At 44.9% G+C, this 72,089-nt stretch overlaps 3 protein-coding genes across 3 annotated transcripts in view; 2 read left to right on the forward strand and 1 right to left on the reverse strand.

Moving 5' to 3' along the window:
• The window catches only part of mmp15a (matrix metallopeptidase 15a), a gene marked incomplete at both ends in the record, with an annotated part of 8,956 nt that extends 6,196 nt beyond the window's left edge, over positions 1-2,760 (reverse strand). The window contains 3 exons of the mRNA XM_084452777.1: positions 559-684; positions 1,188-1,336; positions 2,638-2,760. Coding sequence (XP_084308903.1) covers positions 559-684; positions 1,188-1,336; positions 2,638-2,760 — 398 coding nt within the window. The remainder of the gene's footprint in view (positions 1-558; positions 685-1,187; positions 1,337-2,637) is intronic.
• Positions 2,761-13,538: 10,778 nt separating this feature from the next.
• Positions 13,539-55,600, forward strand: vac14 (vac14 homolog). The gene is made up of 19 exons (XM_084453238.1): positions 13,539-13,697; positions 14,846-14,996; positions 15,139-15,306; positions 19,945-20,007; positions 20,507-20,614; positions 21,254-21,363; positions 22,342-22,463; positions 22,712-22,849; positions 23,314-23,457; positions 45,813-45,876; positions 47,559-47,703; positions 48,024-48,089; positions 48,230-48,377; positions 48,800-48,917; positions 49,221-49,395; positions 49,680-49,798; positions 50,738-50,817; positions 53,102-53,252; positions 54,315-55,600. The coding sequence occupies exons 1-19, from the start codon at positions 13,594-13,596 to the stop codon at positions 54,487-54,489; spliced, it is 2,349 nt and encodes a 782-aa protein (XP_084309364.1). The 5' UTR covers positions 13,539-13,593; the 3' UTR covers positions 54,490-55,600.
• A 9,598-nt stretch (positions 55,601-65,198) lies between these two features.
• The window catches only part of pik3c2g (phosphatidylinositol-4-phosphate 3-kinase catalytic subunit type 2 gamma), a gene marked incomplete at its 5' end in the record, with an annotated part of 24,777 nt that continues 17,886 nt past the window's right edge, over positions 65,199-72,089 (forward strand). The window contains 11 exons of the mRNA XM_084452778.1: positions 65,199-65,558; positions 65,657-65,739; positions 66,231-66,388; positions 66,993-67,107; positions 67,533-67,644; positions 68,096-68,166; positions 68,870-68,933; positions 69,048-69,173; positions 69,360-69,390; positions 69,726-69,909; positions 71,497-71,619. Coding sequence (XP_084308904.1) covers positions 65,199-65,558; positions 65,657-65,739; positions 66,231-66,388; positions 66,993-67,107; positions 67,533-67,644; positions 68,096-68,166; positions 68,870-68,933; positions 69,048-69,173; positions 69,360-69,390; positions 69,726-69,909; positions 71,497-71,619 — 1,427 coding nt within the window. The remainder of the gene's footprint in view (positions 65,559-65,656; positions 65,740-66,230; positions 66,389-66,992; positions 67,108-67,532; positions 67,645-68,095; positions 68,167-68,869; positions 68,934-69,047; positions 69,174-69,359; positions 69,391-69,725; positions 69,910-71,496; positions 71,620-72,089) is intronic.

Consider the following 72,089-nt stretch of genomic DNA (forward strand, 5'->3'; position numbering starts at 1 on the left):
AAGCCGAAACCTCAGTAAGAACTAGTTGCTGTAGAGCCCATCGCTAATAAAACTCTCTCTCTCTGTGTCGTAGTTGTTTAAACAATGTGTGTTATTTTAAGGTTAACCTTTTAACTACTGTAGAAGTGTTCTATCCAAGTCTCGCATCCTGCTATCAGCTTAATCTTTATCATGTCATACATTCTGATTACTGATGTGTGTTATTTTGCTGCCGGAAAGTCTGCGTAGAGTAAGAATCGTTAAGCTATATGAGCCACTGCCGAGACCAGCTGCACAGTCAATGTAAGCATAACAAAGTATGTGTGTCGACGGTCGTTCTGACCTAGCTTACTAAGGTCGCTATGTTCCTCAAGGCCGTTTGTTAGCTCTTCAGTCTTGTCTGCAGATTGGCTGGTTTTGTTACTCTGTAATAAAGCCTATGTTGATTTGTCTCCTCGGCTCCGAAATGCTTCATTTACTGAAGATAGAATCTTTGTCAAAAACAAATAAATACTAAGTATAATTTAGGGTCAAATCCACAACACCCCCCCCCCATCCTATCCACCCAACCGACCCCACCTGTAGGTGAGGTGGTTCTTGTCCCATCTTTGTCCAGTCAGAGCATAGCGTCTTCTCCTGGTGCCAGCCTCAGTCTGCTGCTCCACCGACCGGTCAGGAACTCCACAGCGAGGCCTTCGCATGGCCCTGCAGGGGGAGAGGGGGGGAGAGAGAGAGAGAGAGTGAGAAAGAGAGAGAGAAACAGAGAGAGCGAGAAACAGAGAGAGAGAGAGAGGGAGGGGAAAGAGAGAGGGACGGAGTGAGAGAGATAACTGAGGGCCAGACCTACACAGGCATTACAGAGGAACGACAATGTGTGGGTGGTACAGGACGGACCTCTCTACACACGCTTGAAGTCCAGAGAGAGAGAGAGAGAGCAAGAGAGGGAGAAGATTCATCCAGATTTTTCAGACTGTAGATAATGTCAACCAGACAGTCCACAAACGCTCATACTGAGAAGGTGTGAGTAAAATATTTGAGGTGTGCGTGACTGAACTTGTCAGACAGTATCGGACCAGGATAACACTAGAGCGCAAAACTTTAAGGCAAGTGAAATCAAGCGCACCTAATGTATTTCAAACATTAGACTGGCCTACAGGCCCTACATAGTGGCCCTGGGTTTAGATGCTAGAGACAGTTCTCCTCCTTACTTGATCGTGGCAGGGTCCATCTCCCCAGTGACTTCCAGGCCATAGAAACGCTGCATGTCTCCAATGGCCTTGGACAGGATCTGGGAGGACTGCATGGTGGACATCTGTCTGCTGGCCTGGGACAGGTAGCCAAACCTCCGCAGCCAAGACTGGAGAGAGGAGGAGGAGGGGCAGCAGACATATAGACACAGAGAATGTACAGTATGTGAGTGAGTGAATGAGATAAAAGTCATGACAGAGACAGAAAGAAGGAAAGAGAAAGGTTGAAAGGAGGACAGCAGAGAGGGAGATAGAGTTTACAGAGGACAGAGTTTACAGAGGACAGATGGCTTCTATTAGTATGATGGCATTCCTGCTTTGAATCGCACCTCCTCCTTGTTGGCAAGCTAGATAACCGCAGCAGGACCAGAAAATAGGATACACACACACACACGCACACACACAAACAGAGCAGGCGTCTCTGGGTCTAACTGTATGACTGTAGAGTGGGGTGGGAGACAGAACTAGCTAATATGTGTTTGAGGTTCCACTAAAAAACTCTAAATGCATGCATTTGTAATGATTTAGCTCAACAATTAAACTTTACACTACTAACAACATGCAATAGTATTATGTATGTTTTAATAAGATGGTTGAAACAAAGGACCCTGAAGCCTGGTGTAGTGAAAACAGAGTTCCCCTGGTTCAAGACTGGGCAGGAGGATTTCAAAACATCATGGGACCACCCTGAGCACAGCAGGAGGGAATCAGTACTTTCACGCATGCGTGTAAACAAGCAAAGATGTGCTCCTGTAAAAACATACACACAATCACCAAGAGGTGCTTTCCTAGTAAAACCGGTAAAAGAGTTGAGCAGGCGTAAGGAAAGAGCACTTGAGTAAGGTGATGCATAGACATTTATTGTTGGATATAGTTAGTAAGATTATATTTATGTGTATGACAAGAAGCACAGCGGGGAAGGGCTATTCCTCGGACGTAAAAGTCAGTTTTCACAAATTTTCCGCCAGCTATCTCATCAGTCACTTTCACATATGCCTGTAATATGCCATTGATATGGGGGTAAGTCCCTGTGACATACTACCGTCATGTCCAGGGGGTTTACTTGTACATCAAGCTGCCTCACGCTACAGAAACAGGAGATAGGCTCCTGCCCTATGGGCCACTAGGCCAGTGAAACACTGGATGCCATTAAGAAAAAGGTCAAGGGTCATGAAATTATTCGTGCACATACAGAAAAATTAGGGCCCACTTGTTGATCAGTGCCAGTCTTGGGTGTATTGATAAGCTAAACTACTGTAACAGACAGGGCCAGTGTCAATCGATGAAATCCTGATTATACCCGTTGCAAATGTGTCAGAACCCAGCAGTGGTGCCAGTGATCATCCCTTGAGTGATAAAAGCATTCTGTATATGCTATCCGCAAATAGACTGCTCTAACAAAACAACATACCTCAGCGTTGAGGGGGTCTTCCTCCTCCGAATGGGCCACAAGCCTGTTGCACAAGAGCAGAACTAGCGAGGCCATGATTAATTCCTGCAGCCCCGGAGGAGCGCGTCTCCAGAGAGATGCCATCTTTGAGCGCTGCGCTGGCCCGCTTGATGAGAGATTGTTGCAGACCGATGCTACAACGAAGGAGCAGCCTAGAAGTGACCGCTCTGTGTGGTAATCTTTAGTTTGACAACCAACTACTCATTCGTTGAGTTCAAAATAGTACCATACCCTAAAACTCCCAGTTGTCCTTGTGTTGGAATTCTCACTCAACTCCAACCGCTGTCCATTTTTGTGGTGATCCCGAGATCCCAAATAAGCGAAATTATTCAACGTTTCCGTTACAGTTCAGCATAAACTCACGGGAAAAATAGTCCAATTGCAAATTTCCCCCCGACACTGTGATCGTATGTTCTCAGTCCTGGAGTCGGCTTCTCAATTCAGAACCATTTCCTAAAATCCCACATAATAGTTAATGCCGCAGGGTCGGTTTCCTTTGGCATAATCGCTGGTTATCAGAGTGAGCTCTCTCCCTCGAACACAATGGCCCTGTAGCCTATGAGCATATGAGAGGGAGGGAGGGAGGAAAATACAGTTTAGTTGGAACAAAGTTGGTCCTTTTCTTCTTGAGAAAAATTACTTCTGTGCACTAGGGCTGAAGAGACAATCGTATCAGTAGAAGACAAAGTGTAGCTATTACAGAGGGCACTGTAATTCAGGTCTGTTCTAGATACCCAGGATGACGTCCTAGATCTCTTCTGTCTCCTGCCGTAAGCTAGAGAAAGAGAAACAGCATGCAGTATACTGGTGTCTCTGCAGAACAGAACATATTTCCTCTGGAAAGAACCTCCCCTCCTCTCTCCCCTCTTGGGATATAATATTGTCCACCCAGTGCCTCTACTACAGGGATCATGTTGCCATCTGCTGATCGTTAAGAAGCACTACAGTTAAGTTCTGCCAGGGCTAATTTATTTATTCAGTTACAGTAAGTGTATGACAACATTTTGATTGATTGAAAAACAGACACAGAGGTCATCTTTTTTTTTCTTTTTTTTAATTCAGATAATTTTGTCAGTGAAGATTGAGGCGTGCCAGTCTTCTGTTGGCAGCCTTGGCCATGGTAATAATGAGGAGGAGGAATAGGCCGAGCACCCAGATACCAGCCACAGGCAGCACCAAGGTCAACAGAAGGTCTGAAAAACAGGAAGAGCCTCACTCATCTCTCCCCGCCTCTCTCCACTCAAAATGCACCAGGAGGAGATTGACAATGCTCTCCTCAAATTGCTTTTGGGGAAGAAAGGAGACTTTTATTGATCCCCAATGGGGAAATTACAGTATGAGGAGGAAGCAAGGGAAGACTTTTGTTGAGTAGATGGTGAAAATCTTTTTTCATCACTGGTGGCGTGAAAATAAAATTAAAACTCTTACTAGATTTGGCGCTTTCTGTATCCGATTCCGGTATTTCGATCCGAATTGGTCCGTACGACAGCAGGCCTTGAGATGAATCTCTGTGGACTGCCTCCCTCTTGGTGATCGTTTTACATTCCTGTGGGCAGGGGACGCATGTGAGGTAATGAAGTTAAGTCACGTGAGATTTTCACATACCAAGGATCACTGATCATTTTAACCCAGTCCTTTAAAAACCAAGTTCGTCCGACTGGTTCCTCTGAGTGATGCAATTCAATCTGTCCACTACAACACTAACCCAAGAGAGTGAACTGAACTCACAGGGATGCAGGGCTCGCTGTCATCTATGGCGCACAGGCGCACGGTGCAGTGGAGGTAGAGGTCGTTGGAATCGTGGACGAAGCGGAACATGTCAAAGCTGAAGCGGACGATGGAGCTGTCCCCGTTAGTTCCCGTTTGCTCCAAGTCCGTAGTCAGGAAGGTTACCGTCTCATCATTCACACACCTGAGGGAGAGGGGGAGGGGGAGAGAGAGGGGGAGAGAGAATGACTTGAACAAAGTTCTACAACTGTTGATCACAAGGCAGAACATGAGGCAGAACATGAGTGCGCACAGGAAGAAAATCAGGACGTGTGTTTTGTTTATTGTAGAAATGGAATCACGTTAGGGCCCAAAAGAGGCACACAAACCATCACAAAAGGTTTAACCAACCAACCATTACACATAAATTGCCCCCTTCCCAGAGAGATGTGAGTGAGGAGACAGTTAACTGACCCATTGAGCAACAGTGTGTGCACAAATCCGTCGGTGGGGTTGTTTGGATGAGGAGACTGTGTGGCCCAGCACTCATTCAGCCTAAGGTGGAAGAAGTCCTCTGGTTCCATCACCTTAACCTGTTCGGAGTAGTAATTTCCATTATACGTAGATCAACGTGTTAGAGGAGGCAATACAAACATCATTTATTCATGTGGGGCTGAAAATATACACATTTGGAATCCTGGAACGGATGCATGCATAGATCATTTCAGGAATTAAATATGATATTGGGGAGGTTCCAAGCTACGTCAGTTGGTTCTGCCTGCCTCACCTCCACATACACTTTGTCCCTGAGCTGCACCATAGGGGCGACGAGGTAGGGCTCGGTGTAGGTTTGGTCCTTGTACAGGAGCATCTCCACCCTGGCATCCAGCTCATCCACACGCACCAATGTCTCACTGTGGAGAAACACAGGCAGGGGAGCAGGAGGGCAGGCACACAGACAGGGGCCCCGGTATGTAGATACAGTATATAGGCAGGCAGGAAGGTGAGCAGGTGGGTAGGCACACAGGTGTGCCACTACAGTATGTAAATATACACATAAAGGCAGGCAGATGGACAAGTAAGCTGTGAGGCAGGCAGACAGATGGGAAGCAGATGAGGCTGGCAGAAAGTTGAGCAGACAGACAGGTTGACATCGGTAAGACAGGCAGACATCGGTAAGACAAGCAGGCAAACGGGCAGATGGGCAATCTATGAGGAATTTCCACAGCCAATTTCCAGTGGGATTCTAGACTGAACAGGAACCGTTTTTGTTGGTTTTGTGACACAGTGCTGGGTGGAGTGGTCTCTACCTGGAGAATGGGATGACTGGGTAAATCAGGCTGACAGTGCGGTTGTATGGGTAGCTACAAGTGTACTCTATCTTGACGGATGGGTCTCTGATGATGTTCCCTTGGACTCGAGGGGTGGACATGAGGGTCAGGGAGTAGGTGAGGTGAGTGATGTTATTCTGTGGGGAAAGAGGAGTGTCAGTGTCAGGTGGTGGATATAATGGGAACTGGTGTACTGCGTCACCCCCAGCACATTGATTTCCTCAAACAGAATCATCCCCTCAATTTGGGAGGCAGTATTTGACCGAGGCCTGTATCTATGCTGCCTGACTGATGCTGCGTTCATCATCACAAGACTTACCTCCAGTGGTTTACCTCCACAGGTGCGGTACAGCTCCTTGGTTATCTGTGCGGTATAGTAGGGTACTCCTGAGATGATCTCCCTATGTACGCGGCAGGATCTGTTAGTCAGATGCAGGGACTCCATTGGGACTTTGTAGTATTGGAAGAACTCTTCGATCACCCTGATGGTCATGTGGTCTTTACCACACACAACTTTGAACATTGCATCTGAAAGAACCAAAACACATGTTTCATCAAAATATTTGCACTTCGTAATGTCATTACGGATCTGAATAATACTATATAGCCTATGTAGCCCTCACGTTTATCACATAAGTCTCCATAGTACCCCACGTCGCATTTGCAGCTTCGTTCATCCTGGGCCATCACACACCTTGCTCCATCAGCGCAGTGTGTCACATTGCATACTCCTGGAGTCAGAGATACCGGCGTTAAACGTTACTGAGCAGCTCAAGTGGAGGTTCATGGTTCAAGTGGAGGTTCATGGTTCAAGTGGAGGTTCATGGTTGGCCCGCACAGAGCCCTCGTGCGTGGCATCCATCAATACACGTGCTATAACAAAAAAAAAACTTCATTCTTCGCTTACCAACGACTCCAGAGCAGGCGCAGCAGATGACTACGAGGACCATCAACACCTGTTGAACATTTTGAAGGTTCAACGAGGTATATAATATTATGTATATAATATAGATATGTTTGGTGGTTTATTCTGCAGGCACATCAAATATGGCTTCATTTCTATTGTCGATTGGCGCACATTAACTTCAGCGAACTTTACGTGAGGCCTAACACACCTTCACGTTGCCATTTTCAGCCATTGTTATTCAATTATTTCTTTCACGATTTTTCTCTCGTCTTTTTGCATTTATCAGTTATAGAAACATTTCTTGCGCGGTCGAAAGCCGCCTCTTCATCCGTCAGACCGGTCCAGGTAAGGAGCGTGGCGTGCTATGGAGAACCTGCTGGGATTGCCCTTGAGCGGATAGGCCTACGGTGTCGAGGTTAGTCTACTCAAGGTAAAAAAAATAAAACGATTAGTTGATCCAAGATGTATAGTTCAATAGATGCCAAACTCTAAAGGATGTGCTAGGCTAGATAATGTGTAATGTTGATTACTGTTTACGGTCGGTTGCCTCTTCATCAATTAGACTTGCGGTCGGTTGCCTCTTCATCAATTAGACTAGGCGCACGTGATAGCGTTTAATGGGGAACACCTGCTGGAATCGCCTGCTGGAATTGCCCTTGAGCGAATACGGTTTCAATCCCTACAAATAAATGATTAGTGGGCCTATTGTTCAGTAGATTGCAAGCTCTTTATCACGTGAAAGACACTTCTAGATGGCACTTCATTTCAATGAAAGTAGCTCACCGGCGCATGAAGCCATTTGATGTAGTGGCCAAAACTTGGTATTGCAAGTCACGTGATGGCATGCGGCCCAAAAGGCTTATTTCTAGTAGAAATAGATTATCATAGATGGGGCCAGCAGTGGAAAACAACATTTTCTGGGTATCATTAAACATCAGAGACAATTCTAAAGACTCATTGACCCTTTTTTAATTTTTTTTTTTTTAGAAGGTACCAATACCTGTATCGATCCGGTTTTAGAAATACATGCTGTGAACAAGCCTCGGGGACGCTGGGTGTGTGTTCATGACTCCTGTGAAGTCGGCGGTAATCAAGTAACCATAGGAAGACCCGCCCTACTCTGCCTCTGATTGGCTAGTTTATTGGAGATTCGGGAAGTAATGTTTATTGACGTTGGCTAACTATATTAGCCTAGAGCTATTAGCCTGTAGCTCCATGCTTTTAGCAATCAACCTGCCATATAAATGATCATGAAATGTGGTTACTTTAGGAAATTGTTGGAAAAGATTAGAGGGTAAGTGGTTCAATTTTGAATAACTTAGCTAACATTACCTACTTAGCTAACATTACCTAATGTCCTTATATTAACGTGAACCATATTGATCCTGTATATAGGTTATTGAATCTGTCTAAAGTTCTTAAAACCCGTCCACTTGGCAATGTTCCAATCAAATTCCTCTAAACATTATGTCCCACCCTCATAGCTTGTTTGCGTCGGAAATACGTCAAACTACGAAAGTTAGATGATCTCAAACGTCCGTTTCTGTGCGACTTTAATGTTGAGCATGCTCAATGTTCATACATTGTTCATACATTGATTACAGTCTGTTTCTGTTATCTAGTTTGTGTCTGGCGTTATTTAGCTATAGTGGGCTGATGCTTGCAGCTGCTACTATATTAAGCATTTGCCACATTATGAATCAAAGTGGTCTATCATGCATGGGTAGTGTAATTACCTGAAGGCATTGGTAGCTTGCGTGTTACTAATTTTGGCGTAAACGTAATTATATTGAAAATCAAATTCATATTGTAACTCTTCCCCGTCACAGCTCATTCTACACTGATAATCATTCTATTAGCTTTTGCTAATACTCAGCTCTCTTATCAAACTTTATGCTAGGAAAGCAATATGTGTGTGATTCGGTGCTTGTGCTCATCCAGACTGTTGTCTGGACTACTGCAACTCCCTACTTGCTAACACCCTGCGGCGTTTGCTATCTGACTCCCAGAGAAAGCTGCTGCTCACCTGGTGTTCAACGGCCCCATGTTCTTCCACACAACTTCCGTTCTCTGCACTGGCTCCCTGTATCAGTTCCGATCCAGTTTAAAGTAAAGTAGTTTGTATGAGTCAAGCATCCTCAAGACTCAAGATCTGTTTACTGCCATGTATATGGTACACACATACTAGAAATTTGACTAGGGTTAATGCATACCCTGTTGTAGATGACAGGGAGCAGGACAGATATGACAGTTTTCTTGCATGTCAAGTTCGTCAGTTAGTGACATGTTTTTAATTGTCGTTTTGTGAATCGGGGGGACTCCAGAAGCAGTTGCAGAGCCCTGAGGGCTGCGGCTTCGGCCGTGACCAAGGCAAAGCAGCGGGTGTGGGAGGAGTTCGATGAAACCATGTAGAAGGACTTTCGGTCGGCACCAAAGTGTTCCTGGAAGACCATCAGACACCTCAGGAAGGGAAAGCGGGGGACCATCCAAGCTGTATACAGCAAGGAAGGGACACTGCTGACCTCAACTGAGGAGGTTGTTGAGTGTTGGAAGGAGCACTTTGAGGAACTCCTGAACCCGACTGATCCACCCTCTACGATGCAGAGCCAGAAGATGATGGGGGGTCATCGTCAATTTCCCTGGAGGAGGTCACTGAGGTAGTCAAACAACTCCACAGTGGCAAAGCCCCAGGGACTGATGAGATCCGTCCAGAAATGCTGAAGGCGCTGGGTGTTGAGGGGCTGTCATGGTTGACACGCCTCTCTAACATTGCGTGGACGTCCGGGTCAGTGCCAAAGGAGTGGCAGATTGGGGTGGTGGTCCCAATATTCAAAAAAGGGGACCAGAGGGTGTGTGCCAATTATAGAGGCATCACATTACTCAGCCTCCCAGGGAAAGTGTACTCCAAGGTGCTGGAGAGGAGGGTCTGGCCGATAGTCGAACCTCAGATCGAAGAGGAACAATGCGGATTTCGTCCTGGTCGTGGAACCACCGACCAGCTCTTCACTCTCGCAAGGATCTTGGAGGGGGCTTGGGAGTTTGCCCAACCTGTCTACATGTTTTTTGTGGACTTGGAGAAGGCTTATGACCGGGTCCCTCGAGGGTTATGCGGGAGTATGGGGTGAGGGGGTCCCTACTTAGGGCCATCCAATCTCTGTACACCCAGAGCGAGAGCTGTGTCCGTGTCCTCGGCAGTAAGTCGTCTTCCTTTCCGGTGGGGGTTGGCCTCCGCCAGGGCTGCGCTTTGTCACCAATCCTGTTTGTGATTTTCATGGACAGGATATCAAGGCGTAGCCGTGGAGAGGTGGGTTTGCAGTTCGGTGAGCTGGGGATCGCGTCGCTGCTATTTGCAGATGATGTGGTCCTGATGGCATCATCTGCCTGCGACCTCCAGCACTCTCTGGATAGGTTCGCAACTGAGTGTGAAGCGGCTGGGATGAGAATCAGCACTTCTAAATCTGAGGCCATGGTTCTCAGCAGGAAACCGGTGGTCTGTCTGCTCCGGGTAGGAAATGAGTCCTTACCCCAAGTGAAGGAGTTCAAGTATTTGGGGGTCTTGTTCACGAATGAGGGAACCATGGAGAGGGAGTTTGGCCGGAGAATCGGAGCAGCTGGTGCAGTTCTGCAGTCGCTTTACCGCACTGTTGTGACGATCTACCGGTCTATCTTCATCCCCACCCTCACCTATGGTCATGAAGGATGGGTCATGACCGAAAGAACGAGATCACGGATACAAGCGGCCGAAATAAGTTTTCTCCGGAGGGTGGCTGGGGTCTCCCTGAGAGATCGGGTGAGAAGTTCAGTCATCCGGGAGAGACTCGGAGTAGAGCCGCTGCTCCTTTGCGTCGAAAGGAGCCAGTTGAGGTGGTTCGGACATCTAGTGAGGATGCCTCCTGGGCGCCTCCCTAGGGAGGTGTTCCAAGCATGTCCGGCTGGGAGGAGGCCGCGGGGTAGACCCAGGACCAGGTGGCGGGACTACATCTCCGCACTGGCCTGTGAGCGGCTAAAGATTCCCCAGGCAGAGCTGGTTGATGCTGCTAGGGAAAGGGATGTCTGGGGCCCCCTGCTGGAACTGCTGCCTCCGCGACCCGACCCCGGATAAGCGGATGACGATGGATGGATGGATGGTTTTGCGATCACTTTGTCTTTGTGATATTTTCTGATGACCAAGCCTTTTATCTAAGCAGAGCCTTAGCACATTATGGAGGAACCATGTCCCTTTCTTTTACCGATCCCTAAGAGCAAGAACTGGGAATGTCCTGAACAATGTGGTGGCCACATTTGTTGGGAATTTGGGTGGCAACAGTGTGGAACATCATTGCATAGTTTGACTGCCATTTCATGCCAACGATATGGGAAAGTGGAGAAGTACCTTGTAAATAAATCACCAATAGAAAATTCTGTAGGTGTGCAATTCTTTTGTACAGTCTGTTAGTTAAATGGTTACAAATGGGCAAGCGATAAATGGAGGGAACTGACTGACAGCGATGATTGATTCAGAAATGGTCTGAGACACAATACTGAAATGTTATACATAAGTATTGTGAAACACTGGACATATTTTAATGACTGACAAGGAGAGAGGAAACTGTCCAAGTTAATCAATAATAACTAGGCTCACTATGAACAGTGTGTCTTATTGGCTCTGTTCTGATGTCAGTAGGCAGTTCATTCCACAATGAATGTCAGCAAGTAGGGAGTTGCAGTAGTCCAGGCGGGAGATGACAACAGCCTGGATGAGCACAATCGCCGAATCACAGATTAATCACCAGATTAATTTCCTAGCATAAAGTTTGATAAGAGAGCTGAGTATTAGCAAAAGCAAGGAGAATGATTATATCAGTGTACAATGAGCTGTGATGGGGAAGAATTACAACATTAATTTGATTTTCAATATTAATAATTTAGGCCAACATTTGTAACGTGAGCTACAAATTACATGGCATGCTTACTTGCAATATGGGAAGAATGCATTCAGGTAATGTATGAACAATGTCAAATTGAGCATGTTCAACATTAAGTTAAAATTGAATTAGCTAACGTTAGCATATCTACGTAGTCTATACAGTATCAATATAGTTGACGTTAATATAAGGAAATGTAACATTGGGTAATGTTAGCTAAGTTATTCAACATTGACCCACTTACCCTCTAGATCTTTTCCAACGATTTCCTAAAGTAACCACATTTCATGATAATTTATATAGTGGGTTGATTGCTAAAAGCATGGAGCCATAGGCTAATATAGCTAGCCAATGTCAATAAAGATTACTTCCCGAATCTCCAGTAAACTAGCTAATCAAAGCAGAGTAGGTCTTCCTACGGTTACGTGATTTCCGCCGAGCTCACAGGAGCCATAAACACGGCCCCAGCATCCCCTAAGTTCGTTCACAGCATATTTCTAAAATCGGCTCGATACAGGTATTGGTGGCTTTAAAAAAAAAAAAAAAAGGGTCAATGAGTTAAAAGTTGATCGTCTTTAGATTGTCTCTGATGCTGAATAATACTCAGAAATGTTTGGTTTTCCTCTGCTAGCCCTATCTTTTATAATGTATTTCTTCTACAAATAAACCTTTTGGGCCGCATGCCGTCACGTGACTTGCAATACTGAGCTTGGCCTCTAAGCCCATGGTGGCTTCAATGCGCCAAGCTGATCCTGGGGGCTTGGGAGGCTCGCAGGCGGGCATGGGAATGGCTCAGTGCTCGCTGCCCAGGTGCCTCTACACTGGACACAGGCACCATCCATGTGGACACTGGTCAAATGAGTCCCTGACAATATAACACAATTTGAAAAGTTTAATATTGAAATGGGGAACAGAGGACCCTGGGAACATACAGCTGTGTAACATAGGGACCCTGGGAACATAGGAATGACCCCATCCATCATCTACCATTAGACCAAGGGGACATCCCTGGTTCAAGGGGAGATACAGTTAGGGCAGGGGGAAATTCTAGAGCGTGGTTGGGGCAGGGGATAAATTCTAGAGCATGGTTCCAAACTACATCTGTTACACATTTTTAGTGTTTTTTTTGTACATTCAACAGGATGGGTAAGGTTAATTAGACGTTGCTCAGACCATTTAGCCCCTTATTATGGTCTGTCTGTACAATCAGATATTTTAACCGCCCCCTCCTCATTTGCACGTGACTTAGCTGGGCTGCGTTCAACATGGAGCTAGGCTACAGCAAACTCTGTATTCAACTGAAACTGTAGGCTATAATTAAAACTGAGTTAACTGAGCGGACGAATACGTTTTACTTCCTCTCCACAGCTTGATGTGGATCCTTCCTCAAAGGTTTAACCGCGTCAAGTGTACTGTAGCGGGCCTAACCTATAGGCTATTCTCCGTTGCAAAACGAATCAAAATGTTGAGCTAGCGAACGCGCCTCAGATCTGTAGCTCGGTGTTTGACTAGGGTTCCCTTAAAGGAAATCATGTGAGCCGGGAAATACGGCTACATGATCGAGCCCACAAATCGTCATTATCCGCTCCTCGAGACTAGAAAAACATCTCTTCCACGCTTCTGTCATAAGGTTGTCCTACGATTCCCAGAGGGAAGAGCGATTTGAAATAGCACGCAACATTGAAGCTAAGCGTTTGACAGTGTTGTATCTTCGAATGAACGTAAGCAGCAAGTTTGTTACTTCCATCACTTGAGCGTATCACTGCGAGCGTTGGCTTTACTGCAACATTGTAACAACAGTCAGCATTTAATTTATTTGCACGTGTTCTATTTTTAGTGTCGTGTAGCTTTGTATCGAAAGTGCAATGATAGCGTTTTTCTTCATCTAATAAATGATGCAGTTGTCATAGGAAGTAAACAGAAAATTAAAGCCAGCCAATCTTTACACTTTTAAATCGCTTTAATATTATTGAGCACTTGGTTCTATAAGTGGTAGGCTAAATTGTCAAGGTACTGCTGTACCTGAATCCGCATATAGAATTCAAAGCACCTCTCAACACCTACGAAAATGAACACCGAAAAGGACTTCACACCTTTGACACCAAATATCGTCAGAGCACTGAACGACAAACTCTACGAGAAGAGGAAGGTTGCTGCCCTCGAGATAGAAAAGTAAGTTGGTCAATCTTATGTATATTTGATATTGCTGTGGACGGTCTTGTTCCTTTGTTTTGTGTGTATGTTGAGGAGTGGCATGTCACCAATGCCTAAAGGTTTATTTCAAGCTTGATGAAGCTCATTGGTTCGTATGGTAATGAAAGCATGACTCACATATTCCCAAGAACATGAAGAAGGCTCCTTAAGGCCTGGCTGAGGGCAGAGGATGATATCATGGTGTGAATCTCCTGAGAAAGCATGTGACCTGTCATCAAATTATTACATTAGTCATTTAGCTGACACTTTTATCCAAAGCGACTTACAATAATTGCATTTAATGTAGGAAAAGTCAGTTTAGGCTACTGTACTTGCTAGAACTCACAAGTGCATCAACTTTCTAAAACGAGTGACTAAGAGCATAATCTGTGCAAGAATAGCAAAATAAAAATATAATGGGTGCTTAGGAGGGAGGATCCTGGTAGTTCTTTTTGAAGGGGTGAAAGATGGGCAGCGACTCTGCTGTCCTGATGTCAGTGGGCAGTTCATTACAACACTGTGGGGCCAGGACAGAGAAGAGCCGTGACCATGTTGATTGATCGCAGGGGCCTTGGAGTGATGGGGCAGCCAGTCGTCCTGAGGTAGCAGAGTAGTGTTCGGGAAGTATAATGTCAATTATCAATTGACATTCGTCGATGTTGAAAGTATGGTCCTTCTAGTTTAGAATATCTTATTTTAAGCACTTAAGATTAATTTGTAATAAGAATAGTTATATTTTTAATTCTTAAGATTAACAAGCATGTTACATCTTGAGAATGACAAAGGATTATGGAGAATTAGGTGGTCCTGCCATTGCCTGCTTAATTTGTTAAAATGCATAGGTCAAGTATGGTCTTCCTAAATGTCTTGCCCATTATGAAGCATTAGTCCGGCAGGACTTAAAATTTATCCCTGCCAGGGATAGTTAACTGTTTCTGTGTTTGTCTGGCTTACATTGCAGACATTCCTGTCCTTCGAGGTTGTTCATCTTAGATTGTATAGGCCTCTTGTCAATGTCTCGTCAATATCCATCTAACCACTAATATCTTGAGTCTCCTGTGTTCTTAACTTAAACTGAGTTTAGAGAAGGCCCTTTACTCAACTATGGTGTACAACTCTCTCAACAGACTGGTGAGGGAGTTTGTGGCTCAGAACAACTCCACCCAGATCAGACATGTGATCCAGATCCTGGCCTCAGAGTTCGCCCTGTCCCAGCACCCTCACAGTCGCAAGGGAGGCCTCATAGGCCTGGCAGCATGCTCCATCGCCCTCGGCAAGGCAAGTCTCTTACACCCACAGCTGCTCACTATGTGGATCGTGCCTCAATGTGAATACATATGTATGTGTTTTAGTTCATCTAAATGCTGGAGATCTGTGTGGGTGCGTTCATTCATTGACAATCATGTCTCTCCTATTGCAGGACTCAGGGCTGTACCTGAAGGAGCTGATTGAACCGGTGCTCACCTGTTTTAATGACTCGGATAGCCGACTGCGCTACTACGCCTGTGAGGCCCTGTATAACATAGTGAAGGTGGCCAGGGGGGCCGTACTGCCCCACTTCAATGTGCTGTTTGATGGACTCAGCAAGGTAAAAACGCCAAGGCCAAGCAGTGGAGTTGAGGGTGTATGGAATATCTAACTTCAAGTATAATGGTCACAGAGTATACACACTCTTAGGGCTATATTTGGCATGTGAAACCAGTATCGCTATCGTCAAAAGTGAAGACAGTATGAATATTTGGGAATTGTTGTGCCACTTGAAGGTATGTTTGCCAGGATTTGTGCAAAGTTTGCCTCAAAGTAGGTGGAGCTGTTCATGGGATTGTCTGGAGGCAAAACTCATCCATTCTTGCCATCATGGAGGAGGAAGAGCAGGGAGGGAACAATTTTCACTGTTTCCAAAACGACTAGTTTTGCCATGGGGTGGGCATGTCACGGATTCATGGTGTCAGTGTTGTCATAGTGTTGTAGTATCGCTGAATTTCTCTATACTGCGCTGAAATGAAATGAGTGCACATAACTTAGATAAATAAATATGAACAATATTTATGTACAACACATAAAATCTTTATTAGAAAAAATTACATTTCCTGCAGAAAATGCATGTGAATGCTGAACAGCTGAAAAGAAAGCGCATAAGCATTACTGAAAATGCATAACGTTAGCCTAAACGGGATAAATGTGAACTAACTTGAATGCATGCGCCATTTCCTTACCGTTTCAACTATACTCTCCTGCTCACTCTGGCCCTCCTCGGCCTTGTCATGTCTCTGTCCCTCCTCGGCTTCCCTGTCCTGCTCCTGGCCACCATGGTCACCAACCAACTCTCCTTCAAGTTCGTTTTCAACGTCCTGCACCTGTTGTCGCTGCAAAACGTCGGCTGCGGCTGTAGATGTTGAAGCAGCCCATGCAGCAAACATATCTGTGAATTTTGCACATTTGGCAGCATCCGCCTCAAGATTTATTTAAAAAAAAAAATTGCCCGTAATTTCTCCGCGCCCTCCTTGCGCTTTTGTTTATGCTTATCTTTATTCATCCTTCTCCCTCCACTGACTTTTGGCTCTCTAACGGCCCAAGCATCTGATACGTGAAACTGACAGAGGGAGGGCTGGGGCCTACATATGATTGGGCCATCCCAGTGTCAGTATAGAAAATGGACCAATGGGCTGCTGTCCCTGCTTTATGGGCCGTTCGTTGGCCCCAAAAATAATAACGTTTCATTGGCAAAAAATAAATAAAATTTTTAGATCGGCCCAATAGGTCTGGCCCGGTATGCCAGATTGCCAGTCCAGCCCTGCTTCAGGGGCCTAGAGTCATGCAAATTGCAACCGATCACCTTCTCAGTGGAGCGGAGAACACTCTGCAGTTTAGCCTCGTCTTTGTCTGTAGCGGCAGAGTACCAGGTGGTGATTGAGGAGGTGAGGATGGACCTTGATGATGGAGGTGTAGAAGAGTACCATCATTGTTAATGCTAATTCTGTCTGATATCAGGCTATCACTCCTCCGCTGGCTGTGTACTTTAATGTTGCAACTGTCATTCTGTGTTAAGTTACAACCAGGCCCCCAGGATTCGAAATTCTAAAGTAAAGCCCTATAGGACCGCGCCATCTTTGAAAAAAACGCGTCATTGATACCTTTGACATGCGCAGTCATCAAATGATGCGTTCTTGTAGTCCACGAACAGATTGCGTTCATGTGAAATGCCAATGCGCCTTCATGGCTCTCCCCACTCTGAGTTAGCAATGAAAAGCGGCTTGCTTATTAATCTACTTTCATCAAATATATCCTTTGGAAAACTTTAAAAAAAAATCCAGGCATCTTAGTTTTAACAGTATAATTGTGACTGAACACGTTTTGTTTGCTAGTAGGTGGTATTCATTCTGTTCAGAACAACACGATGGGCAGCCAGGCGAAATAGCTCCAGGCGGGTTAGCCGCGAACTTCATGCTGCAACGAGAGATCCCGTCTCTGGGTGGACAGCCGTTCAACTCGCCTGGGACTAGGTCCCCTGGAGCATTTTTCGCTTGGCTGCCCATCGCGCTGAGATTGAATTGAGTTTGTGAAATTGAGTTTGTGAGATTATGTTTTTAATGATTTTTCAAGGTGCCCACCCACATCCATTGTATGACCAAAACGGTGGTAGAGCAATTATCAGACTTCAAAAGTGCTAGTTTTGTCAACTTTTTAATCTGAACCATTGTATATGATCATAAGTAACCTTAAAACAGGGCTAAACATGATTTCCCCCTTTACTACTCCTTTAAATAATATACCTGGGTGTATTTTTTTTTCTTTTTTGTTTCTCATGTTTATCACTGTTGAATAGCCTCCTACAATACAGAGATATTGAATTGATAGACCTAAATTGTGTTGTTTCATTTATCATTTTGGGAATGCATGGGATTAACCAAGGGCATTACGTAGTATAATTATTTGGCTCTGTAATTTGCATTCTTGTACTTTACGCACAAGGATATCTCCTCCTGTGTTGCCTTAAGCGTTTGCTTGTTTTCCTCTGCAACTCTATACTTATTTATCCATTCTCACACTGACCTAGCCTGTTTTTATACTATGACACACCTGATTTGCTTGAGAAAGGCACACCTGTGGCACTTCAGTCAATTATTCCACTCCTTCACTGGACGCACCTCCGCTGAATTACGTATACTTTAACGCAAGCAAATTCATTAAAGTATGCCTATTGTTTGACGTTTGCCAATACCATTTGACCACTGCCTTTGGCTATTTGTATGACCAAAATATGATGCAACAACTGTACAATTGCCGTGAATTGGCTATTGGAATATGCCCATTTCAGTCATTATACCCAGACTCAGGCCTATCCTATACATAGAATATCTGTACTGGTAAAGTATGACCCAATGGCAGTCTGCTCATTGGGTCACTTTAGTTGTAGATGAATTGAGATGGGTGTTGAGAAGCACACGGTGCACATAGTTGTCTGGCTCAAGACGAAAGCTGTGGGAAGACTCAAGACGAAAGCTGTGGGAAGACATGAATGCCCTGCCATTGATGTTTATGTTGTGAGAATGTGTTGTCAGTGGCACGGCAGTGGTTACCTCTTTACCGGGCTATATCGCCATGGTAACTTATCCTGCAGCAGGTTATGTTCCAAATTATGGAACAAAACGATGAAGCACCGCGTGCTGACCAAATAGGCTGTGGGTGATGGGTAGAACCAAGCAAAGACGTCTTTTCATTCCATTTGTTGTTACGATCTATTATGCTGTGACTTATTAGCCTGTTCCTAGGAACAAAGAGAAATATATTTTAGTTGATCCATGCCTGGAAATAAATGATCTATTCTACACACAATACCTCATAATGACAAAGTGAAAAACGCTTTTTTAAAATTTGCTAATTTATTTAAAATAAAACACTAATTATCACGTGCATATGTATTCACACCCTTTACTCAACACTTTGTTGAAACACCTTTGACAGCAATTACAGCCTCAAGTCCTCTTGAGTATGATGCTACAAGCTTGGCACACCTGTTTTTGGGCAGTTTCTCCCATTCTTCTTTGCAGATCCTCTCAAGCTCCAACAGGTTGGATCTTTCTCTCAATCCTGACTAGTCTCCCAGTTCCTGCTGCTGAAAAACATCTCTACAGCATGATACTGCCACCACCATGATTCACTATAAGGATGGTATTGGCCAGGTGTTGAGCAGTACCTGGTTTCCTACAGACATTACACGTATTCAGTCCAAAGAGTTCAATCTGGTTGCATCAGACCAGAGAATTTTGTTTCTCATGGTCTGAGAGTCCTTTAGGTCCCTTTGGGCAAACTCCCAAGCGGGCCGTCATGTGCCTTTTACTGAGGACAGTCTTAAAGTCCATAAAGGCCTGCTTGGTGGAGTGCTGCAGAGATAGTTATCCTTCTGGAATGTTCTATCTCCACAGAGGAACACTGGAGTTCTGTCAGAGTAACTATCAGGTTCTTGGTCACCTCCCTGACTAAAATACTTCACCCCTGATTGCTCAGTTTGGCCGGGGCGGCCAGCTCTAGGAAGAGTCCTGGTGGTTCCAAACTTCTTCCATTTACGAATGATGGAGACCACTGTAATCATTGGGACCTTCAATGTTGCAGACATTTTTCTGTACCCTTCCCCAGATATGTGCCTCGATACAATCCTGTCTCGGAGGTCTACATACAATTCCTTTGACTTCATGGCTTGGTTTGTGCTCTGACATGCACTGTCAACTGTGGGACCTTATATAGACAGGTGTGTGCCTTTACAAATTATGTCCAATCAATTGAATTTACCAGGTGGACTTCAATCACGTTGATGTCCACCTGTGGTTAAAAACAATTATTTCAAAAAAACTTTTCACTTTGTCATTATGGGGTATTGTGTGTAGATTTTGGAGGGAAAAAAATAATTTAATCCATTTTGGAATAAGGCTGTAACATAACAAAATGTGGAAAAGGTGAAGGGATATGAATACTTTCCGGATGCCCTGTATGTGTGCTTGCATTCCACACTGTCTGCCTTATGCCTTGTCATGTCGTGCGAACACCACCCCTTATACAATGAACGTGCTCATACCTAGATTGGGAATACTTGGGTTGAATTTATAACCACCGTCGTGACACCAGCTATGTGTGATTGCGGGTGTTGGGTGTAGTCAAGATAGCTAACAAAAAGTTATCCTGGTTATGTTGAGCTTAGTGTTTATGTTGTTTACTCTCTCTCTTCCAGTTGGCTGCAGATCCTGACCCCAATGTGAAGAGTGGCTCTGAACTCCTGGATAGACTACTGAAGGTGGGCTATCAGGATGAACAGTGTAACAACAACATTGTCTCTCTACACACTGCACTATTCAACTGAACTGCAATGGCCTGGTCACAAGTCCAGTATTGTCTTGAGCAGTCCTGTGCTGGTAACATCACAGTGGGAAACGGAATAAGAGGAAACTGGAGTGATGTGCAACAAAACCTGCAAGGAAGTTTTGTGCGTGTGTGACAGCATGGATAAGAATGACACATGGTCTACACACAACAATACAGAAAGTATTGTATTGTGTGATGCATACAATTGCACTGTAACATAGCACTGAAGATTGACTGGCTGGAATTTCATCACATACGGTATGCTGTTGATGTTAGTGAGAGCTCAGTGGGTCACAGCAGATAAGTGTGACACTAGATCCAAAGTTGAACCCTGGACTCTGTTGCTCACAGACTTATCTTTTTATGATGTCACCATTGTGTTTGAGGGTGCTGGACAGTTGCTGATGATGAGTCGATGTTTGTGTCCCCAGGATATTGTGACAGAGAGTAACAAGTTTGACCTGGTGGCGTTTGTTCCTCTGCTGCGTGAGAGGATCTACTCCAACAACCAGTACGCTCGCCAGTTCATCATCTCCTGGGTGAGTCGATGTACAGCTGTTCGGCTGGTTAGAAAACCCAATAAGCCCCATTTTTGTTTCTTCTGTCCAATCTAAGATGAATGTTAAACTTTGTTCCCAGTGTACAATTCTAGTCTACTAGTCTCACAGCTGAGTAGAGTGTGTGTGGTTTTCCAGATCATGGTTGGAAGACATCTCCCTTGGTCAAAAATAAATTTGAAAGAAATTCCAATATGTGTGGGTCTGTCCCTGCCCTGACGAAGGCCTCTTGGCCGAAACATGTAGGCATTTTTATATGTTAATTATGAACTAGCCCAAGAATAAAGGCTTTTTAATTTTGTACCAGAAGAGCTGTCTTTAGTTTTTCCTTTTCCATGGTATTATGACTCCCTGCTAAAGAGCACCTTCTTGGTTCACCTGCCTCAACCCATCAACCCACTTGAGCACTCAGCCTGCTGTTTTGTTTATGTGTGGGTCTGTGCTTGATTGATCTTACAAGCTCAATGTAATCAATGTGCTTGTCCCAAAAACTTAAGCTCCACTTAAATGACACCCCAGGTAGACTTGAGCAAAGGCTCAGGATTTCAGATACTCAAATACTTTTGAGTTGTTTCTCTAACTGTTGACTATATGTGCATCTCTCCCTGGTCCCTGACCTAGATCTTGGTTCTGGAGTCGGTCCCAGACATCAACCTGCTGGACTACCTTCCCGAGATCTTGGATGGGCTCTTTCAGATCCTGGGAGACAGTAGCAAGGAGATCAGGAGGACGTATGATGACTCCTTTTTCTCTTCTATTTTTCATGAGGCCATTATCTCCTTCATATTCCTGTAACATTGCAGATTAGGCTTGTCACGGTACCAGAAATTCAGTAATCGGTACCGGTACCAGTAAATTTCCACGGTACTCTGTACCGATTTCGGTACCACGGCGTGCGCGCGTGCGAGTAATACATGCATGCGCGTAAAGTACAACGTGCATGAGTACCGCAAGCAGCAATTCAACTGAACTGTGTAGCGTTCTTGCTCGCTCATCACACGGCTTCGACCGAATGATGACGCGGTTATTTAGACAAACCACGTGACAAGTGTCAACAGTGCTACACGCTAGTGCTAGTGTTTTGTAGTGACAGTCTTAAGTAATCAATGAGTAATGTTATTGGGTTGAACTAGCGGTCAGTTGCGTTGGGCTCGAGGGGGTTCGACAAGGCGTGGGGGTTGTAGCCTAGATGACTGAAAAAGTCCAGTCATAATTCCGCTTAAGTCTTGCAGCACCTAAACTAGGTAGCCTCTCACACTACTGCTAACCTGACGGACTAGCAGTCCCTTATCCCCCCATTAGCGAAATCAGGTTCAACAGTCACTCCGCCTGTTTCTGGGATCAAAACTACTCGATAAAGAATCGCAGAGAAATGCGCTGCTAATAAACATGTTCAATCCTACGTTCAAAACCGGCCCATATTTTCACAAAATGAATCACAGGCAAGCGCTTGTCTTCTTCTACACTGCTGTCATGGGTGGTGCACTGTGATTGGACGGCAGCACGCAGCAGCGTAGAAGAAGACGAGCAGCAAATGAAATAGAAAACACGGTAACTTCGGTACCATGGAAAAACGGGTACCGTCAGTACTGCAGCAATGTAAGTACCGAATTAGTACCGAAGTACCGTGACAAGCCTATTGCAGATATGATAGAAATGGAAGTGAATACGTTTAAATATCTCTATAATCAGATCTCTGTGTCCCCAAGGTGTGAAGTGGTCTTGGGGGAGTTCCTTAAGGAGATCAAGAAGACCCCCTCCAGTGTGAAATTTGCTGAGATGGCCAACATCCTAGTCATCCACTGCCAGGTGTCTGACGAGTCCAAACTCAGTAAGACTACTTTCACATGCTAAATCATCCACAATGTTTCACTCTCTGGGTTCTTCCTAACCAATGACGTCTCTGTATCTTTTGTCTGCAACGTGGTAATATTATCTTCTTTATCTAACCCATTGTCTTCCTTCTCCCTTCGTCTCCCCCACCTCCCACTTCAAGCCATGCTTGCTATTTTTCCACATCTTGTCCAAAGGCTGCTGTTTTTTCTATCTTGACCAGACTCCTTTATTTCTCTCGCCTAGCTAATGACTTGATCCAGCTGACAGCCATGACGTGGATGAGGGAGTTTATCCAGCTGGCAGGCAGGGTGGTCCTGCCGTACTCCTCTGGAATCCTGACCGCCGTCCTGCCCTGCCTCTCCTACGACGACCGCAAGAAGAGTATCCTTCTTGCTTAGTCCACTTCCCGTTCACAGTCATCATTACTAGTAGATGCAGGTTGTCGTTCTGACAAGCACAACTTAAATCACTTGCGTCATTCTCTTATTATCTCCCTCTAATGGTCCGATCTCAAAGGGATGGCCGCTAGTGGAACAAATCCCAGGGTGTTTCCCTGTACTGGCATCCATCCTGCTTGTGCCTTTATGTGTGAAATCTGACCACATGGTGGTGCCAAACACTTCATTTTGAGCTTTTACATCAGACTTTGTCACATGCTTCACACCCCTACACCTCCAGTCTTTACATTTTAGAAAGTTTAAATTGTTTTCTGATTTTATACATTTTAGTAGTACCTTTCTGTCTCCTTTTTATATTTGAGTTTTTTTTCTCATGGGCAAAGGTTGTTTACAGCACTTTGGTATAACCTACTGTTGAGGTTGTGGTCTCTAACCGCTCCTGACCAGGCACCAAAGAAGCTGCCAGCGCCTGCAACCACAGTCTGATGAAACTGGTGACCCCCGAGGATGATGAAAATGAGGAGGATGGAGGACACACAGGCTCTCCCCCCAGAGAGGACAGCCTACCCAAGACAGAGGGAGACAGCAATGGTGAGTTACACAGATACTACTACTGAGTTACATGTTTGCGCTTTGTGCATTCAGCAGCACAATGGGCAATCGTGGTCCTGAAACATCTCAGTCCCTTTCTCCCCTACTTCAGTAAGGTCTAAATTGACATTATTCCACTCTAATTCCCTACTAGCTTACAGCATCCCTGAGTCCTACCCTCTGAAGAGGTTACAATTTATAACATGTGTAGCATTGCTCAATGACATGAATGGATGTTGTTCCACTTCCCATGTCTGCCTTAACCCCGGTCTACTCCAGGCATGGAGAATTAGCATGAGATGGATTTGTAGTTGTCAGAGATAGTGGTGCTCCGCTGGGTCTGCCTGTGTTGGTTTAGTTATGCAATGTTAAGATATGTTATCTCACAGTCTGTGTCCTTTGTCTCAAGCTCAGTAGCCTACCTCGGCATGCATTTCAGCATCTAGATCTAGGTGTTTAACCCCCTCAGGTCTGTGCTGATTTTTTTTCTTCAGCTTTGTGATTTTGGTGTTGTCTGATACTTCTCTAAATTTCATTAATTTAACGCACACTAGCTCCAAAGTGATTTATATTTTTATTTGAAAGACAATCACAGCTACATTTATATGCCATCAATAGTTTGATCAGTACCACATTCGGCTTGTAAATAGATCTACAAACACAAAAGCTATAAAGACATTTTTTTTTGCCTTCACAAATGCTGTAAAAACACACCTAAACAATAGTGATTAACTGTTTTGTCAATATGAAAGTTCTTCATCCAAGTCTTGGTTATGTTATTGATGTAAAAATGACTTAGAAAATCTTAGATATAAATAGCCGAAAAAATGGTTTAGTCACAACCGTTCCCAAATGTAGCAGGCTAATTAGCAGGCAATCAGAATATTCATTACCCACACCACACCTCTACCACACCCCATAATCTTTCACAATGGGCCTTTATCTTGGACAAGGTATGGCCTGACGGTTGTGGATGACAAAACGGTGACATGGCTCCTGGAGGTGTGCCCGGATATATAGCCCGGGTGACCCCCTCATCCAGGCTCGGGGTGGTAAAAGGATAGGCCCTCGGCCCCGAGCCTGGGGGGTAGAGGACACACCATCAAACCCACACAAGGAAGAATATATCCGATATTGTGAAATAACCCCTCAAATATGTTGCACAGCACAATCGGGAGAAATACTCAATTCAAGTGCTCAAAAACGGTTGTGAATTGCCTTTATATTTTTTACTGCTTATGTGCAGGCTAATTTTGGTAGAGCTACATTCACTCTGCAGCCATACAAGCCCCTCTCTCCTCTGGGAAAATGATAACCATATGAGCGTATGCCTACAACTTAAACGTGAAACCGAAAATACCTCTACTGTCTTTAGCCCTATTCTCGCGGACTACCTGGGCATGTAATCAATCAATAAATCAAAGCTTTATTTGTATAGCGCATTTCATACCCAGAGGCAACACAATGCGCTTTACAGAGAACAAGGGAGGTGGGCATATGACCCACTCTACATATTCCAGAGGGAAGCAAAAAAAACAGTAATCACCCGGGGGCCAGATAAGTGAGCTGTAAAAATTCTTCCCTGACCCCTCTCAACAAGGCGATCGAGCAAGCTCCAGGAGTATGTTTGTCTACCGGCTAAGAACATTTATAAAGCAATACATTGCATTAACTTACATTTCAGAGTGAGAGAGGCTAAAAGCATCATAGGAGAGAGAATATTCTACGGACATGCTACATCATCCACAGCAGACACAGGGGTATCTATCGGACTTCGGGAGGTCTGCTGGTGACAGTGGGGCATCCACTGGACCTGGTTAGAAGATAGGAGAGAGAGAGGCACTAGGGAGAGGGAAGGCAGAGCAGGGTTAGTAGCACATAGAGCCATACAGACCACACAGATATTGAAACAGGCAACCTGGGGCAAGCTCCTGGAATATATTTGTCTAATGGCTAAGAACATTTAAAGAACAATAAATAACATTAAATTAAATTTTCGGAGCAAGAAAGGTTAAGAGCATCAGGTCCAGGCCTAAGCCGGATGTGGACTGATGTGTGTCTGTGTGTACGTGTGTGTGTGTGTGTACTAAATACTACGATATCCACAGCTCCGCAGCTGACACTGGACCTGGTTAGAGGATAGGAGGGAGAGAGAGAGACACTAGGGGAGACAGAAAACGGTTAGTAGCACACTGAGTCATTGAAGCAACACAACAGTCAGAACAAGCCTGTTTCAGGATAACCAGCTTCTGTACACTACTTGATATACATACATTGCATAGCAGGATAAATACCAATGTATACAGAGGATTCACAGGTAGGTTTGAGGCTGCCTTTCTGTGTCTCAAGGTCCTTGCTAGTGATTGTAGGCTAGGTCGAAAAGGTACGTCTTGAGGTCTCGCTTGAAGACCTCCGTTGTTTTGGCCCTTCTTAGGCACTCCGGTAGGGTGTTCCAGAGGTTGGGGGCATAGAAACTAAAAGCTGCCTCTCCATGTTTCTTGGTCCTGGCTTTTGGAACTGTTAAAAGTTCAGTGCCTGAGGATCTAAGTGGTCTGTTTGGCATGTACTTAACAAGCATGTCTGAAATATATTCTGGTGAGTGACTGTGGAGAGATTTATAGACTAGTAATAGTATTTTAAAGTCTATTCTAGAGTTGACTGGTAACCAGTGTAGTGATTTTAACGCTGGTGTGATGTGTGCCCTTCGTCTAGTCTTAGTGAGGACTCTTGCTGCAGCATTCTGTATTATTTGTAGCTTAGAGATTGCTTTCTTTGGTAGGCCTGATAGAGCATTGCAGTAGTCCCGCCTGCTTGTGATGAAAGCATGCATTAATCTTTCGGTGTCAGCCTGAGAGAGAAAGGGTTGCACCTTGGCAATGTTCCTTAGGTGGTAAAAGGATGTCTTTGTAATATTCTTGATGTGGTTTTTCGAAATTAAGATCTGAGTCAATTATGACACCTAGGTTGATAGCCTGGCAATTGGTGTCAATTTCCAGAGTTTTTAAGTGTGCAGCTAGTTTCTCTCTTTCAGCTTTTTCTCCAATGATCAGTACTTCTGCTTTGTCCTGGTTTAGTTGGAGGAAATTGTGACATCCATACATTTATATCTGTAATACACTTGACAAGGCAGTCAACCAAGCTGTAGTTACTGGGTGTTACGGAAATATAGAGTTGAGTATCATCTGCGTAGCTATGGTAGCTAATATTGTGCCTCCTGATGACACTGCACATATATATTCTATATATATACACTATATACACATATATGTAAAGTTATAGAATATATATATTTATTTATTTTGTTTACTAATCCACGATTCATCCACGGCCATCTCGCACACCGTCTCCTATTTAGAATGTGAATAGATGACTACAGAGAAAGCGCTCTATCAACACAGGTAAATTTGCACCTATTAGAATCTCAATAGAAAGTGGGCTGAACGTTGCCGGCGGTCTGACAGCAATATGCAAGGGGTATGCAAGCTTACTTGTGTAATTAAGATATTTAAAATGGATCTTTCTGGTAAATCCTGACACGTTGTAGGAAATATTTGAATATTACCTCAATTTAACTGTTCTATTAGGCTTATTTGATTTTCAATCCAGGTTGTGTTGCTTTGATGTGTTAGATTGCATAGATGTGTCTTTTTAGTGCATTTATGCATATTTGATTTAATGAAAATTATATTTAAAACAAATACAAAAACAGCATCCTGCATTGGCCGGGAATCGAACCCGGGCCTCCCGCGTGGCAGGCGAGAATTCTACCACTGAACCACCAATGCTTAGATATATCTAGGAATTTGCTCTGTAGCTCAGGAAGGGACGGAGTGCCACATGAAAGGGAAGGACTAAGGGGAAGAGGAGAGGGATGTGTGTGTGCAGAGCGGAATGGGCAGGAGTGAGAAAGGAAAGATCTTAGGTTTGGAATTTAGGTTGTTGAGGCATGGGAGGCTGCACTTGTTAGGTTGAGTGGAAGGTTGCAATACTACTCGTAGAGCTAAACAAAGCGATATTTGAGCTAAACTTGCTATGACAGCGGCATTCCCCTTTAATCAATAAGGAGAACTTGTGCAGACCATCAGTATTTCCATTATTTATATTATGTGCACAGAGAAATAGTACAGTGATAGCAAAGTTTCTCTGATTTGTATACAATTAAACAATATCAGAAATCTGGCGGTTGTACAGTATATCATACTATAGTTTGCTAGCTAACTACAGCTACATGTTAGCAGTAGGTAATTCAATCTTGGTAATAGCTAACTGCAGTTTTTGGTTTGTCATGTAGCTGTGTTGTGTAGAGCTCTAAAAGAAATGACACTGACAACTTTAGCACATGCGTTGGTGGTATAGTGGTGAGCATAGCTGCCTTCCAAGCAGTTGACCCGGGTTCGATTCCCGGCCAACGCAGTTAAGTGTTTTTTTGGTGTGTCTGACAGCTTTGTAATTGCTGTTATTTAGTCATGTCACTTTGTCTCACTTGTATTGCTAAGTTTGATCCCATATAATCAATATATCCAGGATTGCGCACAAGCACTGGGGCTGAGAACAATTCATATTTATCAAAAGTGATCTCCACTACCTTTGACGGTAGGTAGTACTCACGATTAAACAAAAAATATGGCAAAAACCCGCAGAATGACATACAGCAGCTCCTCGTTAGTATAGTGGTCAGTATCCCCGCCTGTCACGCGGGAGACCGGGGTTCAATTCCCCGACGGGGAGAGAGCAAACCTTTTCTCCACGAGAGTCCAGGGTTCAATTCCCCAACAGGGAGAGAGCAAGCCTTTTCTCCCCGAGGCTGAGATAATGTGGTTTAAAAGACAGGTTTGGATATAAGCATTATAAGCATTATAAGCCCGTCGGCGCTAAAACACTCCATAGGTGCATAGACAGAATCCCTCAAAAACACCATAAACTCATGTTTTCAAAGACTGGAAACAGTGAAATCTAACGGCCTTTTCATTACTATGCAAACAATTTAATTTCAGTGTCAACAGAAAGAAGTCAGCTAATGCCCCACAATGACAACTGAACGCAGCTCTGCTCCGCTTTGAATGAGAGTGCAAGGAGGGGGAGGGGAGTTGAAAGTAGCTTGAGCGGGGCTGCTTTCACATGGTCCTAGTGTGTGCAGAATTTCTTGTTTTGTTTAAATAATGTTAGTTTTCGGATGTTTAACAAAACATTCACGTCTGGCTCGTACACAAGCTCTCTTTCCAGATTGATTTTTCTCAAAAGAAAAAAATGTTTATCATTTAAGATCTCTACAGAGGATGGATGTGATTCATATGTAACTAGGGCTGCGAGCAGCAGTGAGCGGGCCCTCGCACCCCACGCGCGTCGCGGTGCCGTTAAAGGCTGTGCTATTTCGGTGTCCAGTACTGAGAGAAACTTCCTGTCACCAGTAGGTGGCGCTCTAAGCGTGACTCAATACCGAAGCATAGATGTGTTCAGGACGGTACCTTGATGAAGCGTGAGAAATGGAGTAAATCGGATAATGTATGTAGGAGTTATGAGGACTTCCTGTTTCACCAGTAGGTGGCGCTGTAGGTATGACGCAATACTGACTTACAGAAGTGTTCAAGATGCGACCTTCATCAAGCATGAGCAATTTGGAGTAAATCGGATAACATATGTAGGAGTTATGAGTACTTCCTGTTTCACCAGTAGGTGGCGCTGTAAGTGTGACTCAATACCGACGCATAGATGCGTTCAGAAGGTGACCTTCATGAAGCGTCAGCAATTTGGTGCAAATCGGATGATGTATGCAGGAGTTATGAGGACTTCCTGTTTCACCAATAGGTGGCGCTATAAGTATGACGCAATACTGACACATAGATGTGTTCAGGGCAGAACCGTCATGAAGCGTGAGATATATCGGACAAATTGGATAATGTATGGAGGAGTAATGAGGACTTCGTGTTTTATGGCGAAATGTCAAACTTTGGCGGGGCGCCAAGACAAGGGTGTTTGGTGAAAACTAAATTTTTTGATAACTTTTGATCACAAAGGTCTTAAGATGAAGCTGACCGAATAGGAAGTTGATCGGATGAAATCTGTAGGAGGAGTTCGTTAAAGTACGAGGCATGGAAATGGTAAAAACAAGGGTAAAATGGAACATTAAGAGCAAAATGGCGGACTTCCTGTTGCATGTTGGGTATAGCTCCAAGAGACATTTTAGTGTGTCTCGATGAAATACATATGCCCTCCGAATTTCGTTCGCCTACATCAAACTGAAAGGTGGGGCTCGCCATTTAAAATTTTCCAGGGGGTGCTCTTGAGCCGTTTTGCCACGCCTATTTCCGTCACCCATGAATTATCAAATTTTTCACCGGGACTGATGTATCTGCAAAGTTTAATCCGTTTTCATCGATGTTTAGTCCGCCAAAAAGGCATTTGTTTTGGAAGAAGAAGGTAGGAGAAGGTAGAATAATAATCCTTCGAGTTTCAATAGGGCCTCGCACCGCCAGTGCTCGGGCCCTAATGACATGTTCATAACACCTCATTCGTATAGTGGTCAGCATGGGCGCCTAGTTATAGTTTAAAGTGGGGGGGTGGGGGGTCTGAAAATTTCCAGCTTCAGACACTTGATTTCCTGCATTTTGGTGAGTGTATATTCACCAATGTATGCTTGTCAGTCTTTATTTATGCAAAGGAAAACACAAAATTCAGGCACCAGGACCAGAGTTCAACGTTAAGGTTGGGAAAGTGAGTCTAAAATCTACTTAACCAAAGTCATTTTTACTTACAGCTATAAACTAGCCGATTATTTTGAGTGGTTTAGCAGTGGTGGAGTTTTGCCCACATCCACCTACTGTTTATTAGGCTATTGATTTACAAACATATTAAGTTTTTTTAAATGCAAACACTGATATTGCTACACTGATATTGACATACAAACTGACAATTATTCGCATAGCCCTATTATTGGATGTGAAGAAAGAACTCAGTTTAGAAGGAGTGTGTGAGGGAGAGCATATGATCCAAGACTGTCGTAATTGATGTTGTCCTACACTTTCAGCTGACTGATATTTCCCTTACCTGTAACTCTAGGGTCTGTCTGCTGTGCTGTCACCCGTAACTCTTCGGTCTCTCTGCCTCTTTTATGTACAGTCACTTCATCAGTCTACATTAAGGAGAGCAATACACTTATGAATACACTAAACTGGTTTGAATACACAATACATATGCTACTCTGTAAAGAAGAGGGGCGCATGTTACTGTTCGTGGTTTAATTTCTTATGTTGTCCTACACTTTCATCTGACTGATATTTCTCTTACCCACAACTCTTCGGTCTGTCTGCCTCTCTCAGGCTGTGCTGTCACCCTTGCCTCTTCCGTCTCTCTGCCTCTTACGTACGGTCACCTCATTCTATATTAAGGACAGCAATACATTTATGATTACAGTAAACTGGTTACACAATACTTGTGCTACTGTGTAAAGAAGATGGGGGCATTTAATATAAGTATCTGTGGCTTAATTTATGTTATCCTACACTTTCAGCCGACTGATATTTCCCTTACCGGTAACTCTTGGGTCTGTCTGCCTCTCTCAGGCTGTGCTGTCACCCGTAACTCTTGGGTCTCTGCCTCTCTTACGTACGGTCACCTTCTCATTCTACAGTGAGGACAGCAATACACTTATGATTACAGTAAACTAGTTACACAATACATCTGCTACTCTAAAGAGGGGGGCATTTGATTCAATTGTCCGTGGCTTGATTTCTTATATTATCCTACACTTTCAGCTGACTGATATATCCCTTACCTGTAACTCTTGGGTCGCTCTGCCTCTCATGTAAGGTCACTTCATCATTCTGCATTAAGGAGAGCAATACACTTATGAATACACTATACTGGTTTGAATACACACAATCATGCTACTCTGTAAGGAAGAGAGGGGCACCTAGTCACCCCAGTATAGCCATTAAACTACCTCTATCCATTTACCACAAGCTCACATTAAGATATTTAGGCTATCTTGAATACACCATATTTATGCTACTCTGTAAAGAAGACGGGGAACTTGGTGTTATTTCTTAAGTTATCCTTTCAGCTGTCAGTTCCCTTACCTGTAACTCTTGGGTCCCTCTGCCTCCTCTCTCAGACTGTTCTGCGACTGTCACTTCATCATTCTACATTAAGGAGAGCAATACACTTAGCTTAATAGACTGTACTGGTTTGGCGACATTTTTCCTTACTAATGTCCAACATGTGATGCTACAAGATATTATGCCCGATTTTATACACGATTCACAATCCTGTCGAGTCTGTCCTAGTCAGCAGCAGTCTGCACTAGTTGGGGGTAGTCGGAGTGGCAATTTGGCACAGAAATCTGTAAGTGTATGAGGGATACGGATTTAAATCTGCAAGTGTATGATGAGGACTTCTCCCGATCCGAGTCAGAGCTATTTTTGAGCAGATTCTGGACGCAATCATGTAGTGTAACTCCTCACCACCTGGTCCAGTCGTTAAATGTGCGATACCCAGTTTTTCATTTATCATACAAAAAATCAGCAAAAGCCAGTCTAGTGTATACCAGGTCATTTCATAATCTGTTAAGATTGTCAAAGTCTTCTAGTGTATCCGAGGCTTAAGCCCTTTAAAAAGTTGTAACACGTTGGGCAGAGCGAGCGGGAAATGCGCAGACAGGTTTGTGTTCACGTTGGCTAGCTATGTTATCACGTTGGCTAGCTATGTTATCACGTTGGCTAGCTATGTTATCACGTTGGCTAGCTATGTTATCACGTTGGCTAGCTATGTTATCACGTTGGCTAGCTATGTTATCACGTTGGCTAGCTATGTTATCACGTTGGCTAGCTATGTTATCACGTTGGCTAGCTATGTTATCACGTTGGCTAGCTATGTTATCACGTTGGCTAGCAATGTTATCACGTTGGCTAGCTATGTTATCACGTTGGCTAGCTATGTTATCACGTTGGCTAGCTATGTTATCACGTTGGCTAGCTATGTTATCACGTTGGCTAGCTATGTTATCACGTTGGCCAGCTATGTTATCACGTTGGCTAGCTATGTTATCACGTTGGCCAGCTATGTTATCACGTTGGCTAGCTATGTTATCACGTTGGCTAGCTATGTTATCACGTTGGCTAGCTATGTTATCACGTTGGCTAGCTATGTTATCACGTTGGCTAGCTATGTTATCACGTTGGCTAGCTATGTTATCACGTTGGCTAGCAATGTTATCACGTTGGCTAGCTATGTTATCACGTTGGCTAGCTATGTTATCACGTTGGCTAGCTATGTTATCACGTTGGCTAGCTATGTTATCACGTTGGCTAGCTATGTTATCACGTTGGCTAGCAATGTTATCACGTTGGCTAGCTATGTTATCACGTTGGCTAGCTATGTTATCACGTTGGCTAGCTATGTTATCACGTTGGCTAGCTATGTTATCACGTTGGCTAGCTATGTTATCACGTTGGCCAGCTATGTTATCACGTTGGCTAGCTATGTTATCACGTTGGCCAGCTATGTTATCACGTTGGCTAGCTATGTTATCACGTTGGCTAGCTATGTGATGAAGCTAATTACTGTTAGCTAACGTTAGTCAGCAGCCAGAGTTGTAAGAACGGCATAAAGGGAAAAAACGAACACCAATACACCTTTATATCTGGCATCGATCCAGCAAGTCTCTCAATTCACAATATTAGCTTTTACTCCCACACCAGACCTGACGTTGTAACTTTCGGCTAGTCAGCTAGCAAGCTCTGTAAACACTGTGCAAACAAGCTAACTCATGCTGACGTAGCTAGCAATTGAGCTAGCTAGCTAACTGTAGTTAACGACCAGACCACCTTTATGCTTCTTTGACATCATTCCTGCAACGACCTGTTTTTGTCCATCATTTCGGTTTATGGGATCTTTTGAAATGTAAGCTTTGTTTGCCGCTGTCGTCTCATTGCCGCCTCTTCTGTGAAATTTGACCAGCGACCTCGTGCAAATCTCAAGCCTGAGTCCGCCTGAGTCCACCTGAGTCCGTAGCTGTGGAAGTTGCAGATGGTGACCCAGGTGGTGTTCCTGCTGATGGTGCTCCTGTGGTTCACCAGGAACCCTGGCTTCAAATCCACCTGAGTCCACCTGAGTCCACCTGAGTCAGCAGCTGTGGAAGTTGCTTAAAGCGTCTAGCGCGTGCATGGGGACCGTCAATAGGGTGCGTTCGTTTATAACTGGGAGGTGCAAATTGCGACTTGCTACTAGGAATGATTAAATAAAACACCTCATGAACTCGCACTTCCTCGTCGCAAATTCGGATATGTTTCTCAGCCCCCAGTTTCTCGAATGCACTAGATATAACTAGGTAACTGTGATATAATGGTATATAGATATAACTAGGTAACTGTGATATAATGGTATATAGATATAACTAGGTAACTGTGATATAATGGTATATAGCTGGAATGCACACAGGTCGGAGGTGGGTATTTTGCCACTTGCGACTTGCCACCTCCGACCACAAACGAACATACCATTTTAGGTCCATTATGGGGGGTGCGTCTTTTCCGAATATGCTATAAATTTACTTTTTAGACTATACAAAATTGGCAAATAGAAAAACCAATATATTTTTTACACCGTTACTAAATTATAATGGGATTTTACTAGATGGGTCTTTCCATCAGCCAGTATATTGTAAAACAACCCTAAAGGGAGGGAGAGATAGAGAGAGAGGAGAATAGTGATTTGGAAGGAAACATTATTAGTGGATTAAATGTGCATTCTAAGAAGGTTGTTAAATTCAGCAAGGTATTAAAGAAATTTGTTTACAGACTTGAAACACTGATTGCAGGATGGCAGTGACGTATAAAATCCCAGAATAGCGTGAGAAGGAAGCAAGTCAGGATGGCCGAGCGGTCTAAGGCGCTGCGTTCAGGTCGCAGTCTCCTCTGGAGGCGTGGGTTCGAATCCCACTTCTGACATCTTTTTTTCAGTGCCCTTAGCACATGCACTGAGCTGTTGTGTGAGAACGCAAATATCCGAATCAGTTGCACCGGAATCTCCCAGCTCCCTTGTACAAATTCAGTTTCATGATTCAATATTCAAGATCTCTTTATGCATTTTTACATTTAATAGTACATGTACATACTAGGAATTTGACTGTGGTTAAGGCATCAAACATGCCTCCCTCTCCCCCATCACACCGAATGACACCCCAGTGACCACTGTTGACTCCTCCCGCTTTCTGGGCACCATCTCCCGGGACCTCGTGGGAGCTGAACATCAGCTCCCTCACCAAAAAAGGTACAACAGAGGATGTACTTCCTGAGGCAGCTGAAGAAATTCAACATGCCAAAGGCAATGATGGTACTCTTTTACTAGGGCTGGGTTTAAAAAATCGATTCATCGATTCTGAATCACATGATTCAGAATCGATTAATGAATCCCAAAATCAATCTTTTATTTAATGAATGAATTAATGAAAAGCAGGAATGAATAGTTCATTAATTAATTCAATGATTCATTCATTTTTGGAAATCAGTATCGATGCCCAGCCCTAGTATTGATGTTGCATAACTTGGCAGTCATGTAATTAAGGTTACAGCAAAAAAAAAAAAAGGTTTTAGTAACACTAACCGAATCGATATTGAATCGAATCGAATTGAATCGTGATAATCGATTCCAAACCTTGTGAATCGATATCGAATCGATTCTTGAAATTCGACTCGATACCCAGCCCTATCTTTTACACCTCCATCATCGAGTCCATCCTCACCTCCTCCATCACCGTCTGGTTCTCAGCCGCAACCAGGGCCGTTGCTAGGAATTCTGGGCCCCCTTAAAGAATATTGGTGTGGGCCCCTACCCCTCCGACTTTTCGTCACCACTTTTTTCTACCCCTTTTTTGTAAACTCTTTTCTGGTGCCCAGATTTATGTTTGGGCATGATGTTTATGATTTAACGTTAGGCTATTAGTGCTAGTATTTGACAGCCAGCTGGTATAGTGACGTTAATGTCAAAAGAGGTGAGACTTGCCAGCATGAACCATGGCATGGACCAAACCATTTAAGAAGGGGGATATTGCTCAGGAAATTAAAACTTTTTTCATTTGTATTGCATTATTTGTGGCTTAATTTGAATTCTGATGAAGCATTAGTGTGACTGATCTACATGCAGAATAATTTCGTCATAGAAAGAGGGACCTCTTGTTTTTTTTGTGGGCCCTGCTTGCTTGTGGGCCCTTATAATCATCATCACCTTTTCACCAATAAACAATGGCACTTGACGTTATTCACACAAAACTACCGCGGTGAAAAACAAGAGTCCAGTAATCATGAGTTTATAATTCCAGTATATTCTGGATGTTATTTTTGACTATTTAGAATCTTGAAGTGTCACTTTTATAACGAACTTGCACTATATGGTCTATGGATACTTCGGCATTCTCCCACCCTGAGTGTGACGTAAGAGCGAAATGGCCACCGTGTGAATAAGGTCACTGGCCGCAACAGACAAGGGCAGAATGCACTGCATCATCCACTCCGCTGAGAGGGTGATTGACTGCCATCCCTACAGGACCTGTACACCTCCAGGATCCTAAAACAGGCCAATAAGATCGTGGCCAACCCCTCTGGCAGGAGACTGCAGGCCATCGGGACCGGGTCCACATGCCACAAAAACAGCTTGTTTCCCACAGCCACCAGACTCATTAACAAGGCTCATGTCCCCCCACGACACTCCACCCACACTGACTCTATACCCCTTGCACCACTAGCACATAACCTCTGATTGTTCCATATACCTTAACGGCGCACACACTGCACTCACTGTACATAACACCGCTCACCCACCTCACTACACTGCACTGCACACTCACCACACCCCATTCTGTATCCTTTTTTTTCTTTCTTTCTTTTTTTTTTTTTTTTTTACAGTATATCGTAATTTGTACATTGCCCCGCATTTTGTTGCAGTTTTTAGTATTTTGTGTTTTCAATGTTTTTGTATTGCTTTGCACCGTCCCGTCCTGTTCTGCACCCTGTCCTATGTCTTCTACAACAGCGTTTGCCTTTACCCTAGTCAAATTCCTAGTATGTGTGAACCATATACATGGCTAATGAACAGATCTTGAATGCTGATTGAGCCAACTGTGTGAATAGAGCAGGTCTTTGTCCAGAGTTAATTCAAAGCGAGCGAGTATCATGCGCACAGAACCGAAAGAATACAAACGGCCAAAAATTGGAAGTAGGGTGGACAATGGCCATTTTTTGGCAAAGGGGACCAATGACCAAATGGATGTAGAGTGGATGGAACGCTTGTGCTAGGTTATAGAATGTTTAGAGAGCTTCTTTTTGTCCCATGTATATTTCCAGTATGTGAGAGACAAGGACGTAGGTTTGCGTAGGACTAGCCTGGTATGACCATCTCGATCTAGCGAGCTCACTGCTTCACTCCGCAATGAAACAATGTTCTGTTCGCTCTGCGTTAGTGAAACAGAATGTGAGCTCGCGAGAACGGGGTGGTCGTACCAGGCTAGGTCGGGACATGTCCCTACCAACATTTTGGGAGGCCCAAATTGTCCCTACCAACTTTTAAGCGACCTTGTTCGCATTATTTTTGGAGTGCAGTTATATTAGATCATTTAGATGGCCTTCCCATAGTTTGGAAGGACAGAATTGGTACCATTTTGAGTGAGTTAGTTTGCTTGTTATGTTCGGAGTTACATTAGACCGTTACCCCTTTCCTCCACTGTGAATGTGCCATCCCAGTATTAAAAATAATAATAATAATAATTTAAACAATTGTTTGGCTCAATTGGCTGAGATAGATTGTTGCATTTTCGCTGGATCTGAAGACCAACGCTCAATTCACACCACAGCGATAGCGGAATTCCACTAAATGGGTGTGTCCGAAACGTCAGACACACCCACGTCACCTTTGGGTGCCTCAATAATGTCCTACCGGCAAGCTACTCAAAAGAAACCACATAATTATTGAAATTATATTGTTGTTGTGATATGGAATGAGTTATAATTCTTTTTTTAGGTGGTAATGTAGTGTTAAGTCTCAAAAACTGTGGTCGATTTATTAAGATAGAGCCTATTTGAAAATGTGTTTTTACGTTGTCGGAGCTAGCTAGAGCCATGAAGATGACCGGGCAGTCAGCACGTCTACACTGCCAAGAACAGCCTCATATGCTGTGATAAAGCAGGCCATTTGGTGCCTGCCAAGGGGGGACTACAGATGCAAATTAGCTTGCATAGACCCATATCTGTAACATATTCATTCTGGTTCTGATTCTCCTTCTTCTTATTATTATTATCATCTCAATCTCAATTTTTATCAAATTTTTATATATGAAACACAGCAGCAGTCGAGAGAGTGTGGAGGGACACGGCAGCAACCGAGAGGGAAAGAGAGTGGAGGGACGCAGCAGCGACCAAGAGAGAGTGTGGAGGGACGCAGCTGCAGCAAAAGTCGATAGCAGGCAAGATGTGATACACTAAGAACATTGTATTAGTGTTATTCAATTTCATAAATGTATGCATATTTGAGGTTTAACCTCTCGTCCCCAGCAAAAATTGTGTATGCAGGCTACACTGTTATATGGTCCCTAACAATGTTGCAACCAAACCTACGCCCTTGTGAGAGCATGTCATGTGTGATTTTGACTTCGCACATTTACAGTTTGATTATCTTTTTTATGTAACCCACTCAGCAAAACTAAAGGACTCATGCATTGGCCGAGAATCAAACCTCAGGCCTCCCGCATGGCAGGTGGGAATTTTACTACTGAACCACCAATGTGTTAATGTCCTGGTCATGATATATAGCCTGGGTGACCCCCTCACCCAGGCTCGGGGTGGTAAAAGGATAGCCCCCCAGCCCGAGCCTGGGGGGGAGAGGAAGCAGCAACTGACCCATACGAAGAAGAAGAATGTATTTTTCTTAAACACAGACCTTATTTTATGCATTTTTTCGCAATCCCATTCACGTTTTCCATAGGGATTTCGGACTCGGACGACATCACCTCACCACTCTTATATTTGTCTGTATAGTTGCAGGCTTGTCTTTTTAATGTAACCCACTCAGCAAAACTAAAGGAATCATGCATTGGCCGGGAATCGAACCCGGGCCTCCCGCGTGGCAGGCGAGAATTCTACCACTGAACCACCAATGCTTAGATATATCAAGGAATTTGCTCTGTAGCTCAGGAAGGGACGGAGTGCCACGTGAAAGGGAAGGACTAAAGGGAAGAGGAGAGGGATGTGTGTGTGCAGAGCGGAATGGGCAGGAGTGAGAAAGGAAAGATCTTAGGTTTGGAATTTAGGTTGTTGAGGCATGGGAGGCTGCACTTGTTAAATGGATATTTAATGTTAAATGTATGTTAAATGGCATGGAGTTTTGCCTGCCTTCCCCGTGGACAGCTAAAAGCTGAGACTACCAGACAGCTTGATTTATATGGCAACGTAGGCCTACTATTTAAAAATTATATCTTCTTTGTGGGTGTTAATTAATGAGAAATGAACTCTTTTTAGTCATTCTTTTATTAGACTTGAGTGTAAGTAGTATTTCCTTGATTATGGTCTGTAGGGCAGGCTATCTGCCAATACAAAAACAAACAAGCAAACAAACAAACATCTTAATTGTCACACAGTGAGACAGCACAGTGTTGGGAGGCAGAGATGCCGAAACACACTCAAATGACAGGGGCGTCCAGTGATGAAATTCTTCTCTGCTCTTCACCCATCCTGTCATGTAGTATTTCTGAGGGTGAACTCTGTTTTTAAACCTGGGATACAGAGTAGGGCTGAAATGATTCCTTAAGTAACTCGAATAAATCGATTACCAAAAAGTATTGATGCAAAATTCTTTGCATCAAAGCTTTGTTTAACCATATAACTATTTAGCCTATAGCTCACTGTGTTGTGAGCAAATTATTTTTTATCCCCATTGACACATTTAGCGGTTATCGCCTTCTCCCAACTGCATAATACTCAAGTAATTTGTCCTGTAAAGAAAACATGGGTAGTCGGTTAGCTAAGCTAACCTTACAGCTTCAACTAACCTTACAGCTTCAACTAATGGCAGCTAAACCAGCCAGGTGAGGTTCATGCTGGCAACTTCTGAGTTGTCCGCAATTAACCATCTTCCCCTGATCTCTTCAGATCCACCTCCTGAACCTGATCACATACTAGTTTATTTCCGAGGATTGATACTGATATCAATGCTGGTGAGTTTGTGTTGCCCTCCTCTCTCCAGGCCCCCTGCATTTTCTGAGATCTCTATCTGTAGTACTGAAGTCAGCATGGCCGAGTGTTTTAAGGCGCTGCGTTCAGGTCGCAGTCTCTCTTGGAGGTGTGGGTTTGAATCCCACTTCTGACCAGGCTTTTGCGCAAGGGCGTAGGTTTGCGTATGGACGGTCAGTACATGTCCCTACCAGCATTTAGGGAGGCCCAAATTGTCCCTACCAACTTTTAAAGGAAAATGCTCGTTTTTGACAACCTGGACCTTATTTACGACATATTATAAGAAGTTTGACTCACCCAGATCACTTTTGTGTTGTTCGGAGGCCTGTAGAAGAAATTTAAAATCCAGCGCGAGCCAGTATATCCATGTAATGGCGGCGCACGGGGCATAGGGAATGCAGTTTCTCAAAATCCATTTTCGGCCGCTAAACGGTTGTTTTCATCAATCACATTGCATGAATCGACAGTTGATATTCCTCTACGCGAGCCATTCTTTCGGTTTTCAAATACGTGGTCTGTAGCCTCTGTAATATGATCTTTACAAGCCTCTCCCCCACTTGCTCCAGCACGCATGCACACAGGCCAGCGCGCAGCCTGCTATTCTCCGGCTCACATTCTCTGCGCTACGATCGTAGTTGGTGCCGAGAATATTGTCGTCGTCATTCGTCAGCAACAATCCGATCGTAGCGCAGAGAATGTGAGTGAGCATAGCCAGTGTAAAGATCATATTACAGAGGCTACAGACCACGTATTTGAAAACCGAAAGAATGGCTCGCGTAGAGGAATATCAACTGTCGATTCATGCAATCTGATTGATGAAAACAACCGTTTAGCGGCCGAAAATGGATTTTGAGAAACTGCATTCCCTTTGCCCCGTGCGCCGCCATTACATGGATATACTGGCTCGCGCTGGATTTTAAATTTCTTCTACAGGCCTCCGAACAACACAAAAGTGATCTGGGTGAGTCAAACTTCTTATAATATGTCGTAAATAAGGTCCAGGTTGTCAAAAACGAGCATTTTCCTTTAAGCAACCTTGTTCGCATTATCTTTGGAGTGCAGTTATATTAGATCATTTAGATGGCCTTCTCATAGTTTGGAAGGACAGAATTGGTACCATTTTGAGTGAGTTAGTTTGCATTAACTCACGTTTGATTGGCTCATTTGGCTGAGATAGATTGTTGCATTTTCACTGGATCTGAAGACCAACAGCCTTACAGACAGCGAGACGCTGACAGCAAGCCATACAGTTGTGATTCTGACAGCAGTTTAGGTACATCCACCACAATGTCCCCCTCCGAAGAGGATGAGGGATATCAGGAGCTTTTTCTCCGCAACTGTAGGTAACGTTAGCGTTAGCTAGCTACTGGTAAACTAAGTAGCTAACGTTAGGCATTAGCCACATGAAAACCAGCTAGGTTGGTGCTAGCTAACGTAACCTAAACTAACATCACTTGTCTTTCCATTGTGGCAAATTATCAACTGGTGATAGCCTATAAGCTGGCTAGCTAGTGATGCATATATCTCTGTATACAGATCTCCAGACAGTTGGGTTTCCGGAAGTCGTCAATCACGTGGATTTATTAAACAATAACTGGGAATCTAAAGGTCAATTGAAATTGGGTCACCTATTTAGTAGAAATGTGCAGTTTTTTGTGCAATTTGTGCCTTATGGCCAGAGAAAAGACAGAAAATGTATTTTTTGCCCAAAGATAGGCTATGTAATTTCAAGAGATCTACCTGTTGGGTTGATGTCTGTGGGAGTCAACTTCTTTACACCTCTCTGGAAGGTTTTCACTTCATTTCCATCCATCATGTCTGTTTACTGAGTGGATTGTCCCAGTATTCTCTCACATTGAGACTAGAGGATTGAGAGAATCCAATCCTACCAGAGTTTGTAAGCATAAGCATGGGATATGATTGTTTGTTCGGACAATGTCCTCTTGGAAAGGTGATGTCTAGTCAGGATGGCCGAGCGGTCTAAGGCGCTGCGTTCAGGTCGCAGTCTCCCCTGGAGGCGTGGGTTCGAATCCCACTTCTGACATCTCTTTTAGAGGTGGTGGTCCATTGGATGGAATGGACTACCTTAGGTGAAATTGTAGGTGATTTATTTCCCTGTTTGTGTTCCATGGCTGGTACGCATTCCCTGGTTTTAAAATAATCTCTTTTGTGACGAATCGAGTATTGGACACCAACATACCTCATAACGTTACCACGATCTGGTCGTCTGAAACCGTATCATTTTCCACGATCTGGTAATCTGAAATCATATAATAATAATTATTATTATTATTGTTATTTTTACACTGTAATTATTATTATTATAGCCTATTACTGTTATTCTATTCCTTTTCATGTATGTAAATCACATACTTACCCTCAAACAGGTTTGTACCCACTGCCCAACCCCTAACATCATGTTTGTGTTAAAAAAGAGAGAAGAAAAAGTCCTTGTTCTATGCACTAACTACTGGTGTCACTTGTATAGAAGGCGTTACTGATGGTTCCTGGGATGTACAGGTGGTTTTACTTACTCTTACAAATTTACTTATTTTAAGTTACTTTGGATGAAACTGTTAGCTAAAATGTAATGAAAAAAAGTTTCATTAATAATCATAAAGATGTGAGGGGCAAGCAGTCAAAAATAAATCATGCATTGGCCGGGAATCGAACCCGGGCCTCCCGCGTGGCAGGCGAGAATTCTACCACTGAACCACCAATGCTAGACAGGACTGTACATTGTAACCTTATCCTACAAAACCTATAAAAAGTGCACAAATCCCAAAATTGGAGCATGGAAAAACGATGTTTTTGCCTGCTGTGTCTCACCTTAAACACTCCACAGTGCACCCATGCATACTGTATGTAATATGATAAATGTAAATAAAGGCATTTCTAAAAATGAATCATGCATTGGCCGGGAATCGAACCCGGGCCTCCCGCGTGGCAGGCGAGAATTCTACCACTGAACCACCAATGCGTTGATGGGAAATCCCCTCTCTAGTGGCTAGCTGTCCCCACAGAGACATGTGATCTACATGTGAGGAGGGAGGGAGTTATGGACTGCAGAAGAATGTGTCACAAAAGACCTAAGGGAAGTGTGTAGTAGTGAAGTCGGCTAGTGATTACGCAAAAACACACAAACCCACAGCTGACACGCACTTTGCTGCTGCATTCCTTCCCTTCGCTGTAATCGGTAGTTAGTTACAGAAACTTTACCCATGCACTATATCTTTTAGAACCCACGGGCAGGGGCAGACATTATGCAAAAGCATTGGTGGTTCAGTGGTAGAATTCTCGCCTGCCACGCGGGAGGCCCGGGTTCGATTCCCGGCCAATGCATGCAATATTTTTCCTTCTAGAAGGTGTTAGCCTAATGCATGCAATATTTTTCCTTCTAGAAGGTGTTTAGCCTTTTAGATGGATATGTATACATATACGATATATATACATGACAATAAACTGATGCTCAATCTTGAATTTAGAATTTTTATTTTTTTGGTTTGGCACAAAATGACAAGATCTGTCGTTTATTCCTTTATTGGGATTGATGATGATTTTAGTTAATTTTAGCTCTCTCTCGGTTGCTGCTGCGTTCCTTCAATCTCTCTCTCGACTGCTGCTGTGTTTCATATATAAAAAAATGTTGATAAAAATTTAGATTTTCATTGGATTTTAGAGTGACATTCAACTCATAAATTTATATATCTGTCCATTAGGGGAGTCACAAAATACCAGACATTTCGTAGGCAATACCAATTGAGAAATTCCACAATCCTGGATAACCAATTGGATACCATAGTTGGAAAAAATAAATCCCATGTACTTCAACATACACTACTTTATTTAAAACACCCTCTGGCCAATATAGTGAGAGGACAATTGAGATTCCAGTTAGCAAGTATACGTTAGCTAATAACTGTAAGAAAACAGGCTACACAGGGACGGGCTTGTATAAAGAAAACCAGGTAGACCTGAGTCCTCATAAAAGTAACGTTAACGGCTCTCACGGGCTGGCTAACCTCTAGATAACGTTACCTTATGAGTATTCAGTTTCCCCTATAATTGTAACAAGAACCCCTGTCAGGCTAAAACAATGTATTTATTTTCAAATCAAAACTTACGACTTTAATATCACTGACGTTTTTTTAGCATAAGTTAATGGGAATTTAATATGGCGAAAATTAGCATCCCGTCTAGCACAGACTGGGTTTGACAAGGCTATAGCTAGCTAGCTAATAGCCCGGCTAGTCTGCTGACACTAACGGTCGTTAGCTGTGAGCGCGTGATGTCCCACTCAATTAAATCTCTGGCTGGCAGCCAATGTATAATAATGTAATGGCTGCTGCTATCCTCATGTTACAGGATGATAGAAGCCGTCTTAACAGTTTGCTAGCTAGCCAGCTTATAGGCTATCAACAGTTGATAATTTGACACAATGGAAAGACAAGTGATGTTAGTTTAGGTAACGTTAGCTAGCACCAACCTAGCTGGTTTTCATGTGGCTAATGCCTTAGCTACTTAGTTTACCAGTAGCTAGCTAACCTAGCTAACGCTAACGTTACTTACAGTTGCGGAGAAAAAGCTCCTGATATCCCTCATCCTCTTCAGAGGGGGAGAAAGAGCTCCTGATATCCCTCATCCTCTTCAGAGGGCCTGATATCCCTCATCCTCTTCAGAGGGCCTGATATCCCTCATCCTCTTCAGAGGGCCTGATATCCCTCATCCTCTTCAGAGGGCCTGATATCCCTCATCCTCTTCAGAGCTCCTGATATCCCTCATCCTCTTCAGAGGGCCTGATATCCCTCATCCTCTTCAGAGCTCCTGATATCCCTCATCCTCTTCAGAGGGCCTGATATCCCTCATCCTCTTCAGAGGGCCTGATATCCCTCATCCTCTTCAGAGGGCCTGATATCCCTCATCCTCTTCGGAGGGCCTGATATCCCTCATCCTCTTCAGAGGGCCTGATATCCCTCATCCTCTTCAGAGGGCCTGATATCCCTCATCTCTTCGGAGGGGGACATTGTGGTGGATGAACCTGAACTACTGTCAGAATCACAACTGTATGGCTTGCTGTCAGCGTCTCGCTGTCTGTAAGGCTGTTGGTCTTCAGATCCAGCGAAAAAATGCAACAATCTATCTCAGCCAAATGAGCCAATCAAACGTGAGTGAGTTTAAAAAATATAATTAAAAAAAATACTGGCATGGCACATTCACGGTGGAGGAAAGGGGTAACGGTCTAATGTAACTCCGAACATAAAGCAAACTAACTCACTCAAAATGCTACCAATTCTGTCCTTCCAAACTATGGGAAGGCCATCTAAATGATCTAATATAACTGCACTCCAAAGATAATGCGAACAAGGTTGCTTAAAAGTTGGTAGGGACAATTTGGGCCTCCCTAAATGTTGGTAGGGACATGTCCCGACCGTCCATACGCAAACCTACGCCCACTAGTGCTAAAGGCAATTTTGTCTTATAGTCTTATTCATCTTAGTCTTATTCATCTCATAGTAGCCCATCATTTGTTCACACAACATAATATATTTTGTTAAGTTTAGTTTATTTCGTTTCTTTATATGCACATAAGTTGTTTACAAGAAACAAAAAGATGGTTGCACCAGATTTAGCAAAATGCTAATTTCCATCTGTAGTCCTCATACAATAAACATAAACACAATAAAAAAAAAAAAACACGATTTTAAAAGTAGAGGACAGTAAACACCTTTCATACAACAACGACAACGTGCTTGGTAATACAAGGAACGAAAATCAACTAATCATAATCAATTATTGCCTGTGCCGGACCTACCTAGAGACTAATTAGAAACAATCAGATCTGTGAGATCCGGGCTCTGGGGCTCCCCCCACGCCATGGGGGCTGCAGGGGGCTCTGGGGCTCCCCCCACGCCATGGGGGCTGCAGGGGGCTCTGGGTCTCCCCCCACACCATGGGGGCTGCAGGGGGCTCTGGGGCTCCCCCCACGCCATGGGGGCTGCAGGGGGCTCTGCAACACCACTGACTGTAGCCCATCAGCCTACGCCAGACTTGCCTGTCTGTTTTTATTGTTTTACTTTTATTGTATTTGAAAAAGGTGTCTGACAAGAATCTTACATTTGTCTTTCTGTGTTTGTCTGATTTCAGATGTGTTGAACGCATCACAAGAGTCTGTTAGCTTTAGTAACATCTGCTTCTTCACTCCCACAAGGTAAGTGTCAAATTGATCAGGTTATTCTTGAGGTGGTGATAACGTGTTTGAGATCTGCTTAAAAAAAAAAAAAGATTTTACCGTACATACATTTTTGTCATGTGATCCAGGCAACTTGCTGTGAGTCATTCAGGTTGTCAATATCTGCTCTTCCTTTTGACATTGACCTTTTGATCCTTTTACAACCATCTGTCAACTTACTTTTATGTGAACTCGAAACCAGAGGTCTGGATGGGTTTCCTGTGTGTGTGTGTGTGTGTGTGTGTGTGTGTGTGTCTGTGTCTGTGTCTGTGTCTGTGTCTGTGTCTGTGTGTGTGTGTGTGTGTGTGTGTGTGTGTGTGTACCTGGGCCCCTTGGGTGTACTTAAATACCAAGTTAATAACCCGAAGACTGGCTTTTTATTCCCTGTGAGGCAAAGAACGATGGCACAAAGACCCCTGTATTGCTCCACTGTTGCTACGGTGACACTCCACCATGGTCTGAAGAGCACCACAGTCCATCTCCAACTCTCTAAGTACTTCACAAGTACTACATCATGTTCATAGAACACTTCCCTAGCTTCCTGACTGCCCCTAGAACACTGTATTAGCACTCCATACTGCCCCTTGAATACTTCCCAAGAACTCTACAGTATTAATGTCCAGATAATCCATATACCACCCCTAGCATACTTCCCAAGTACTTCAAGACAGCATATCTCAGCATATCGAAAACGAGATGGAGGCCTTCCAAATACTGTAACTACTGAGCTCTTTTTATGTAAAGATAAGTCTGCACTGTAACACACAGCGATGATTGAAGTTCATTTTTTGCAAACTTGATGTACTTTAGCAGTGTCCAAAATAAACATTTTGGCTCACCTACCTTTGCTTTTTTGTATTACATACATTTATTTATGCTCTGTTTCTGAAAAAAGAAACAGATTTTCCCTTGCAGAAAGGGTTGGAAGAGAGGAGAGGGTATGGAGGAAAAGGAGGAATGAGGGGAGGGGTATAATGACTGCTGGGAAGCCGTTAAAGAGTAGACAAGCTGACCAGCCGTCTCATAGCCCTTTTCCACCAAAAGAACTCTGGTTCGTGAACCGGTTCATTTCAAAATTCCTGTAACCATGGTTCTGTCCAGAGAACGGGCCCGCGTTTCAACCAGTTTTGAGCCAAACCGTTGTACGTCAGCCCACGCCCATGATGTCGTCACGGTTCGCACTGAAAAACCTACTATTTTGTGGTGCCGGTTCGGAACCAGCTTTCGGGTTCGCGAACTCATTTCTTTTTGGTCGAAATGCTCGGAACCATTCAAAATTAGGTTCGCGAACCGACACAGAACCGGTTCCCTCTTGGTGGAAAAGGCCCATCAGAGACCTCGGGAACCGAGCAGGGTCAGCTGAGTGTTGTAGAGAGGTCCATTCACATTCAGACGGTGTCCCAGACAGACTTGTTCAGTGGAAATTCCATCATAAAGGTTTTTTTTGCGTAGTTCCCCGACCCAACTCTGCTGCATTTCCCCTGGACTGGAAAGACTACATGACATTATATTTCTCCTTTTCACAATGGCCTTAGTGCTAAAGCGTTGATTCACCCTGTTTCACTCTCCCATCCTCTCTCCCCCCATCTCTCTACCTCTCTTATCCCATCCTATTCTCTCTACCCCCCTCCCTCCCTCACCTTCTCACCCTCCCACCTCAGTACTGAGCGTTCCCAGGTGAGTCTGGACCTGGACGGGATAGTCCAGGTGTTGGACCGACACCTGCATGACTCTTCTACAGGCATGATGACTCGCATCGCTGTGCTCAAGTGGCTCTACCACTTATACATCAAGACCCCACGCAAGGTTAGTATCGCTAGTTAGCCAGTAGCTTAACCACCTCAAGGTTAGTATCTCTAGTTAGCCAGTAGTTTTACCACCTCAATGTTAGTAACTCTTGTTTGTTACATAGTTAGTACAATGAAATGCTCAGTTAGTTGCTGGATCTGTGGGTTTACCTTCTACCAATGTGGCCAATTTATCCACTCACAATATATGGTGTTCAATTTCAGTATACTGTTTTGTTGATGCCACACCCCACATTATAATCTCTCTTTCTCTCTCTTTCTCTCTCTCTCTCTCTCTCTATCTCTCACACACTATCTCTCATACTCTGTTCCGTCTAGATGTTCCGGCACACAGACAGCCTGTTACCCATGTTGCTGAAGACCCTTTCTGATGAGTCTGACGAGGTAAGGAAAAGCAAGGATAAGTATATGTAGAATGTATTTTGAACAGTATTATTATTATTATAAGTATATGTATAATGTATATTGAACAGTATTTTCAGTGAGCTGTCGCTTTTAAATCACACTTTGCGGTCTTCCTACAGGTGATTCTGAAGGACCTGGAGGTATTGGCTGAGATCGCCTCGTCTCCGGCCGGCCAGACCGAAGCCGCAGGATCATGTGAGAACGTAGACAGCAAGTTGGAGCTGAAGGTCCCAGAGGGGGCGACAGCTGGACTGCAGCCCGCCCTGGGTGAGTAGGAGGCAGGGAGACAGGCTGGATGAATGAGACTGACTGACATCCTACCCTTGGTCTCTACACATTAGCTTTGTACAAACGTACGCTTCTCCCCACTAACATTGCTGGTTCAAATAGTGGATCAGGCTGAAGATGTTGCAGCTACTGGCTTCTGAGGGCTGTAGGTGTAGAATTGGAACTAAAACAGGCACACACCATCAATCAATCAATCAAAGCTTTATTTGTATAGCGCATTTCATACCCAGAGGCAACACAATGCGCTTTACAGAGAACAAGGGAGGTGGGCATACGACCCACTCTCTACATATTCCAGAGGGAAGCAAAAAAACAGTAATCACCCGGGGGCCAGATAAGTGAGCTGTAAAAATTCTTCCCTGACCCCATGACCCTGTCTCTCTCCCTCCCCGGTCTTATAGACTCATCCCCCTCCACCCCCAGTATGAACTCATACTTCTACAAGTTCATGATCAAGCTACTGAAGCGCTTCAGTCTGGAGAGGAAGCTGCTGGAGAACAGAGGAGCCTTCATCATAAGGTAGGGGGACACGTGCGCACACACTTGCGACAGCTTGTGATGAGATGCTGTGTAGGGCAGCAGGTTGAGTGTAGATCTGGCAACACTATAATAATTCTCTCTGGGTGTGACCATTTGTACACAAGCATGTCAATCTTAAATGAAAGGGTCTGGCTATGTACCCCTGTTCTCTGCTGCTGTCTCTTATCGTGTGTTTGTGTTTGTGTTTGTGTGTGTGTGTGTGTGTGTGTGTGTGTGTGTGTGTGTGTGTGTACATAGCTTGTGTTACTACACCCTGATCTGTGTGTCTTTGTCCATCCTCAGGCAGCTGTGTCTGCTCCTGCATGCCGAGAACATCTTCCACTCCATGGCAGACATCTTGCTGAAGGAGGAGGACCTGAAGTTTGCCTCCACCATGGTCCAGACCCTCAACACCATCTTGCTGACCTCCGCAGAGCTCTTCCAGCTACGTAACCAACTCAAGGACCTACGCACACAGGTCAGTAGGTCAGCTGCCTGACCTGCTCTGGAGGAAGCACCTGTCCTTCAGATTAACCCTGGGAAACTTGGGAGAAGACACATTTATGTCATAGCTGTGTATAATTTGTGTGAAGCAAATTTATTTCAATTGATTTAAATGTTTTGAAATGCCAGTGAATGGCTAGAAAGTGTTTCATCAATTAGCTTTATGTTGACTATGTATCCTATGAGTGTAAGTTTGTTTCTCTGGGGGTGTGTGTGTGTTTCTTTGATTCCCTCTGTGGTGTATGGCGCCCCCTGCAGGAGAGCTGTGCATTGTTCTGCTGTCTGTATCGTTCCTGGTGCCACAACCCGGTCGCCACGGTTTCTCTCTGCTTCCTGACCCAGAACTACAAACATGCCTACGACCTTATCCAGAAGTTGTATCCTTCCTTTATAAGCCCTGCTCACACACATACACATACCCTAGACCAGTGGTTTTCAACCTGGGGAGATTATTTTGGGGGGACGCGGGTTAGGTGGGGAAAAAAGGCCTAAAATAAATAATAACAATAATAATAATAAATTGAGATCAGTTTCAATATAGGCTAGTCATTAAAACCGATTTGTGTCACCACGTTCAGAATGAGTTATGCTGTTGATCTACCCAGCCTAATAATATGTAATAATATGTAAACTATTAGCCTGTTTTGGCTAATTGCCATTATTCGGCTTGAGTCAAGAATTGTGTTCGATCTTGAATAAAATTGAACACTGTGTGTAATTGAGCCAAATTGACTAGTTGTTTGGTGTATTTTTGGTCAGTAATATGCAAGGTTTGTGTGCATTCGGTAGCAGTCATGTTTGATATTAACCCCTGGCACAAATGGGGAGCCGAGAAGTGTGTGTTTGCAGCAGAGTAAATATGCGCAGAGCTCTGTGCCTGAGCCTGAGCCTGTGTAACAGCAGAGCCAACGGGGCAGGGCGATGAAGTGAACCGAGTCACTGCACTGTTTAAATTACAGGACCCGAGGGGTGGGGTCTTTATTAGGCCACACAGTGACACACACATTACACACACAGTGAGCTGCGACACGGCACACAAAACACACTAAAGAGCATCTGTTCTTCTGTATGTTTTTCGTATTGCGTTCTTTGGGAGAAAACCTTTGCAAACACTTTGTAAAACTTACTTTGTAAAAATTAGAAATGGGATTCAGCCTAAATCTTGATGTGTTGTGGCAAGACAAGATGAACATTTTAAGAAATATTTCACATAATATTTGCTTCCCTGCTGTATGCCTCTCTCTCTGGCTGAAGTGCGTAAAGCATGAGGAGCCCTGCATTAAGGCCAGACTTCCTTGACTGTAGTGTGTGTGTAGTGGAGACCTGGAGGTGACGGTGGACTTTCTCATGGAGGTGGACAAGCTGGTGCAGCTGATAGAGAGCCCCATCTTCACCTGTGAGTCTCACTGCTACCCCTTTTCCCCCCACTCCCCCCCCCCCCCCCCCGCCCACACACACATACACACACACTTTTTTCATTGTCTTTCTCTCTCTCTCTCTCTCACATACACACACACGCACACCTCATTGGACCTCATCTCTGAGGGAGACGAGTCCGCCTACAGGTGGGAGATCTACCAGATGCTGTCCTGGTGTGGCCGAAACAACCTGGAGCTCAACACTCTTAAGACAGTAGAGATGGTTGTGGACTTGAGGAAGAAATCACCCCCCCATTACACTGAATGGCTCCCCGGTCGCCACTGTGGACTCCTTCTGCTTCCTGGGCAACGTCATCTCCTGGGACCTCAAATGGGAGCTAAACATCAGCTTCCTCACGAAGTAGGCACAGCAGAGGATGTACTTCCAGAGGCAGCTGAAGAAATTTGTACCATCAAAGAAAATGATGGTTCTCTTCTACATCTCCATCAGGGCCAGGAAGATTGCGGCCTCTCGAGGGACCCGGTCGTAAGCCTTCTCCTAGTCCACAAAACACATGTAGACAAGTTGGGCAAACTCCCAAGCCCCCTCCAAGATCCTTGCGAGAGTGAAGAGCTGGTCGGTGGTTGCACGACCAGGATGAAATCCGCATTGTTCCTCTTCAATCTGAGGTTCGACTATCGGCCAGACCCTCCTTTCCAGCACCTTGGAGTATACTTTCCCTGGGAGGCTGAGTAATGTGATGCCTCTATAATTGGCACACACCCTCTGGTCCCCTTTTTTGAATATTGGGACCACCACCCCAGTCTGCCACTCCTTTGGCACTGACCCGGACTTCTATGCAATGTTAAAGAGACGTGTCAACCAAGACAGCCTCTCAACACCCAGCACCTTCAGCATTTCTGGACGGCCCTCATCAGTCCCTGGGGCTTTGCCACTGTGGAGTTGTTTGACTACCTCATTGACCTCCTCCAGGGAAATTGATGATGACCCCGCATCATCTTCCGGCTCTGCCTCGATCGTAGAGGGTGGATTAGTCGGGTTCAGGAGTTCCTCAAAGGGCGCCTTCCAAAGCTCAACAACCTTCTCAGTTGAGGTCAGCAGTGTCCCATCCTTGCTGTATACAGCTTGGATAGTCCCCCGCTTTCCCTTCCTGAGGTGTCTGATGGTCTTCCAGAAACACTTTGGTGCCGACCGAAAGTCCTTCTCCATGGTTTCTCCGAACTCCTCCCACACCCGCTGCTTTGCCTTGGTCACAGCCGAAGCCGCAGCCCTCCGGGCCAGTCGATACCCTGCAACTGCTTCTGGAGTCCCCCGGGCTAACATATCCCAGAAGGCCTCCTTCAGTCGGACGGCTTCCCTGACCACCGGTGTCCACCATGGTGTCCGAGGGTTACCGCCCCTTGAGGTACCTATGGCCCTCAGGCCACAGCTCCCAGCCACAGCTTCAGCAATGGAGGTTTTGAACACCGACCACTCATGCTCGATGTTCCCAACCTCCACAGGGATGCCTGATAAGCTCCGCCGGAGGTGGCAATTGAACTCTCTCCGGACAGGCTCTTCATCCAGACGTTTCCAGTTCACCCTCAGTACACGCTTGGGTTTTCCAGGTCTTCACCCGCCATCGAAACCAGCTCACCACCAGATGGTGATCAGTGGACAGCTCTGCCCCTCTCTTCACCCGAGTGTCCAAAACACATGGCCTCAGATCAGATGATACGATAACAAAATCGATCATCGACCTTCGGCCTAAGGTGTTCTGATGCCAGGTGTACTTGTGGGAATCCTTGTGTTCGAACATGGTGTTTGTTATGGACAAACCGTGACTGCACAGAAGTCCAACAACAAAACACCACTCGGGTTCAGATCGTGGTGGCCTTGCCTCCTCCCAATCATGCCCCTCTTGGCGGTGGAGTGGCTTTGTACCGGCAGAAGGAGGCTTACGCACTCGGCTCCTCTTTTCACCCTCAGTGAGGAGGGCCAGCCAGCAGCGGCAGCTGAAAGCAGAGTAGCAAGCAGAAGCGGCATGCAGCATGCACTAATTACAAGCACTACTACCCCAGATCTACTGCACTACGCATCACACAACCCTGCACAGTGATGCCCACACATTGTTTTTTATCTTATCCTATTTTGCACTAGCATTTTCTACTTGCTCTTTGCGCTGTCCTGTCTGGTCCCTGCACCCTGTCCAATGTTGTCTCCATGTTATGCACCAAGCCCGAAAGCAAATTCCTAGTATGTTGAAAAACGACAATGGCAATAAAACCAATTCTGATTCCCTCCCTCTCCCGTCTATCCAGATCTGCGCCTGCAGCTGTTGGACGTGGAGAACAACCCGTACCTGATCAAGGCGCTGTACGGCCTGCTGATGCTGCTGCCCCAGAGCCAGGCCTTCCAGCTGCTATCCCACCGCCTGCGCTGCGTCCCCAACCCCGAACTCATGAGGACCGTGTGAGTACAACAGACACGCAGGCTCTCAAACACACACAGACGGGCCCTGTTCACACCTGGCATTAACATACATCTTGGGTGATCAATCACCTTAAGTAGTCAGTTCACACCTGGCATTAGAATGCGTCTCCACATGCGTCTGAAGTGACCCCTTATGATCGCATCTCACTTCCCTGCCCTATATGCAAATAAGCACAGACATCATGTCTGTTTCTAAAGACTAAATGCATTGTTTTTAACCGGCGGTGTTTGTTATTAGGTTGGGACCGGGGCTTGATTGGATGTGCCAATCCAAGTCCTTTTTTTCATTGGGACCCTGACTATGCATACTGCATAGTATTTTCATGGCAAATACAGTAGTCCTAAAAATCCCTTGCAATATTCTTCTGTTGGTATTCACTCGTTTTCAGTTGCTTGGTGGATTGGATGATTGCACTCTCTCACAGTGATAAGGAAAAAACAACACATTGGTCATTTTTACACTTCATTCATATTACACTGTCAGGGACCTCAGTAGCGTGTGGAAGATCCATACGCAGCCACAACAGAAGAAGTGGGCACATTTTTGGGGGTGCTACCCACACGTTTAGCTGTGTTGCTCATTCCACGATCCAAGTTGTACTGTGTTGTAAAGGTGACTATAGGCTTCCAATTATATAAAATACAATACCTATTGGTATTATTAAAGGGGAAAAATAATTAACCGAAATAACGTTTCCAAACTATTTTTGAGGAGTTTATATACTATTATTATTATTTATGCATACAGTATGTATATATTTCTTGTATTTTAGGTGTGGGAGGCTTGCTTGCCTCATCAAATAATATGTATTTATGAAATACATATGGAGGCTGGTGAATAATACTATACTAAATATTAATTACATTCAAAAAAAGACTGATTAGGAGGGTTGGCTTTCACTCACCCGTGGCTACGCGGCTGCTGTGTTTCATGTCTGTCTCAAGCCAGATATACAGACGCAGTCAGCAGACACCGCTTGAGCATATAAAGTATTACATGTGGTCAAGTACTCCAGTACTATTGTCTATCTCTGTCCCCAGAGATGAGTCTCAGTATGTGGAGGCCAAGCCGGCGGTGTCCAAGTGTGCCATCCACGTCCCCATGAACTACAGTGAGCTGCTCCGGCACTTCGACCATGTCCAGAGCAAACACCTGGAGGTTCGGCACCAGCGGTCCGGACGGGCCGAGCACGGCGACAGGAAACTCCTGCTGTGATATCGACCACACCGGCCCTCAGCCCTCGAGCCACGCAGGTCGGGGCGGGGCACTGTGTCGAGTCCCTGTACCCACGCATGCACGCAGGGACACAAACATACATAAGTTATATGACAAGGAGACGGAGGAGCAGTTCTATGTGCTAGTACAAGTTTTAGCCCTTGTTGTTGAGCGTACTGTACTTTGAAGGATGTTAAGTTAGGTTTTAACAGTTACAATTGTTTTTTTAAGTGCTTTGTGTTGAGGCGCTGATATATTGAGTTGTGTATATTCACACACGAAGACGCACACCACCACCACATTTACCTTGACACAGCACGCACACATCACCATGTATAACTTCTGTATAATGTATGTTGTTCTTCAGTCTGTGACAGAAGGTCAGCTTCAATGTAACTGGAGGGACCATCAGAGCTTGGGTTTAGGGGAGAGGAGAGCTCATTTTATATTATTGGTTCCCTCTCTCTGGGGTCATGTGAATGTATCAAGACCAAATTCCACTGTAGTCCAAAACTCGCCTTGTTTGATGGACACAGCAGTTTTAACTTCCTCTAAATAAATGTATTGGTCAGTTTTCCTTAAATGAAAACACATCTACCCTCCCTGCCCTGAATTCCAGCCATGCCTTTTGAGCCTCATCCCTTTCCATATCATCCCCATCTCACCTCTTCTCTTCCCTAATCCCCTTTCCTGGAAATCCCAAGGCCCCTGTAGCTCCCACCACTCCGTTTTCAGTGTAGATCTAAAAGGTTTGGATAGATCTACGCAAAACTGTAACTCCCAATCCTAATAGGCCTGGTGGAATTGGCACAATGTTACTCACACCAATACAGTCAATCCAGCTTCACAAAAAGAGGTATAGGGAAGAAAAGTTGGATTTGGGACTTCAGCTCCAGTTGAATACTCTAAAATGCAATGCAACGCAGCTGACACGAATCCTGTCATAACAGATTTGTAGATTTTCCAAGATGGAAACAAGGATGCATTTTTAGATCATCTGGACGCAGCCTTGGTATATATCTCACAGTCTCTGCCTCAGCCAGTCAACCCCCTCAGTGACTTAGATGTAATTTATCTTTTTTGTTTCTCATTTTCTATTATCTGCTTCCTGTAAGGCCTGTAGAAAGACTGAACACTTATCAAATGAAACTTCAAATAAAGTGTACCATGTTATAAACTCGACACTTGAGTCTTTATTTAGTGGGCGTAGATATGTAAACAGCAGATGGCGCCACTGGATGGCTGATTGTCACTAATATGGAAGCATGTCGACATTTGTGGTCAGTAAATGTTGAATCTAAAACAGTGAATAATCGCAGTTATATCATGGATTATTCAGTAAATGTGAAGCATACATATGTAAATAGCAGATGGTGCCACTGTATGGATTATCGTCACACTAATATGGAAGCAAGTTGATGTTTCTGGTCATTTTGTTTAATCTAAAACGGTGAAGTGTGCGTGTGTACACAACACACACACACACATATATTTATATATATATATATAGTGTGTATATGTGTGTGTGTGTAAATGTGTGTGTGTGTGTATATAAATAAATATATAAAATAATAGTTAGATCAGCGATTATTCTGTAAATGTCAAAATATGGTTAATGTGTTTCCCTGATAAAAAATCAGCATAGTCAATACCCACTCACAATGAAGATATGATATTGAGAGTGGGTCTCAGCATAGTCTAACTGAGAAACTGCCCCAAAACATACCATGCCTGTATAATGACTTATAGCAGTTATAAGATTGTCTTGTCTCGACTACTTTCATACAATATTAGGGTTAGAGAAGTAAGACTACAGGTGACAATTAGGGTGAGGTTGGAGTGAACCAGGCACACATTTTATCGATTATGTATCAGATAGGCCATTGTATTGCTAATGCACAGCTAGTGTGCATAGGTGATGGCCAGACATTCAGGCGCAGACAGCGCCAGCTGGTCGTTTTTAGGGGTCTTAGAGGTGATGGGATCCCCCTTGGGATAAGCTCAATAAATAACTGATCTTTTATTTTGAATGCTCCCTCCTCGTCTGAGTGATGTTGCTGTACAGAGCATATGCCAATGCCTCACATAACTTGGGCTGTAAAACATTACTAAACCACCTGCCTCCCATGGCTAGCAACTTACTATTACATAAATTCAACCTCATTCAAATGCCTGAATGCTGTTTGTGATATGTTAATTCTCAGTGATATATCAGTTATTTGTCAATTCTCTCTTCAGGTGAAGAGAGAATTAAACTAAACTATTGGTGAATCAACAATGTGGTTGACACATCCAGGATCAGGGAGATTGTAGAGCCTGTGAATCACCAGGAGACATTAGACAAATGGGATGAGAAAAAGAACACCCTGCATTCATGCAAACACACCATACCTGCACTACGCTCCACCTGAAGAAGAGACATTCTGAGAGTGTGACCCGAAGAGGAGCCTTGGTACCAGGGTGGGTGAGAACCTCAGAGCCACTCTCCCAAACATTGGCTCCCTTTAGCAGCTGGCATCCAGTTTAAAATTCTGGTAGCCTACAGGGCAAGGAAAGGAACAGCTTCCTCCTACCTCCAGGCCATGCCATGGTCAAACCTACAACCCTGGCCGACCACTACACTCTGCTACCTTGGGGCGATTGATTGTCCCGTCACTCCGAGGCCCCTGTCACGGCTCTTCTCTGTCCTGGCCTCGCAGTGGTTGAATGAGCTGCCCAGTGCCGTTAGGACAGCAGAGTTGCTGCCAATCTTTCACAGCAGGCTCAAAACTCACCCTATACAGTACTACCCGGACCCTTCCTCTTAAGCGTTTAAAGCGCTTACGGCACCAGTTTGCTCCTTGTACTGCCTTCACATAAAACAATACATCATGGGTAGAGTGGGCGGAGGGAGTGAGACACAATAGAATTGGGGGAGGGGGTGATGCTCCACTCCAAGTTACAAAGTTACAAAGTTAGAGAGCTTGAAACTAGGAGGAGGACCTCAGGGTTCTAGACGTCGCACGAACTTGAATCAGTTCAGCCAGATATATTTTATCATGGCTTTGTGACTGCGTCAATAAACACTTGAAAAATATTTCTTAGTAGGCTATAGAGCTTGAAACTAGGAGGAGGACCTCAGGGTTCTAGACGTCGCACGAACTTGAATCAGTTCAGCCAGATATATTAAACACTTGAAAACGACATGTAATATTTTGTACGTCAATCGGCACAGGTCCGTGTCTTTTACCAATTCCATTGTTTTGATTTTTCTATGATAAAGGGGAATTAAAAACTAGACAATGGGAGGCACTCAAATGACAGAAGACATGTATACCATGCCTTTCCAGTCTAAGAATGAACAATTATCAAAACCCGAGAGGCTATGTGGATTATCTCCCTCCTGTTACACTAAATTTACAGAATACGCTCAATCTGAGACGGTTCAGGTTTCAGCGAGTGGGGGCAGGGTCATGCACACAGCTCAGGTCCCTGGACTGGAGGTAGTTGGTCCACCCAGGGGTGGTGGCGGTAATTACACCAACGGTACAGCTTGGTATACCGTCTTAATAAACAATATTTTGTATGTGAATCGCCACAGGTCCATGTCTTTAATCAAAAATCACTACACTGGTTACCAGTCAACTCTAGAATAGACTTTAAAAAACTATTACTATCAACAAGGCGATCGAGCAAGCTCCAGGAGTATCTGGGGAGACACTTGAAGTTGTCCACTCTCCACAGGAGACCCATAGATGTTTAGGGTTGTAGATCCTTCTCTGCTTCCTCCTAGAGTCCACGACCATCTTCTTCCTCTTACCGACTTCCATGCAGATGGAGGGGGTGGTCCTGACACCACTGACTGTAGGCAGGCACTTCTCCAGATAGGCGTTCTCATCGTTGTTCATCAGGTTTATCGGTGAACTTGACGATGCAGTTGGAATCGTAGGTGGCTACGCAGTCAAAGTAAATGAACTTACTCATACCAAGACAGGAACTAACACAAAGGATCTTTGCGAGCATCTTTGAACAAAAGAATGAAATAGGACACAAGCATGACTCGTAGTCCAGTGTATAAAACTGCATTTATTTCACAAGCATAAAAACATTTTCTCTCATAATTTAGCAATGCATGATTTACAATTGGATGACAGTCAGTATCATTCAGCTCAGTGCACACCTCAGTTTGGTAAGACTGGGCGCTTAGACGAATCACATTTTGAATCTGTTCACACAATATCATGCATCCCCACCGTAACGCTGCCATGTTAAATCCCAGAAGTCCTCCATTTCATCATGGCAACCTTGTCCTCTTAGATACATGTAGGCTACTGGATTGTGAGTTCAGAGTTGTAGGCTGGCCGGCAGCACAGCAGCCAACAATGTCAGTATGAGGGGGACAAAGGAAGCCGTGACACAGGGGCTGGAGTTACAGTAATTATAGTCACAGCAGCTGTAGGTCATGGTGAAATTGGTTCCTCTATATACCTGGCTGTGCATCTGCCCGCAGAGCGCCTCTGGCATGCACCCTCGGGCCGAGACTGCGCTGTAGCCGCCATAGCGTCCTGTGGCGGTGAAGCAGTGCCGCCTGGGAGGACACTCGGACAGGATGAGCTCGGTCTTATTCTTAAAGGCGATGGCGCTGTAGTAACACAGCCTGTTTAAACTGTGCACAGTGGGCAGCAGCAGGTACACACACAGGACCACACACACCACCCGATGCATCTGCAGTCTGGGGGAGGAACACATCTGCAGGTTTGAACTTCACAAGCTGCAAGTTTCAGGATATTATTTTAAATGTAAAAAAAGACTTTAGGTCTGATATTTTGAGTGCAATCCCACATTGCACAGGTGCTTAGAATCAGTTAATTAGTTTAAGCAGTTAGTGGCTGTGTAGGAATCTTGGCTCATTAATAAAGGAGATGTCAACTGACAACCATACAGGACAAATGCAGGTTCTAGAAGTTCTAACTAAGGAAAATGAAACAGGCAAAAGTATCACACTATCACACAGCAGCTGCAATGCTGTAGCTAATGGAGATCAAAATCAACTAAACTACCATGGCATAACAGTTTGGCATTATGGTGGAACATCTCACCTTCCCATCCTCAGGTAAACTTCCAAACTAGTGGATGACACTTCTCAACAGCTCCTCACACCCACCGCATGGCTGAGCTACCCCAAATATCTAACCTCACCTGCACAGAGGCCACACCCTCTCCTGACACACCTGCTCCTGAGATCAGGGCTGAGTTTCCCAGAGGCATCGTAAGCTATGGCGTTCATCATAGCGCTACGATGAACGTAGCGCTACGATGCCTCTGGGAAACTCAGCCCAGGACTAAGCACTTTGTGAATCCTCTCTGTTAGAAGTGCTATATAAATAAACAATTTACTTACTTAGGACAGACAGTGACAGAAAGCAGGATACATTCCACATTAAGCTATTTTTTATTCACCAAAATTCAACAGGTACCACACTGAGAATATTAGCTTTCACTACTATAGGCACCAGGAGAGTTTCTGCTGAACCACAACCATAAACACGCATACAGATGCATGATTATCATCACCTTAATGTCCTTGTTCCAGTCCGTGTATCAGGGTGGGGAGAGGGACTGTGGCAAACGGGCCTCTTCCCTCTGGGCTGAACACAGGCAGCATGTACCCTCTACACAGCCGCGTGTGTGTGCGAGGCAGCTGGTGATGTGGCGTTATCTGGCGGTGAGGCAGCTGGTGATGTGGCGTTATCTGGCGGTGGCATGATGGCGTTCTCGGGGCAGGTGTCTGGCGTGGCGGGGGACGTTTCAGCGGGCTGATTACACCAGTCCGTGCAGCAGCAGGTGTAACTGACGTTGTAGCTCTTGCCCATGTATCGTTTAGGCCTGAAGGTTCCGCAGAGGTCAGGGGTCACACAGCCCTGGCCAGAGACTTTGTGGACGGAGTTGAAGTCGACCCCCCTGCTGGTGTAGCAGCGCTCTTGCGGGCGACACTGGCTGGTGACATTGTGGCACATCTTGCCTATAGGCAGGAGAGGGCAGAAGCTGCATAGCAGGCTGTCCATGGCCAGTCCTGGGAGGACCAACAGGGCAGCCAGCAGGAGACAGGCTGCGGCCTGGGGAACACTTAACATGCACACATTTACACTGAGTTAATGACTATAATCTCACAGGTGACAGAAATTGATCAAATTTACAGTGAAATAAAAGCCAAGAATCAGTTGTTCACCTGGGTTCACTCTGTGACGCCATCCTACACTTGAACAGTCCAGTCCCACTCTGACAAAGCTCCACACAGGCTGTATTTGACCAGTCCAGTCAGGCTCTGAGGTGGCGTCACACAGCTCAGCCACTGATCACTAAAGTGAAATCAGGTGTTTGCAGGTTCCCTCAGTTGATTATTGTGCATCTTCAAAGGTAGGCCAGATCTTAGGAACACTGGCAGCGAGCTGTATATAATGTGTGGTACTGCAAAAAAAAGACAACTGTGTTCTAGCTTTTATTGCAAAAGATTTAGTAGTATTTATTGCAAAAGATTGACATTTTGTTCTTTGGGTATTTTCAGTCTTTCAAATTTAGATCTTTAACTAATATGGAGCTGTAGTGCCATCTACAGTTAATCATATAGCACTGCACACGTGTTACGGATTGTGTCTGTCTTGTGCTTTGTTACTGTTCATATTTTTCTCAGGTGTCTGTCCATGCTGTGTGTACCCTCCCTTGTCATTCGTCCTGTCAATCATTGTCTCCTGCCATCCTCCTGGCTGCCATCAGCAATCAACTCCCCCAATCATCTCTTGCCCAATCAGCAGGCAGCCTTCCCCCTATATATGTGTGTCTGTGTTCCCTGTTTGTGAGAGGGAGACAGAGGGGTATGTTGTATGTGATCTTGTGACATGTTGATTGACCTTAGTTTTCTTATAGCCTACTGTTTGTTTACTTCTGTTTGACAACCTACCTTAGTTCTAGTTGTGTTTGGGTTTACTGTGATCTTGTTATCTCCCCTTGGGTTCTTCCGCTCCTGGTAGAAGGGCTTTAGGTAAGAAACCCTGGGGTATACATTTTCACCACGTAGGTAACCCTCTGTTAAACACTAAGGTAAGGTTCCAGTTCAGGCTTAGATAGATGGCTAGTTGGGGCCTCTAGTTCTGTTTTCAGTTAGACAGTGTTAGGGTCTATAGGGTAGAGGTGTAGGGAAGGTAGGGCTGTGCTTAGTGGCACCGTTCACAGTCCTTCTCCCTAGGTCCCTTATCTCCTGCCCTCTGTCATCTTGAAAGCATGCTAAAACATCAACTCAGTCAGTATTACCCATGGATGTCTGAATAGAACATAGGTATTACCCATCCCAGCTGAAAAGATCCAGTGTCTTGTACTGTACTTCTGTGTAACAGATTTCAAACAGTCCAATGAAACTTGAGCAGCAGATCTTCCATGCGGTGAGGGCGGGCTCTTCATATATTGCTGCCGTTATTTCTTTCTGCCTTTATCAGTCTCTTTCTGTTTTCTGTCCTTTGAGAGGAGTCACACCACCCTGTGCTGTCCTGGGCTAATAGCCAGATGTAAAGGAGAGCTTCCCATCCCTGTAGAGAGGTGTCTGACAGGTAACCGAAAGTGTGAAAAGTGAGCAGAATGATCCATTCCATTCTCACCAGAACAGTCAGCAACAATCACCCTCTATAGTAGCAATGCACTGTAGGATTTTTTTGTTTTTGTTAAAGGGATAGTTCACCCAAATAGTGTATTGCATGACACATTCAGTTTTACCTCGCATGCCTTTATAAACAAGAGTAGCTTGAGTTGCTCACCATCAGGTGCTCTTCATCCCTTCTCTCAACCTCCCAGTCTTCCTCACAGGCCTGGTCCTGTTCACTGGGGTCATACCTGTACACAGGGATCAGCCGGTGACGCAGCTCATCGAGTCTGGACACGGGAAAAGAGAATCACCTGACTTACTTTAATCAAAACCAAACAGGAACAAGATAAAATGCTAGTGATGGTGCCCTTCATAGCAGACTCACCTCATCTTCCTCCTCAGATAAACACTCATCCTCCTCCTCAGATAAACAATCTGTGACAGAACAAACCACATATTCCTTCAGTTCTAAATATGTCTCATCAAGTGGATCACAGGCAGGGTTAGTATGCAAATCAATCCACCAGTCAAGAACAGAACAGGGCATATACTGTACATTGTGTTAGACTTTCTGGAGAAAAAAAACAATCATACGCACCAAAGCCACTATACAGCCGATGAAAGTGAACGCTACGAAGGGGATGAAGATGGAGAAGACAGGAAGTCCGTCTTGGAGGTTCAGGGGTTTAATGCCAGGAGTTGTGATGTTGAAGTGCATGCTTCTCTCAGCTTTACTGTCATCACTGGAATAGTTTTAATGTCCTTTGTGAGGATGACTTTCATATGTAGGCCTACATTTAGCCATGTACAAACAGATATAACAGATCCTATCATCAGAAAGATATGTAGAATACAGTTCTTAAAATTCGAAAACGCATCTTTCTCTTATTCACTAATGTCACACTGACTCTTCATTGGCAGAAAAACTTTCCTCCATGTGCAGCTCATGATAGTTCTGGCAACACACAAACACACACACTCCAGTTAGCTTGATCACGTGGCCACAATGTCTATTCAATATAATTCACTGGTTTGAACAGTAGGTGTCATTATTACCCAAGACATTGAGAAACCAAAAGTTATATTTGCAAATTATTATTTACAAGATAATTGCACAGCACAACAACTGCTATAGGCCTAATAATAAACAAGCAATTTTCTCTGGAAAGGTATTTTAGAATATCAGGAGCACATTTCCTGCGACAGCTACGTTATTGTTGACCTCTTCAGATTCAGACTCGGACTCTTTGCAAGACTGCCACTGAAACTAAACCAGACTGAAAAAGCATTGACTTGAAATGGTCAACCTTACCTCAAACTCTATGAACCACCCTCTAGAAAAGCAGACAGACCCTTGTAAGCTGAGCCATGTTCTGGTAACACATCATCTCTGGACAAACACAATGCAAGCACACACACACACACACACACACACACAACCACCACCACCACACACATTCTGGTGACAGCATAACTTCGGTACCTAGACCTGCCCAATCACATTCCTCAGGATGGTGATGGCAGTTACTGTATGTACAGTGATGGGTGGGTTGAACTGGTTGTACTTGTGTTTACAGTGTGAGGAAATAAATAGGCTAGCTCTATTTCCTCCTACTGATAAAAGTATCTATGTATCTACATGCAATCAGAGTAACACAAATAACAAATCGGTGTTTTGTTTTGGTTATGGTAGGGCCTGGCAGAATTACTCACAGATGATTAATGTTCATATTCCTAATATATATTTAAAAGCTTTGAAACTAATCATAACCTGCAATGTTTTCCATTCAATAGCATGTTGGTGTCTTATTGTTTCCTTTCCAGCAGAGGAAACTTCAAGATTCAATATCCTTTATTTACATTATAATTGAAGCCTTGCAGCAACAACACTATAAAATACAGTAGGCTATGTATGTATGTATGTATGTATGTTATGTTGTTATGTTATTTTTCTTTATAATGCGCCCCCCAACCAACTGTTACATCAGCCCGGGGCGCAGCCCGGGTACAAAATATGTATGTATAATGTATGTATGTATGTATGTATGTAGCCTATGTATTATTATTATTATTATTATTAGAGTTATTATTATTATTTTAAAGCAATATAATACGATAGAAAAATATGGTGTGTGTGTGTGTGTGTGCGTGCGTGCGTGCGTGTGTGCGCGCGCGCGCGCCTGCATGTTAGCGTGTGTTTGTGAATGCACAGTCTGTGAGGGTGTCACAGGATTGCGTGTGTGTGTGCGTGCGTGTGTACGTGCGCCCGCGCCTGAAGCCCGTGATAAGTCTTTCTGTGCGCTGCTCGGCTGGGAACCGCATCCTGGCTTCTCCGTTCAAACTCATTTCAGCTTGCTGACAATAAAGTATTATCGTATCGTATCGTATAAACACTAACCGGATAGGCTAGATCCGCTCTACCTTCGCCCCATCTCCACCGGGACAATGCCACGGATTTGACGGTAAAGACGCACATCTAAATAATACGACTTAGTATACGTTAATGAAATGCATGTTGACTAAAATGTACACGTAGACTCATTAATAGTGAAAGTGAAACATTCACATTTCACATTTCTTTCAATTCTGGCAAATTGCATGTAATAGGCTAAGTGAACATGAAATATATTATAGTGAGTGGAGCTACTTCTGGCTGGTGTGGTCAGTAAAAACATGTAAATAAAGGTGAATAACATAGTTAAAATAGTCGGACAACTATTGTCCTACAGGCTGGTTTGTCACACTTTGTCAACGTGCAGCTTAGACCAGCAGATTTCCTGTTACCTTTTGAAAAGTCAGTCAATTATTTATAAGACCAACTGGAGTGATTTGGTCTAGTGAGGGTTAGAGTTAGTGACATTCAGGTTGTAGACACGGCATAATGACGGCATGTTTACACGTGGACAGCATTTTATATTCTCTATTATCAATTCCTGGCAGGTTTACTGAGTGAATGTGCTTCTCTGCTTCAGACGCTACTGACTACTGAATATAATCCAATTTCTACTCGAATAGATCCATTTCCGGACATAAAAGATGTATTTTTCCTTTTCCCCTGCGCATCGTGGGACAGTTGTGCTTTTGTCGTTAACATGCCATGGATCCTTTCGAGAGGAACTATGATCCACTCCAGGGACAGGACACGAAATTCACCCCAGCCTTGATGAATCAATTCACTCAACATGTTCAGGATCCAGTCTTCCCAGAGGAGCCTCTGGATCTGTCCTGCCTGTCTGTTTCCCAGCTCTGGGTTCAGGAGGCTAGAGTTTGGGGCGCCAGCGCGACCAATCACCAGGCTGCTCTCCCCATCAACCGCCGCGCCCTCAGTTTCAGCATGGGGGTGTCCACCAGGCCGCCCGTGCCTCCACCCCCCAGGAGAAGACCCAAGTACTTCTCTTGTGACCTGACCGAGGCCCCCTTCAGACTGAACCGCTCCAATACGGAGCGAGACTACCAGGTGAGGTCACAAGCTGAACGGGTCTCTCCTGACACAAAGAGGCCTTGGTGCGTGAATAATGTTTATATCTGGTATCAGTGTTTGTATCTGTCTTGTAGCAGGATTCCTGGGCCATCAGACTAATAGACGCTCCACAAGGAAGCACCAAACAGCTAGCTTCTCTCTGCGTGTCAACATCCAAGTAAGATCTGTCTTAGGCCTATGTCATATTTCAAGATATTTAGTCCTTATTCAAATGAACTTCATGATGAGCGAAAAAGACAGTTCAGTCAGTGGGGCCCCACACTAATGTCGATACACTCATTTCACATTCATTTCACTATACTTGTCTTTCTTTCTCTCTTCTCTCTCAATTTCCATTCAATGGGCTTTATTGGCACGAAAGAACAAATGTTCATATTGACAAAGCAACAGTGGGATTACAGAAATAATTATATTTACACAATACACATACACATGTACACCCTAATACACACACGTTATATACAGGTAATTACATATAAACACATACACACATGCAACTACATTACACAGGTATACAGCTGCAGTTTGCACCTACACATGAACTCATTCACACATACATATAGATACAATACAGTATCTCTGTGTGTGTGTGTGTGTGCGTCTCTCTCTCTCTCTCTCTCTCTCTCTCTCTCTCTCTCTCTCTCTCAGATTGATTTCCAGGTACCGTCACACTGACCAGAGCTCCAACTCGGGCCTGGTGTGGGGCTGTGTTTTGCCCATCCACCCCTCCCTGCTCCAGGGGGCAGTGGTGGCCATCAGTGTGGCCACTTCCTGGTTCGCCCACCAGCTGCCTTTCTCCACCCCCTGTAGGTCACACACACACACACACACACACACACACACACACACACACACACACACACACACACACACACACACACACACACACACACATTTACCATGACACACACACACACACTCATTTACCATGCCCCCCCCCACGCACACACGCACACACACGTACCTGTACTCATTTACTATGTAGCGCAGATACAAACACACACACACACACTCATTTACCATGCCCCCCCCCCCCCCCCCCCCACACACACACACACACATGCACACAAACACACATGTTCATTTACTGTGGCACGCACACACACACACACTTTATTTTATAATGGCGCACACACACACACACACACTCACTAATCTGTCACGATTCAGAGCATGAGGACCTAGAGCTCCTGGCAGGACTCCTAATCACCTCTCTCCCTTTGATAGCTTTATTAAACAGATGGATACACACTGCATTGTGTTGCTATGGCACGTTGATACGACTCAATAGGAGAGATAAATGTTCTCAAGTATTATCAGTCTTCATTGGCATTTGTCTTCGTAGGTTTTGTACATTCCGTACACTAGCTGTCTGTGAACTTTGACCCCCTGCCCCCCCCCCCCCCCCAGTGAACAGGACGGTGCAGAACCTCATCGATGACATCTTCCTGCTCCTGGACACCTCCGTGAGCAGCAGTGGGCAGTATGTCCTCAAGCTCTGTGACTCTGAGGAGTTCCTCCGAAAGTAGGTCTCTCTCCCCCACCCTCACCTTCATTCTACCCTCCCTTCCTCCAGACAACACACCCTGCCCACAGTCTACCCTCCCTACACCCAGCCTATCCCCCAGCCAACATACACTACCCCCAGTCTACCCTCCATACCCCCAGTGTACCCTCCATACCCCCAGTCTACCCTCCATACCCCCAGTCTACCCTCCATACCCCCAGTCTACCCTCCATACCCCCAGTCTACCCTCCATACCCCCAGTCTACCCTCCATACCCCCAGTCTACCCTCCATACCCCCAGTCTACCCTCCATACCCCCAGTCTACCCTCCATACCCCCAGTCTACCCTCCATACCACCAGTCTACCTGCTATTCTATATTGTTTACTGTGTGTTTTCTTCAAACTGTCATATCTACTCTCGCTGGTGTTGTCCCCATGCCAGTGATGAGATCCTGGGCACGCACGAGAGCATTCAGGCCCACCACAAGTTGGGCCTGGCGGTTCCTCTCCGACTCCTCCACATCAACACTCTGGAGCACCTGCTGGCCAGAGACGTGAGTCAAGTCTCCCCTGGGTGCTTTCTTCTTTCACACCGCAAAGGGCCGAGTCGATCATTTACAGAGTCTCTCGTCCAACGTCTCTCGCTGGCTCCCGGCCCGGCTGTTTCTCCCCCGGGGTCTTATCAGAGCCGGTGTTGCTGTAAACCCTCCCGCCCGGCCTCCTCGACCTTGCTCTGTTTACCCACAGTATAACGTCACCCCTGGCATTTAGTGCTTGGGAGAAAATGGAGAGAAGGTCACCGTTCCCGCCTTAAATAGCTGTCCACTGAGGCAGCGCCGTGAACGCGATAACTAGACAACATTTTATCCTCACAGATTGGATTTATTGATTTGGATTGGATTCTGTGTACAGTACGTATTCATTTAGGACGCACTTTTGTTTGAAACTGTAAAACATGGCCCCTGTTATTAAATGTTCCTCATTGATTTATGCTTCCTCTCCCAGGCTGAGGACGACCGCGCCCCATGCCGACTCTATCACTTTCTTGGCTCCGCTTGCGTCTTCAACATATCCAGGTACTGCTTGTACAATTCCTCTCTGCATTCCTCTCTGCCACCTCGTGGTGTCACTGCAGAATGTCCTATCTGGCGTCCGTCTGGACTGTGTCAGACTCTCCGACAAGGCTCGATAAGCGGCCTTCTCTGTGGACTCCATAGGTAGTTCACCTGCATTTCTTGCGGTATGTGTCAACAGGTGTCTGCTTGTTGTCAGGCAACATTGGGGAAGGAGTGCTTACTGTTTCATTACCACCCCACACACCTTCATTTTCCCTCTCTTTTTCTCCCTCTCTCTCTCTCCTCCCCTTTCTCTCTCCCTCCCTCTCTCCCTCTTTTTCTCTTCCCCTTTCTCTCTCCCTCCCTCTCTCTCTCCCCCTTTCTGTCTCCCCCCTCTCTCCTTCCCTCTCTCCCCCTCTCTCTGTCACTCTCCCTCTCCCCCCCCTCTCTCTTCCCCTCTCTCTCCCTCCCTCTTTCTCTCTCTTCCCCCTCTCTCTCCCTCTCTCTCCCTCCCTTTCTCTCTCCCCCTCTCTCTCCATCTCTCCCCCCCTCTTTCTCTCTCTCCCCCCTCTCTTTCCCTCTTTCTCTCTCCCCCTCTCTCTCCATCTCTCCCTCCCTCCCTCTCTCCCCCTCTCTCTCCGTCTCTCCCTCCCTCCCCCTCTCTCCCTCCCTCCCTCCTTCTCTCTCCCTCCCTCCCTCTCTCTCCCCATGTCTCCCTCGTTAGGCTGGGTTTGCAGGACAGGCTGAACTGCTACACCAGGGAGGTCAATCTCATGATGAAGAGCACGGTCGGTATCACCCGAATTTTCCGAGTCCCAGTTCCCAGATCCTGCCGGACAGACCACACCGTCTACAAAGGTCAATCTAACCAGCCCCCCCCCCCCCCCCCCCCCCCCCGTTAGAGCGGGACCAACGTGAACGTGCTGGTGGACGAGGTCCGAACCATCATCAACCTCCTGTGCGGCGTGTCCAGCCCGGCGGTGGAGGAGGCCATCGGAGAGCTCAGCCGGATCAAACCGGTCACTCTGGTACTGCTGGAACCTAGAAGGAAACTCCACTACTGCAAACTCCACACTCACCTCAAACCGCAGTAGCATACGGCGATCTGACGTCGTCGCGCACAATTATGTAACCGTGTGAAAACGGCGCGTTGTTTAGCGATTGTAATGCTTAGTCGTGTTCCCTCATGTCTCCGTGCTTCCTTGTCTTTGCAGAGCAATTCAGAAATGTACGAGTGTGAAACCGGTACGTACCTGGTTATGTACCTTGAGTTAGGGTTAGGGGAGAAGGGTCAAGGGTTAGGGTTAGAGGAGAGGGGTCAAGGGTTAGGGTTAGAGGAGAGGGGTCAAGTTTCTTCTCAGAATGATTCTGTTTAGATACTGTCTATTTGACAGAAAGGATTTAGCTTAAAAGTTACCAGTTAACTGTTCACCACAGATTATACACCAGAACTTCACTGATCAGTTGATCTCACAGATGCCCCACTACAGTCATTTTCCCTGCCATAAAAGAATGGTTCAGTGTTGGAGCAGGGTTGACTGCCTGGTCAAACTGAGCTGTTGGTGCCCTCTTCTGTGCAGCCATGGTGATGCTGCACCAGGCGCTGGGGAGGCTCCTGCACGGCTTCTTCCACAATTTCCACTCAGACTTCCGGGGCGAGAGCGTGTACCGCAGCCCGCCAGAGTGCGACGTGGACCAGCACGCCGACGTCCTGCAGGTCAACACCGCCGCCCTCTACCAGCTCCTGCCCGCCTGGATCGATAGGTCAGAACGCTACGATACAAAGTTCCCCCGAAATCATAGAATGTCCTGCATTCATTCGTCATTCATTCAATCAATCATATCGACGGTTAGGCTACGCAGTCTTGCTTTGTATATAATTAGTCTCTGTGTAATTGATTGCTTTATATGTCTTTAGACTGGTCATATTTGCATGTGATGTGATATTTTCATGCGTGATGATGGCATATACGAATAGCGAGGCCTAGTCCATCGCGAGAATAACTTTGTGGCGGCAATAGCCTGGGGGGAGACGGATACAGACACTGACACCGAAGCAGAAGCACAGACAGAGATACAGACACAGACAGAGATACAGACACAAACAAGACAGAGATACAGACACAGAGAGAGACACAGACAGAGACACGGACAGAGACAGACACAGACAGAGAGAGACAGAGATACAGACACAGACACAGACAGAGGCACAGACACAGACAGAGATACAGACAGAGAGACACAGACAGAGATATAGACAGAGAGAGATACAGACAGACAGAGGCACAGACAGAGACAGACAGACAGAGATACAGACACAGAGAGAGACACAGACAGAGGCACAGACACAGACAGAGATACAGACAGAGAGACACAGACAGAGATATAGACAGAGAGAGACACAGACAGAGATACAGACAGAGACTGATACAGTCACAGGCAGAGACACATACAGAGGCACAGACAGAGATACAGACACAGACAGAAACACAGACAGAGATACAGGCACAGACAGAGACACAGACACAGGATTCCATGCTTTTAGGACGGGATACTCATTAGGGCAGAGCGTTGCAAGGGCGCATGACCTCCAGGCACAGACAGAGATACAGACAGAGAGAGATACAGACAGAGATACAGGCACAGACAAAGACACAGACAGAAATACAGGCACAGTCAAAGACACAGACAGAGATACAGGCACAGACAGAGAGATACAGACACAGATAGAGACACAGACAGACAGAGACAATGACACAGACGAACACAGACAGACGGATACAGGCACAGACAGAGAGAGATACAGACAGACAGACAGAGATAATGACACAGACAAACACAGACAGACAGATACAGGCACAGACAGAGATACAGACACAGACAGTAGGAGTCTGTGGTGGTGTAGCGGCCTAATGCACTGTTTCGGTGCAGCTGCCCACCGGGGTCCGGGGGTTGGTGCCCTGGTCTCGCCAGATCATGGCCAGATCCAAGTATGGCCAGATCCGGGTATGGCCAGATCCGAGTATGGCCACATACCCGAAGGGAGCGGCAGGGAGTGGCCGCTTATCCGAGGGCGGTTAGTTTAATCTCGAGGATTCGTCGCGCCACAGCGACCCACGTCGTGGTGTCAGAATCTTAGTCACGAGCCGTGGCTTCCTGTCAGAGAGAGTGTGGGGGAGAAAATCCCCAGTATTATCATAGACGAGAGTAGAGAGAATGAATTAGCTACATAACCTAGTTGTCCTGGGCCGGGATTCTATTGTTGCAACACGTGACAGCATGTTGCGAAGCTCTGGAGGGCGCAGTGCGGATGCAGTTGTGAAGTGTTATGTGTGCATCTGTCATCTCCAGCTTTGATTACTTCTCCATTTCCTGTGCGCTGACATTGGGAGAGAAGAGGATCTGGGACAGTCTGGTCTCAGATAACATCAGCACTGCCTTGTCGCTTGGCAACAAGATCCAGTGCAACCGCATGTAAGGCTGTTTTTTTTTTTTAAATTTCCCCCTGGAGGTATCAATAAAGTATCTATCTACAGTATCTATCTGTTGTTTCCGCGACTGTTGTTCTGGATCATTCCGCACTTCCTTCTTGATCAAGTCCCACTGCTTACAGTGGTCGTCCAGTCAGATAAGAATGATACTGGTTACTCAGAATGAAACAGTATAATGATTCAGTATAATGTAATAATGTATAATCAAACAGTATAATGATTCAGTATAATGATTCAGTATAATGATTCAGTATAATGTAATAATGTATAATCAAACAGTATAATCAAACAGTATAATGATTCAGTATAATGTAATGTATAATCAAACAGTATAATGATTCAGTATGCCACAGTCTTAGCTCCTTTAGTTTGAATTATCAACTAATTTTGGCACATGTATGTTTGTGTGTGTGTGTTTCTGTTTGTGTGTGTGTGTGTGTGTGTATGTGTGTG

The sequence above is a fragment of the Borostomias antarcticus genome (assembly GCF_949987555.1).
Source record: "Borostomias antarcticus genome assembly, chromosome: 18".
Classification (NCBI taxonomy): Eukaryota; Metazoa; Chordata; class Actinopteri; order Stomiiformes; family Stomiidae; genus Borostomias; species Borostomias antarcticus.

Coding starts and splice junctions, on each gene's coding strand:
- vac14 (XM_084453238.1), top strand. CDS start 13,594: ATGAACACCGAAAAGGACTTCACACCTTTGACACCAAATATCGTCAGA. Junction 22,464..22,711: donor GTCTGACGAGTCCAAACTCA/GTAAGACTACTT, acceptor TCTCTCGCCTAG/CTAATGACTTGATCCAGCTG. Junction 48,378..48,799: donor TGGACTGCAGCCCGCCCTGG/GTGAGTAGGAGG, acceptor CCGGTCTTATAG/ACTCATCCCCCTCCACCCCC.